The sequence below is a fragment of the Zingiber officinale genome, chromosome 1B, assembly GCF_018446385.1.
Source record: "Zingiber officinale cultivar Zhangliang chromosome 1B, Zo_v1.1, whole genome shotgun sequence".
NCBI lineage: Eukaryota > Viridiplantae > Streptophyta > Magnoliopsida > Zingiberales > Zingiberaceae > Zingiber > Zingiber officinale.
In genome coordinates this window covers 127247668-127308615 of record NC_055986.1, presented here as the reverse complement: position 1 = coordinate 127308615, position 60948 = coordinate 127247668, and the positions used below count along the sequence as shown (strand labels likewise).

Below are 60948 nucleotides of genomic sequence, written 5' to 3'. Positions count from 1 at the left end.
GTTCAAGTTATCATGTATAACCTTGGTTATGTGATTACCAAGTAATTACATACCCAAGATTATGAGAAATAAAACATGACCAAATGTTATTTGGTTCAACCTAGGTAATGCAACAAAAATTTATTTATTTAAAGGTTTTAATGAATATCCTAATTTAATATTTTACTATATTACCCCTAGTTACAAAACCAACCATATTATTATGATTATGATTTAAACTCTACATTTTTTTTATTTTTTACTTTTCACGTTTGTCTTTATTTTTATGAGTATTTTTTTAAAGTTTTTTAAATATTTTTTTATGTTTTATATTTTATTTTATTTTTTATGTGTTTATATTTTTTTATATTGTTTACGTTTTTTAATTATTTTTTATGTTTTTAGAATTTTTTTACATTTTTTCCCCCATTTTAAAATTATTATTTTTATTTTTTTCTTTATATTTTTATTTTTATCACATTTTTCTCTTATTCAAGGATATTTTGAGTAAAAAAAATTTCGTTAACGTGAAGGGCATGAGACTTTACTCGAGAATCATCGATTACCTAAACCAAACAAGATTTTCGTTGAAAACCTTAGATGGATAACCAAGATCATTAAGGATAATCTTTAACCAAACACACCCTTAAGGTTTAGAGATTGAGTTATAGTGTTCAAGCTAAAAAAATTTTAGGTGCTCACAGGTATATTTAGGGTGCCTAATAATATTTTTTATTTTTTTTAAGCTTCGGAGTTAAGTCAATTAAATTTGACCTTTAGGGTTTAGGGGTCGAGTGATAGTATTAAGCTAACAAAATATATAAAACTAAAAGAAATTAGGTACTTATGGGGTATAATATATGTATTTGGAGTTTTAAATTTAGGAAATGTTTAAAAAAAAAAATTAATTAATTGAGGTGCCTCGAGTCAGGACGCGCATGAGTCTGTAGTATCGAGAACCCCACAACAAGATACTGTAATGGACTCTCCCTCATAAAAAATTAATTTAATTATTTATATCAGATATTAAACTGATAAGAATATATACTACACTTGATCTTAGCAAAAAGGCTGAGAAATATATGATTTCTAATATTGTTGGTCCAAAGTATTTATAGAAAGTTCTCCGCTTAAGATGTGAGACTAAAGAGAACCGTGATAGTACATATTTTTTATATAAAAAATAATTATATAAAATTACTAATAAATCTTAAAATTATTTTCAATGTGAAAAATAAAAAAAGCCATTAACATAATTTAATTTTTGAGTTCACTAAAATTAATTATTAAAGGATCTAGATTTTTAATTGAATAGTAAATTTTTTCTTTTAATACATATTAATATTTTTTTTATTAATTTAACTTAATTTATTTTTAAAGAGAAAATAATTTTATATATTTAATCTTGATTTCTGCCCCTTTCTTTCCAAACAAACAAGATAATACATGTTTTAATAAACCTTTACTCACCATCTTTACCCTCGCTAGCTTTCGAAAGCACGAACAATGTCTATAAGCTAAGCAAAGCCAATCTTCTTCCAAGAAAATTAATGATAAAAGTTCCCTTTTTTATTGTCAATGATTCACTTATGCTTATCTAAAAACAGATTCTCTTATGTTTCATTCTTGAGAACATTCAAAGCATATAAACACATTGTGAGGAAGTTTCCTTGCGGGCAGAACGAACTTTTTTAAGTGCAAATTTATGAAGAGCATAAGTTGACTTCGTGCGCTTATTACTTGGTCGCCGTGATTTTGCCTCATTCATGCATGTCTTCCTCTTTGCCTCATTCATGCATGTGTTCCTCTTGATTACCTGCACATAGTATTTCAATCGAATAATATTAATAATCAATTCTTTAAGTTTTTTTTTTTTTTTTTTTTTTTTTTTTTTTTTTCTTCATATTTTCTACTCTACTCTACTCTACTTCGATGATTCAATCTAGTCAATAAATGAATCAAATATTTGTGAATAAGTTTGATGTTCGACTTGGTAAAAATTTATTTATGTTCATTCAATATACACAAGATTAATTAAACAAATAAGTTTGAACAGCTCGTTAAATTAAACAAACAATCTTGAACACATATGTGTTCAGCTCGTTAATATTTACGAATAACATTCGCGAATAATGTTAATGAATAACGTTCGTGAACAATGTTCACGAACCATATTCATTAATAATTTTTTTTTTCAATATGCTAAATAAATAATAAAATAAAATAAATTTAAATTATCAAGCTTAGTAACTAATCAAACAACTAAAAGTTTCAAACAATCAAACAAACTTGAATTTAGAGCTCGATAATATCTAAACGAATCAAGCTTGAACCAAGCTCAAGCCAAGCTTGAACCAAGATTAAGCCAAGCTTGAATTGACAGCTCAATAACACCTAAACGAACCAAGCTCAAGCAAAGTTTCAAACAAATTTAAACTCATAAAAAAATAAACCAAGCCAAATTTGAACAATCATTTCAAAAGCTTGGTTCATTTTAAGTTCGGCTCAATTACCTTATTAAACAAGCTTAAATACCCTAAAGTTCAACTCATTTACAGTCGTACTAGTCAATCAACAAATCTTGTTGTTCTTTTCCTTCATTTAAATAATGATAGGTCATGAAATAGTAGATGCCATATGAGTTGTTCTCAACTCCTCGGGACGATTAAGATATGAGGTATTGTCATAGGAAATTTTGGAATCGAAACTCAGTGCGTCCGAGTATGTCTTTTCTTATGCTTTGATCATCTGTACTAATGACTAGTAGTCACCTATGATTTATTTTCTCTGTGTTGATCTAAAAATGAGTTGACGAAAGAGCTAAGATGAACAAATCACCTTTTACCACATAATTCACCAGAAAAATGCCGAACTGCATTCAATGAAGGAGCCCTCTCGATCATTGTAAGTGCAGAATCAATTCAAACTTTGTCTTATTTTAATCTATCATGAATCCTTCAAAAAAAAATCAATTATTTTGATCTACAGTATGTTTGATTTGATTGCATAATATTGATGTATTATTTATTAATTGTCAAACTTTTAAATAGATATTGGGAAGGACCATTTGACATAAACGATATCTTCAATTAATTACCAAACTAAAAACTCCCGGTAAGTACAATATTGATCTAAAAGACTAAAACTTATAATTTTAAGTATTGCAGTGCAAAACAATTTTTAAGAATATCATTCATTCAAAATGGTCAATAAAAAAGAATATAAATCAAACTGATTCTATTATTGACGGAAAGTATTCAACTTTGAGAGGAAAAAGGGTAGAATCCGTAGAAAAGTATGCGGTGCGCTAAAATTAGTGATTAAATCTGGGGAAATCGGATTATGTTTCCTTTTGGGTTATATACACCTGGCTTTGACGCGCACAGGAGCGCAAACGAGGGCGCGCACAATATCAATACTCTCTCTCTCTCTATATATATATATATATTTGTTAAATTACGGACTTCTGCGTGCGGACTCATCCGCGACCTACAGATTTTGGTTTTTTTTTTTTATATTTTTGATTTTTTGTTTACCTTCCTCGTTCTCCTCTCTCTCGTCGCCGTGTGCATGTGCCAGCCTCGCCGCCCTCCTCACCGCTGGCCGGCCGGGCACCACCCACCGGTCGCCCCGCCTCCTCGCCTCCGGCCGCCCACCACCCGCCGACCACCCGCCGGCAGCCAGAATCCCAGCCGAAATCCGGCCGCGATTGCTGTTGGGCAGGCGCCCAGATTCCGACGCGATCACGTCCGAAATCCGAGCGCGATCGCGACGGATCGCTCCCAATTCTGGTCGCGATCGCGCTTATCGCACGCGCGCGATCGCACGGATTCAGCTGCAATCGCGCCTAGATTCCGACCGTTATCGCGCTGATTGAACCGGAATCCGGACGCGATCACATCTGGTAGAGATTGTGACAAATGCCGACCACGGGTTCACCTCATGGCCTATAGTATGGGTGGGTCCAGGCGGCCGGAGGCCGCCGGCGGTGGGCAGATGGCCGGCGGCAGGGCGAGTGGCGGGCGCGCGACGTGAGCTGCTTCTCGGCGAAACGCGCCGAGAATGAACGAAGCAGGAGGAGAAAAAAAATAAAGAAGAAAGAGAAAATTTTTATAAAAATTTAATAAAAAAATGACATGGCATTAAGTCCGTAGCAATCCGTAAATAATGGTCCGTAGTATATCATTTCTCTCTCTCTCTCTCTCTCTATATATATATATATATATATATATATATATATATATATATATATATATATATATATATCCTAGACGATGTCGGTGGATATTACTCGTGGGCACTTCTGATTATTAGAGATGTCTCTGTTGGTAAGAAGCGCCCACGGGCCAAGTAACAAATTTTTCGAGATATCTGAATTAATACAAGCGCCTTGCATCGTTATTTTTTTAAAGGTGCCTAAATTAAATCATGCGCCTCGATTCTTTGTTTTTCCATTTTTTTATTTTTATTTTTAAAAAAATTCTTTAAATTATAAATTCAAAAGATATAAATACTATGGGAATATTTAAAATTATTTATCTTGAATACTATAATCTAAAAACGAAACCTAAACTTTAGAGAAAAATTTTATTATCTTAAACCCATTATAATTCAACCTCTAAATTATAAAATCTTAACACTAAATATATATAATATATCATATTAACATTTAAAATTTTTAATCTAGAACACTAGCTATAATCCAAGAGAGAAGCTTAAACCTTAAAGAAAAAATTCTTATTGACTCAAACTCGTTATAACCCAACAAGATATTATACTAGTTTTGATGAATGACAAGTAAGTTAAGTTAGGTTCTATTATGATCTAATCACATGATTAAGTGTGCAGTACGAAGTCCAGATAGGTCAACGGGCCGACCGGATATCTGGCAGGAAATCTAGCTAGGTCAACGAACTGATTGGATAGCTGGTACGAGGTCCAGATAGGTCAACGAGGTGACTAGATATTTGGCGAGAAGTCTAGCTAGGTCAACATGATGATTGGATACCTAGCATGAAGTCCAGACAGGTCGACCGGATGTCTGACAAGTTGGTAAGTTAAGGTAAGTCATTGGAGGAAAGTGACCTTCTGAGGACGTGTCCCGGTTAAGGGGACAGTAGGTGTCGGTTCAAGTTAGGTCCATTTCGGATCCCTAATTTGAGACCTTGACTAGTTCCTGGTCCTGGGAGGACAGGAACTAATTAATACTGCTTATTATTATTGTGCTAACATTTATCTTACATGTTATCATTTTTGGTTACTTGACTAACGTTATTTTGCAGGACAAAGGAGCAAAAATTACCTTCAGATGAATAGTATTCGAAGGCGCCTTCAAGCTTAATGAAAGACGCCTTTGTACTGTTCATAGAAGGCGCATTCCAAGGGTATGGAAGGCGCCTTCCGCAGGATAAACTTTGGACGAAGTCGCGGTTAGAGGCCGTGCTGTTCGGGATCAACTTTCTCAAGTTGGAGGCACCTTCAATGGCTATAGAAGACACCTTTAATGCCTTATATAAGCCAGTCTCGAGGAAGCTTCAATACACAATACTTATATAAGCTACTACGCGCCCATTTGATGTTTCGACTGCTACGGGCTCCTGCTACGGCTCTATTGAGAAGCTACTGCACCCTATGACTGTTCCGAGAACTTCTGATCATGGCCGACAGACCGACATCGATACAAAAACAAGTCACTTCAATCCTAAGTGTCGGTAACATTTTTATTGTACTTAAATTCTACAAACGGGAAGTGCAGTCTGTTGCACTTCACCTCTCCCGGAGGTACGGGAAGAAATTTTTAGTGGATTACCCATCGATAGGTCTGCGAGACCTGGGTCTTGGAGTAGGAGTCACTGAAGTCTCCGAACCAAGTAAAACCTCCCGTGTTTTCTTGTGTTCTCATTCCACTTTAATTTTCCGCTACGTACTTAATTTTTAAAAATTTTTTAAGACATGTGATTCCCCCCCCCCCCCCCCATGCATCTCGATCCAACAAGTAGTATCAGAGCCAGGTTCTGATATGAATTGGTGCAACCACCAATCAAGCCAGGGGAATCATTTTTTTTGTTATTTTTCATATTCTATTTGAATTGGTAAAACTTTACATGTTCAGATAACTTTTCGTTTTATTTTAACTTGAAGTTGGTGCGACACCTCTCAAACTCTTTTATATTTCTTTATCTCAAATTCTACTAACCCAAGACCAAATCTTGACACCTCTTTTAGTTTTCTATGTACAGTTGTGAAATGGCCCAAAATGAAGGATACACATCGTCCGACCTCCCCTCTTCAACGGTGATGACTTCCCGTATTGGAAGAAGCAGATGGAGGTATACCTAAAAACGAACTTCGACCAATGGTTCAGTGTCACCAAAGGGTACAAAGCACTAATGGACAGCGCTAGAATTCCAATGGACCCGAAAAATTAGAATCCGGAAATGAAGAAAAAGTATAAATTGACTTTAAGGCCCTTAACACAATTCAGTGCGAGCTAATAAAAGAAGAGTTGAATCGCGTCGGCCCTCACGAAAATGCCAAAGAGTTATGGGACAAACTCATAGAACTACACGAGGGGACCAACGACACAAAGGTAATGAAAAGAGACTTATATCTAAATAAATTGTTTAATATAAAATTGTTGGAAGGTGAGACTATCAGTCAGCTACACGAGAGAATAAAAGATATCCTTAACGGACTTCACACCATCGACCACCAGATGGAGAACCGGGATCTAATTAGGTATGCTCTAAATGCATTTCCTCAAAATGCACTGCGGGCATCCATTGTAGATGCCTATAAGATTTCGAGGAATTTTTCAAAATTAAAATTAGATGAACTATTTTGTGAATTGGAGATACACGAACAAACTAACGCCAAACCCGAGAAAGATATTGCTCTTATTGCAGGGAGATCAAAAGAAAAGTCCAGAACTAAACCTGGACCTGAAATTGAGTATGACCAAGACTCAGAGGATGAAGAACACCTGGTGAACCTGGTAAGAAAGATGTTCACCAGGAGAAAGAAGAATTTCAGCAAAAAAGGACCTGTAAAAGATCAACTCCACCTCCAATTCTAACAGAAAAAATGTGACCTGCTTCGGATATAACAAGAAGGGGCACTACAAGACCGACTGCCAGAATCTAAAGAAAAAGAAGGCCCTCAAAGCGGCGTGGGAAGAATTGTCTAGAGACTAATCAGATGGTGGAGAACCGTAGCACACCAACTACCTCGTGCTCATGTCTTACGAATCAGAATCAGAGAACGAATCAGAATCGGAGAACGAATCAGAAAATAGGTCCAAACCTGAATCGAGCCACGAGTCCACACTCATTTTCGAAGGTTCCGATGAAGTATATGTTGGACCCCATGCTTGTTTTGATGTAATCAACCAAGTTAGATTAGGTCTTGTTTGTTATTTGATCCCTGTGTCTAGCTAAGTGTACAGGAGCTTAGGAGCGCAGGAAGTCGAGCGGAAGACGCAGCTAGCGAGAAGGACGACACGGGAAGGGGGCCGACGGACTCGGTGCGTCCGAAGGACGAAAGATCTGCGGAAGAGTACACCGGTGGATGAGAAGAACATGCACGACGTTCGAGGGACGAGAAGCTGGGACGAAAGCCTGCTCGAGGAGAAGGGTGGAAATTAGGTTCGAGTGAGCCCTATTTCGGTTGGTCGCAATCATCCAAGCAATTGGAGCTTCGGAAGACGAAAAGAAGGCAAAAGGAGCTAGAAAAGCTAGCTTGAGGCGCCTTTAACGAAGTGTTGAAGACGCTTGCGCTACCTGTAGTGCTGGAGGCACCCTCATGGCCTTGAGGGCGCCTTCAACCATGTCTGAGGCGCCCTCAAGGCCATTGGAGGCACCTCAGATCCAATCTAGTGACTTTTTCACAGATGGATAAAGTTTTATCCATCTACTCGGCTGGAGGCGGCCTCAACCTCGTTGGAGGCGCCCTCAAGGCTCGAGATAAGTTTTCCAGGAGCTATATAAAGGTTCCTGGAGCTAGGAAATTAATGAATCAACTCTGAATCAATTCCTAGCAACTTGTAAGAGCTTTCAGTGTGTAAAAGGCTTCTCCGCCTTCAGAGAAGGAGACTTTTCTAGTGCGCCTGTTCAACCGCCTTGGATTAACAACCTTCTTGGTTGTAACCAAGTCAATTCTCTGAGTCTTCTTTCTTTTCTGTTATTGCTATTATTTCTTTTATTATTGTTGCTAATTTTTGAGTTGAAAGTTTGAGGAGGGTATTTTCATTTGCAGGCAATACACCCCTCCCCTCTTGCCAGCCCCGCTGCACCAACAAGTGGTATTAGAGCCAGACCGCCTCAGAAGGACTGACCACCGACTGAAGCACAAGGATCAAGACGATGGCCAAAACAAGCATTCATCCCCCGAAGTTCGACGAAGACTTCGCTACATGGAGACGAAGAAAGGAGGTATTTTTTAAAACGGATTTTCACATTCTTCTAACTATGAAATTTGGTTTTTCAGCCTTAAAAGATAAAGAAGAGTACCAATGGACAAAAAAGGAGCAAGCCGATTTCGTGGCCAACGGAAAGGCAGAATTTCACCTGCTCAGCGTTCTGCCGCCCTAGGAGGTAAGTCGAATCGGAAGCTACGACTCCGCCAAAGACCTCTGGGAAAAATTCCTAGAGCTCCACGAAGGCACATCATAAGCGAAATTAGCAAGGCGCGACATCCTCTGAACTCAGCTGACTAATATCCGGATGAACAACGGTGAAAAGGTAGCGCAACTTTAAGCGAGAATTAAAGAGTTGATAACGCAATTGAATAACCTCGGAGAATCGATAACAAACCGAGACTCGATCCGGTACGCGCTCAACGCCTTCCCAAGATCTACAGAATGGGCGTCCTTAGTAGATGCATACTACATCTCTAAGGACTTTGAAGTAAATACTTTAGAAAATCTATTTTCTACATTCGAACTTCACGAGTCTCGAATTGCAGAACCTAAACAAGTAGAGAAGCCAAATCTCAATATTGCCCTATGATCCTGTCCGAACGATGAGTCGACGGACGCTGGGGACGTGGCGCTCTCCTCTTTCTACGACCAGCTGCACGAATCTCCGGCGAACTTGCAAAGAAGTTGGGCCGGGAAGGGGTTCCCGGCGATGACCTTTCGACGCTCAAGTCAGGCAAGAGGAAAACGATGAAATGACTCTCAAGATGATAGATTTTTCGTTGTACCTCCGTCGAAGTCTAAGGGCTCTTATATAGAGCTGTGGGGAGGCTTATGCACACCTACCGAGGCGTACACGTGTCCCTTACCATACCGTAGCATGAGCTTCACAGAGAAGCATGCCTAACACCATACTGCTACAGTTCGGGAACCTTTCTGATGGGACGGTAAAACCTTCCGTCATAAGATTATGCGTATAACTTGGTCGTCAAACATGCCCGTTGTCAGAAGATGTTCCACAATGTCCCCTTGTCCTTTTGTCTCTTCTTTCCCCGCGCCGAGCGTCCATCCGCTCGGCAGACATTAGTCCGACCGGGAAGATTCCACTCCACGTTCTCCGGTCGGCTTGAGACGGTTCCTCCATTGTTGCTTTACGCCTTGGCCGAGCGGGCTTCCCGCTCGGCCCGACGACCTTGTTCACCATGAGCGTCGGAAACTCGACTCCCCGTCGGGCTACCTTTGATTCCGCTCGGAGCCGTTCGGCCGGACGACCCACCCCTTCTCCGATCGGCCGGAACTCATGCTGACCCTTTTGACCTTTGACCTCTACGTGGCGTTGACTCCTCTCCAAAAGGGGGTCCCCCGACCTTATTACCGGATCACTTGCCTCCCCTTCAAGTATAGTCGAAGGAGGCATTTAGTCCGACTTACTGGACCGCCAATAACGCCGAGCGGAGTCTATATACAACTATCCTCCGCTCGGCCCCCACGGGGGTAGCTATAACGTTAGTCAACGCCAACATTCCTCGGATCTCTTCGAAGTTTGCGCCAATCTCCATCATTAAGGCCGAGCACGCGCTCATTAAATGCGCTCCAGTAGCCGAATGCCACGTGGCGATGCTGTCATCATTGTACGATGGCGGCGTGGTGTCCGACGGGATCGAGGCGGTTTAAAATGGATGGCCCGATGCGTGCTTCGGTTCCCGTGACCTGCATCCGATGGTGGAGGCCGCTCGGGCCTAACCCTATAAAGCCTTCGCCTTCTCCCCCAGCCGCATTTCTGCCTTCGCGTGCTCCACAGCTTCTCTCTCTCAGCACTCCGGCGACCCTGCTCTTCTGTTTTCCGACAATTTTCTGCGTTCTTCCCTCGATCCTCCGTTTCTTTGTAAGGTTCTCCTACTTCCTCTCTTTGTTAGCCTTGTGTTTTCTTTACGTTTCCTTCCCTAGTTTTGGTCCTCTGGGCGCTGTTTCATCTGTTATCTCCTTCCTTCTGTCGTCGGCCTCTTTTTTTTTGACTTTTGTTGTTTCGTCCGTTCGGCCAATGGCCAGTTCCTCTCAGCCTCAAGACTAAGCCTTCGGCCCCTAGTATACCACCCTGGAGTCGCGCTTCGATCGGCGCGACGCCGATATTCTGATGGATAATTTTGACATCCCATCTGACTTTGAAATCATCCTACCCTCCCCCTCCGCTCGGCCACATAAACCGCCGCGCGGAGCTTTCTGTGTTTTCCGCGACCAGTTCATAGCCGGTCTGCGCTTTCCAGTCCATCCCTTCATCGTAGAAGTTTGTAACTTTTTCGGCATTCCGCTCGGAAGCTTAGTCCCTAACACTTTCCGCCTTCTATGCGGCGTCGTTGTCTTGTTCAAAATCCACAACATTCCCCTCCGACCGGAGGTCTTCTATTATTTTTATTATCCTAAACAGTCTGAGCTGGGTACTTACATGTTCCAGGCTCGGCCCGGTTTAGTCTTCTTTAATAAACTACCCTCTTCCAATAAACATTGGAAAGAGTTCTACTTTTATCTGCGTCTTCCAGAGCGGGCCTCCTTCCGAACCCAGTGGCAGATCAGACCACAAACCTCCCCTGAGCTAAAGAGGTTCAAGACCCGACCAGACTATCTTCACGCTGCCAACATGCTAGCCGGTCTGAAGTTTGACATCACTAAGTTCTTGCCTGAAGGGGTGATGTGCATATTCGGCTTGAGTCCGATCAGGACCCCCTCTCGAGCGACTTCGGTAAGAATTTTACTCGCACATTTGCCTTGATTGCTAACTGATTTTCTCATTTTTTCTTTGCAGCGGACATTATCATGGAGTCCGTGATGGCTGACATTTTGAAAAGGAAAGCGGCGGCGCTCGAGGCCGCGGCTGCCAAAGAGATAGAGGCGCTTGGTATTGAGCCGGTCGGCTCACATGAAGGGGAGAGCGGGACTAACGAGGAGTCGGTCGCTCAGGCCTCTCTCCAGGATGTGGCATGAGGAGCCACCCCCAGCGGGGGACCAACAGTCCAAGAGGAAGGCTCCGCTCAGGAGGAAGAGCGCCCTCTTCGACAAAAGAGACGCCGAACTGAGACACCACTACGCTCGGCCACTTCCGCGGTCCAGCCGATCGAACGGACCACCGCTAATTCTCGCGGCAAAGCTCCAGCGGTCGAGGCGATTTCGTCCGATCGGACCCTATCCCAGCTGGATGCGTCTGCGGACCCTCTCGAGGCCATTCTAGTCAGTGCCCTTCCTCCTGCTCCCCGTCGAGTCGAATGTTTGGCCATTTTGTCCCAATTTTCTGCGCCGGCCTCCGATCCTTTCCCGGCTTCCGCCCAGACGACTCCTGGTCGGCACCGTACCATCCGAGTCTCTTTGCATCTCCCCATCGAAGAGTTGATGCCTGAATCCGATCGGCCAACTGCGCCCGAGCACATGATCACAATGAAGGAGCCCCTAGCCGAGATGTGGGCCGACGCTCGGGCGCGCGTCGCGATGATTCCGCTCAGTAATCTGGCCAACAGCCATATGCAACAGGCCACTGGGGTAAGCGTGTTTTCTCAAGTCCTTTACGCATTCTTTCCGATCGGCCTCTAACAATCTTTCTTATGTCAGAGATGGGTGGAGGAGATCGCGGTCTCCAATCGTCTGGCTATGGCGGACGAGGAGTTAAAGAGGCTGAAGGCTTCGGGCGGCCCGTTCGGCTCTCATGGCCCCTCATTCCGAGCAGCAGAAAGAGCTAAAAAAGACCCAAGATCTATTGGCGGCTGAGCAAAAAAAGACGGCCGACCAGGCCCATCATCTGGCCGAACTCGAACGACAGGCCAAATCACTGGACCGCAAGATAAGCCTGGCAACCGAGCGGAAGAAAACGGCTATCGCCGATCTGGATAAGAAGAACGTCGAGGCTAAGGGCCTGGAGCAATGAGTTAAGGAGCTGACGGAGCAGCTGGCCAACGAGAAGGGTGCCCGATCGGATGAGGTGATGAAGCTCGAGGCTGCTTTACAAGAACACCAGGCAGCCGCCAATGCTTCCTGAGCGGCTCTCAAAGAATACCAGGATGCTGAGCTAGACCGGGTCGCCACCTTGAGGCTGAATTACATTCGTTCGGTCGAATTCTTCGAAAAAGTATGCGAGCGGATGTATACGACTTTTGAGCTTGCTATGACGACCACCACAACTTATTTGAAGTCCAAGGGTCATCTTCCCGACTCCGTCCTCATCCCGGCCCAAGACCAAGCGACGCTCCTCGGCACCATCTCGAAGGACATTTATGACTTCCTTGAGTAGAAGTTTTTATGTAATTCGGCCGCTCGACCAAAGACTATCCTTTTTTGTAATTCGGCCACTCGGCCTTAATTCCCCTGTTTTCAATGAAAAATTTATCTACGTTGTGCAACTTCATTTTTACTTTACTTTGCATGCTGGTGGGTGATTGGTCGGAGCCTATGACACACAACTTGGCCAACTAGGCCTCCCGAGCGAGCGTAGGTGACATTCGACTTGTCACTACTTTTCCTCGCCGCTTATCTTCAAACGTCTTTCGTTCTGGCTGAAGGGTTTATAGTCGCCGGTACGACTCTCGATATTTAACGTCGGAGCTCGACGGTCTTCCAGCCGGAGGGTTTATAGTCGCCGGTGCGACTCTTGATTTTTAACGTCGGAGCTCGACAGTCTTCCGGCCGGAGGGTTTATAGTCGCCGGCGCGACTCTCGATTTTTAACGTTGGAGCTCGACGGTCTTCCGGCCGGAGGGTTTATAGTCGCCGGTTCGACTCTCGATATTTAACGTCGGAACTCAACGGTCTTCCGGCCGGAGGGTTTATAGTTGCCGGTTCGACTCTCGATATTTAACGTCGGAGCTTGACGGTCTTCCGGCCGGAGGGTTTATAGTCGCCGGCATGACTCTCGATTTTTAACGTCGGAGCTCGACGGTCTTCCGGCCGGAGGGTTTATAGTCGCCGGTTCGACTCTCGATTTTTAACGTCGGAGCTCGACGGTCTTCCGGCCGGAGGGTTTATAGTCGCCGGTTCGACTCTCGATATTTAACGTCGGATCTCGACGGTCTTCCGGCCGGAGGGTTTATAGTCGCTGGTTCGACTCTCGATATTTAACGTCAGAGCTCGACGGTCTTCCGGCCGGAGGGTTTATAGTCGCAGGTTCGACTCTCGATATTTAACGTCGGAGCTCGACGGTCTTCCGGCCGGAGGGTTTATAGTTGCCGGTTCGACTCTCGATTTTAAATGTCGGAGCTCGACGGTCTTCCGACCGGAGGGTTTATAGTCGCCGGTTCGACTCTCCATATTTAACATTGGAGCTCGACGGTCTTCCGGCCGGAGGGTTTATAGTCGCCGGTTCGACTCTCGATATTTAACGTCAGAGCTCGACGGTCTTCCGGCCGGAGGGTTTATAGTCGCCGGTTCGACTCTCGATATTTAACGTCGGAGCTCGATGGTCTTCCGGCCGGATGGTTTATAGTCGCCGGTTCGACTCTCGATATTTAACGTCGGAGCTCGACGGTCTTCTGATTCGGCTGACGGTGCCTTATACTTGCGCTAATTTTTTGATTTTTTACTCCTGCATTTCAAGTATACAGCCGAACGGAAAGTATACAGAATATATTACATGACGCACCTTTCACCCCGCCCGGTAAGGCTGGAGGTGGTTCGTGCTCCATGGTCGATCCAGTTGCCGTCCATCTTCATCCTCCAGATAATAGGCACCCGAGCGGAGCTTTTCGATGACTTTGAAGGGGCCCGCCCAAGGAGCCTCCAGCTTGCCAACGCCCCGACCAGCTTTACTTTCTTCCACACTAGGTCGCCGACCTGGAACGCTCTAGGGATCACGCGCCGGTTGTAGTTTTGCTTCATTCTCTGCCGGTACGCCATCAGCCGGATGGACGCCTTGGCTCGCTCTTCGTCGATCAAGTCCAATTCTAGCTGCCTCCGCTCGGCGTTGTCATCATCATAGTTCTGGATCCGGACGGACTCTATACCGACTTCAACTGGGATAACTGCTTCACCGCCGTACACCAAATGGAATGGCGTGACGCCTGTTCCCTCCTTTGGGGTCGTGCGGATAGCCCATAGGACGCTCGGCAGCTCGTCCACCCAGCTTCCTCCCATATGGTCGAGCCGAGCCCGAAGAATGCGAAGAATCTCCCGGTTGGCTACTTCAGCTTGACCATTGATCTGGGGGTACACCACGGAAGTAAAATGTTGTTCGATGTCATAACTTTTGCACCATTCTTCGAGCTGCTTCCCGGCGAACTGTCGCCTGTTATCGGATATGAGCCGGCGAGGAATGCTGAACCGACAGATTATATGCTGCCAGATAAACCTTTTGACCATCTGCTCGATAATTTTGGCCAGTGGCTCGACCTCCACCCATTTGGAAAAGTAGTCGACCGCCACTAAAAGAAACTTTCTCTGACCGGTCGCCATAGGGAACGGACCTATGATATCCATTCCCCACTGATCGAACGGACAGGAGACTGTAGATGCTTTCATCTCTTCCGCCGGTCGGTGGGAGACGTTGTGGTACTTCTGGTAGGAGAGGCACGTCACGACGGTCCGAGCGGCGTCTGCTTGCAGGGTTGGCCAGAAGTATCCGGCCAGCAGGATCTTCCTCGCCAGCGATCGTTCGCCCGGATGTCCTCCACACGATCCTTGGTGCACTTCCTGGAGGATGTACTCCGCGTCCTCCGAGCTCACACACTTCAAAAGTGGGCGGGAGAAAGCCTTCTTGTAGAGTTAATCTCCAACGAGTGTGAACCGGCCGGCTCTCCTCCTCAATAGCTGGGCTTCCTCCCGATCGGACGGTGTGGCACCCGAGCGCAGAAACTCTATGATGGTTGTTCCCCAATCGCCCGGGAATGCGAGGCCCTCCATCCGATCAATGTGCGCCACCAAGGATACTTGCTCAATTGGCTACTGGATGATGACCGGTGATATTGAACTTGCGAGCTTGGCTAACTCGTCTGCCGTCTGGTTCTCTGCTCGGGGTATCTTCTAGATAATGACTTCTCTGAAGTGGGCCTTAAGTTTTTCGAAGGCCTCAGCGTAGAGCTTGAGCCGAGCGTTGTTAATCTCGAAAGTGCCTGAGAGCTACTGGGCGGCCAGCTGAGAGTCTGAATGGATTGTTACCCGACCAGCTCCTACATGCCGGGCTGCCTGCAAGCCGACTATGAGGGCCTCATACTCCACTTCATTATTGGTGGCTTTGTAGTCCAGCCGAACGGCTAGGTGCATCCGTTCTTCTTGGGGAGAAAGTAATAGCACACCAATCCCGCTCCCGAGCCGAGTTGACGATCCATCCACGAATATTTTCCACATAGCTTCGGGCTCGGGATTTTGCACTTTGGTAACAAAATCTGCTAAGGACTGCGCCTTTATCGCCGAACGGGGTTGATACTGAATGTCAAATTCACTTAACTCCGTGGTCCATTTGATGAGCCGTCCGGATGCTTCTGGGTTCAACAGAACTCTTCCCAATGGGCTATTTGTCCGGACGATGATTGTATGTGCTAGAAAATAAGGACGAAGTCTCCGAGCGGCGAGGACCAACGCAAAAGCCAGCTTCTCGAGCCCAGTGTAGCGAGATTCAGGATCTTTTAGAATATGACTCAAGAAGTACACGTGTTGCTCTTTACCGGTCGTCCTTACTAAGGCAAAGCCTACTGCCCGCTCGGTTGAAGCTAAATAAATACAGAGCGGCTCACCTGCAGCTGGCTTGGCTAACACGGGCAAGGAGTTCAGGTATGTCTTCAGCTCCTCGAACGCCCGATCGCATTTCTCGTCCCAATGAAACTTAGTAGCTTTGCGTAGGATCTTGAAAAAAGGGAGGCTCCGGTTGGCAGTCTTGGAGATGAATCTTGACAACGCAGTTATCCGACCGGTCAAGCGCTGTACTTCCCTCAGGTTTCTTGGGGGCGGCATATCTTGTAACGGTTTTACCTTGCAGGGATTTGCCTCTATACCCCGCTCGGTCACTATATAGCCCAAGAAACGCCCGCCTTTTGCTCCGAATAAACATTTCTGAGGGTTCAGCTTGACTCCATACTTTCTCAGCGTTCGGAAGGTCTCCTCCATGTCCGTAAAAAGATCAGCCGCTCGGACGGACTTGATGAGAATATCATCCACGTACACTTCTAAATTGCGTCCGATCTGCTCCTTGAATACTTTGTTCATCAAGCGCTGGTAGGTTGCTCCCGCGTTCTTTAGTCCGAACGACATTACATTATTACAGTAAGTGTCGTCGGCTGTGACAAAGCTGACCTTCTCTTGATCTTCTCGGGCGAGCGGCACCTGATGGTAGCCCTGATAGGCGTCTAGCATGCATATCAGCTCGCACCCGGCTGTGGAGTCCACCAGTTGATCGATCCGGGGCAGAGGGTAGAAATCCTTTGGGCATGCTTTGTTGAGATCCCGGAAATCGATGCAAACCCTCCACTTGTTGCTCAGCTTGGAGACTAGCACTATATTTGCGAGCCAGCTCAGGAACTGGACCTCCCTTATATGACCGGCCTCCAGGAGCTTCTCGACCTCCGCTCGGATGATGGCGTTTTGTTCGGCGCTAAAGTCCCTCTTCCTTTGCTTCACCGGCCGAGCGTCCGGTCCGACGTGAAGATCATGCTGTGCTATACTTGGCGAAATTCCCGGCAGCTCATGTGTCGACCAAACGAAGACGTCACAGTTTCTCTGGAGACATTTGATCACTTCCTTTTTCTGGCTTGCCTCCAGATCGGCCGCAATGAATGTGGTAGCCTCCGATCGGGTCGGGTGGATCTACACCTCCTCCTTTTCTTCATAAACCAAAGAGGGTGGTTTTTCGGTTATGGCGTTCACCTCGATCCGTGGTGTCTTCCACGCAGAATTAGCTTCCGCTCGGACCATTTCGACGTAGCATCGCCGAGCCGCCAGCTGGTCTCCTCGCACTTCTCCTATTTTATCTTCAACCGGGAACTTAATTTTCTGGTAGAAGGTGGAGATGGCCGCTCGGAACTCACTGAGTGTTGGTCGCCCCAGGATAACATTGTATGTTGAGGGAGAATCGACCACAACGAAGTTGGCAGTCCGCGTCCTTCTGAGCGGCTCTTCTCCCAACGAAATAGCCAGTCGGACCTGTCCGACCGATAGAACTTCATTGCCCGTAAACCCGTAGAGGGGGGTTGTCATGGGCAACAACTCAGCTCGATCGATTTGCAGTTGGTCGAAAGCCTTTTTGAATATGATTTTGACCGAACTGCCTGTATCAATGAAAATATGGTGAATAGTATAGTTAGCTATTACCGCTTTGATGATGAGGGCGTCGTCATGTGGCACTTCGACTCCCTCAAGGTCCCTTGGCCCGAAGCTGATTTCGGACCCGCTCGCCCGTTCTTGACTACAACCGACCGCATGGATCTAAAGTTGCCTGACACTCGCCTTCCTTGCTCTGTTGGAGTCACCTCCGGTCGGTCCGCCAGCGATGATGTTGATTTCGCCTTGGGACGTGTTGCTTCTATTTTCTTCCTCCCGTGCGGACGGCCTAGGCCGCTCCTTAGATACCCGTGGATTGTCCTCGTGCCTCTGAGGAGGATACCGCTCGGGAGACTTTTTGGATGTCCTCCGACCGGCTTCATGGTGCTGTTGTCGCCTGTCGGATGATGGCGATCGACGGCGGCCACTCCAGGGAGCAGAGTGGGCAATCAGGGGAAGGCTTCAGCAATCTCGTGTCTTATGCGTGTCGGTTCGGTGGAACAAGCAAAACATGGGGGTCCATACCTTCTTTTTTGGTTTGGGCCGCTCGGCGGATACCTCTTGGATGGCATGAGACCTTGCATGTTGATGAGGGCGGGATGCTTCAGCTCGCGGTCCTCTGGGCGGCTGGTGGCCAGTGAGCGACTTCCGCTCGGCATGGGCTAGCCGCTCGGTTGGAACTTCTTTCCTTCGGGCTGCCTGGGCTTCCTCCACATTAATGTACTCATTGGCCCGATGTAACATATGATCATAGTCTCGGGGCGGCTTTCGAATAAGTGAACGGAAAAAGTCACCGTCCACGAGGCCTTGCGCGAACGCATTCATCATTGTTTCTGAGGTGACCGTTGGAATATTCATGGCCACCCGGTTGAATTGCTGGATGTAAGCTGGGAGCGACTCCCTGGGCTCTTGTTTGATGGCGAATAGACTGACACTAGTCTTCTGGTAACGCCAACTGCTTGCAAAATGGTGGAGGAAGGCCGTGCGGAACTCCTTGAAACTTGTAATGGATTCGTCCGGCAGCCTCCGAAACCACCGTTGTGCCGATCCCGAGAGGGTGGTAAGGAACACCCGACACTTTACTCCATCTGTATATTGATGTAGGGTAGCTGTGTTGTCAAACTTACCCAAATGGTCGTCCGGGTCGGTGGTTCCGTTGTATTCCCCGATCGCCGGTGGAACATAATGCTTTGGCAGAGGGTCCCGCAGGATGGCCTCCGAAAATTGCTGGTTGATCCGCTCGGGGGAGGAGTCCGTTCGGGGAGCCTTACCTTTTCTGTTGTCTCGCCTGGGTGCCTCATCGGATGAAGATCCTCGATCAATGTTAGCGGGTGCGATTTCAGGAGACGTACGGAATAGGGCCCGATGAAATGGAACCGTGACTGGCGGTGCTTCCGCTCGGCCTCCTGACGCGGACGTCGCTTGTTGCTCCATCCGCTTGGCTTGCGCCTTCTGTTTCTGTTGCTCCACGAGCTTAGCTGCTCTCGCCTTGATTAGAGCGTCGAGCTCCTCCTGGGAGAGCATCACGGTGTGCGGTTGTCCAGCTTCGTCCATCGCTTCCGCTCGGACGCAGGTGCGTTCCCACAGACGGCGCCAATTTGATCCTGTCCGAACGATGAGTCGACGGGCACTGGGGACGTGGTGCTCTCCTCTTTCTACGACCAGCTGCATGAATCTCCAGCGAACCTGCAAAGAAGTCGGGCCGGGAAGGGGTTCCCGGCGACGACCCTCCGACGCTCAAGTCAGGCAAGAGGAAAACGATGAAATGACTCTCAAGATGATAGATTTTTCGTTGTACCTCCGTCGAAGTCTAAGGGCTCTTATATAGAGCTGTGGGGATGCTTATGCACACCTACCGAGGCATACACGTGTCCCTTACCATACCGTAGCATGGGCTTCATAGAGAAGCATGCCTAACACCATATTGCTACAGTTCAGGAACCTTTCTGATGGGACGGTAAAACCTTCCGTCATAAGATTATGCGTATAACTTGGTCGTCAAACATGCCCGTTGTCAGAAGATGTTCCACAATGTCCCCTTGTCCTTTTGTCTCTTTTTTTCCCGCGCCGAGCGTCCATCCGCTCGGCAGACATCAGTCCGACCGGGAAGATTCCACTCCACGTTCTCCGGTCGGCTTGAGACGGTTTCTCCATTGCTGCTTTACGCCTTGGCCGAGCGGGCTTCCCGCTCGGCCCGGCGACCTTGTTCACCATGAGCGTTGGAAACCCGACTCCCCGTCGGGCTGCCTTTGATTCCGCTCGGAGCCGTTCGGCCGGACGACCCACCCCTTCTCCGATCAGCCGGAACTTATGCCGACCCTTTTGACCTTTGACCTCTATGTGGCGTTGACTCCCCTCCAAAAGGGGGTCCCCCGACCTTATTGCCGGATCACCCTACAAGCCGAAAAGGATGATCACGACTCTGAAGCGACGACCGATGAAACTAAAGCAGCGCTATTGGTAAGGAAGTTAAATAAATTTATTAAAACTAATAAATTTAGATCGCAGTCAAGGAAACAACAACGCAACAAAAGGACGATCCGATACTACAACTGCAACGAAGAAGGGTACATCAAGGACGACTGCCCGAAACTAAAGAAAAGGGACAAGGAGAAGTCTCAAAGGCCGACGTCCTCGAAGCACAAGAGTGTGAAGGCTACATGGGATGAATCGTCATCCTCGAAATCAAAAGTCGAAGCATTCTCGAGATTAGCATTGATGGTCAACCATCTTTTCGAAGAAACCAGCTTGGAGATGAGCATAGATGAAGGGGGAGGATCATCAGAAGAAGAAAGCTGCGATGAAGGGAGAGCATCAGATATAGAGGTATGTGAGGTACGCAATCTGACTCCCGAGCAGTCCTTTCAATTCATAAAAATTCTCACTAAAGACTTAGTTAAATTAGAAAAGGAGAATAATGAGTTGAAGTAAAACTTAATAAAAGCATGCCCACTAGAAATGTACGATAATTTAAAATTAGAGAATTAGAAATTGAAAAATGATTATGCATGCTTAAATAAATTTTCAAAATTAAAACTCAAGTTATATGGAAAATTAAATTGGTACATTAGAAAACATCAGGGACAACTTAGGAAAGTTCCCAAAAGTTATGTATCCCCTAAGTTCTTGATTAATCAGTAGGAAGAAATCTTTACTGGATTCCAAAATCTTTTCTAGACTATTTTTTTTTAAATTAAAGCTTTCAGCGAGAAAATTAAATGTTAAAATTTTTTTATGAGGATTTATCTAAGAAATTGGTTGTTGCTCTAATAACCAAGAAGGTCTAGTGGCTCGCCACGACCTGGAAGCCAAAATATTAAAATAAAATGTTTAATTAACTTTCTGTTAAAGAATTAAAATTAGAATTAAATAATGCTTTAAAAAGTTTCTCAAACATTTTAAAAAAATATTTTTATACTTAGAAAAATGATTCATGCATAAAATTTTTACTTAGAAAAATTCTCAAATAATATTTTTTTTCCAAAATTAAAATTTTTTCTGAAATTAGAAATTTTTGTTTAAATCTTACCTAAGTTTCACTTAGAAAATTTTCAAAAGAAAAATTTTTTAACGTAGAAATTATTTTGAGATTTTTTTAAACTTAACCTTTTCCTTAGAAAACTTCTACTTGAAATTTATGACCTCATTTTTTTGCTGTGATCAAAGGAGGAGAGAGAGGAACAAATTTAGGGAGAGTTAAAAATTAAAAATTTCTTTTTCTTAGTGTTGCAAATTCTTTTATTGCAACCTTTCTGCTTAAAATGTTAGTTTAGTAATTTTCTTTAAATTACTACTTGTCTATTTTTTTCCCTAACTTGAACTTGGGTTGATGCACATCAAAAAGGGGGAGATTGTTGGACCCCGTGGTTGTTTTGATGTGATCAACCAAGTTAGGTTAGGTCCTGTTTGTTATTTGATCTCTGTGTCTAGCTAAGTGTGCAGGAGCTTAGGAGCACAGGAAGTCGAGCGGAAGATGCAGCTAGTGAGAAGGACGACATAGGAAGGGAGCCGACGAGCTCGGTGCGTTCGAAGGACGAAAGAGCTGCGGAAGAGTACACCGGTGGACGAGAAGAACGTGCGCGGCGTTCGAGGGACGAGAAGCCGGGACGGAAGCCTACTCGAGGAGAAGGCCGGAAATTAAGTTTGGGTGAACCTTATTTCGGTTGGTCGCAATCATCTAGGCAATCAGAGCTTCAGAAGACAAAAAGAAGGCAAAAGGAGCTGAAAAAGCTACCTTGAGGCGCCTTCAATGAAGTGTTGAAGGTGCCTGCGCTGCTTGTAGTGCTGGAGCCTGGAGGCGCCCTCATGGCCTTGAGGGCGCCTTCAACCATGTCCAAGGCACCCTCAAGGCCATTGGAGGCCCCTCAAACCTAGTCTAGTGATCTTTTCACATATGGATAAAGTTTTATCCATCTACTCGGCTGGAGGCGCCCTCAAGGCTCGAGATATGTTTTCCAGGAGCTATATAAAGGTTTCTGGAGCTAGGAAATTAATGAATCAACTCTAAATCAATTCCTAGTAACTTGTAAGAGCTTTTAGTGTGTAAAAGACTTCTCCGCCTTCAGAGAAGAAGACTTTTCTAGTGCGTCTGTTCAACCACCTTGGATTAACAACCTTCTTGGTTATAACCAAGTCAACTCTCTAAGTTTTCTTTCTTTTCTGTTATTGCTGTTATTTCTTTTATTATTGTTGCTAATTTTTGAGTTGAAAGTTTGAGGAGGGTATTTTCATTTGCAGGCAATTCACCCCTTCCCTCTTGTCGGTCCCGCTGCACCAACAGTATACTTTACTTTAAGCAAAAGATTTTTCAAAATTATTGCATGTTTAAATAAGAAATTAACTAACTCTAAAAATTATATAAATGAACTAACAAAAGAAAATAACAAACTTAATGAATAATTAAAATCAAGTTCAACAACTGAACCAATTCAAGCTGAAATCCCAACTCAAGTTGCAAAACTTGAGAAGGATAATCTCAGATTGAAAAAATGAAAAAATTGAACTAAAAGAATTACTACAAAAATTTACAACTAGATCAAAGTATCTCGACATGATACTTGGGTCACAAAGAGCTGAGTACAACAAGTCTGGACTCTGATACAAGTCTAGCTCAACCAACAAATCCTTTATATCATTAGTTAATCAAAATAAGACCCAAACTAAAGCTTGGTTTCCAAAGCATGTCTAACCACGCAAGTAGGAATCAACCAATATTATATACCTAAAAATGAGATCTATTACATAAAATCAAATCCAACTAAAACCTCAAAGTCAAACCAAAATAAATCTTCAAAACTAAATTCTAAACTTAAAAATGAAATAAAATCAAACAAATCAAATTACCACTATAGTTATAAAAGTAATCGACATACACCCAAAACTTAAAAATCAAACTCAACAATTCAGGGGGAGGCTCCAAATTTGTTGGCACATCCAAAATAATAACTTGTCTGGATAATTAGGACTAGCCTAAATAGAGATAACAGTTTAACATAACAAATGTACTGGTAAAATTTTGGATGATAGTAGGTTAGAGAAACTCTGTCTAAGCATGTTTAGGAAGATATGACTTCGACCTGGTGCATTTGACTTAGTGGAACTAACTGAAGCTACCTCTTACAAATCCGAACTAGTTAGACCAAGGTTTTGTACTAAGTTCAGTGGACAAGATTATTTGAAAAATCTTGAAGGCATGGTAACTCTAATGATGTCCAGGTGACTCACCATAACCTAGAAGTTTATCTAAAGAATATCTGTTTATTGAACCCAAAGTTAAATATGAATCTAACACAAAGTTAAACTAAACCCTGAAATTAAAATTAACTCATCTCACAAAATTATAAGATTCCTTGATTGAAAACGTAGATCGGGTGAGATGACTAAGGACTTTAAAATTATATTTAAAATTAAAAATTAAAAAAATCAAACTTAAAACTTAAAATTAAGATTAAACTTAAAAACTAAAATTAAAAATTAAAACTTAAAGTTAAACTTAACTTATTCACCCTAATCAAATTCCAAATCAAGTTTAATCTAAATTGGTTTTTAACTCCTACCTATTATAGGAAACCAAGTGGATATTAGACAGTGGTTGTTCCAAACACATGTCTGGGGATCACACCAAATTCACTCAATTAACATACAAAAGCTTAGAAATAGTTGCATTTGGAAACAATGGCAAACTCAAAGTAATTGGGATAGGTAATATTGAACTCAAAACCGATTTTACTATTAAGAAAGTATTACTTGTTGAAAATCTCAAATACAATCTTCTTATCATTAGTCAATTGTGTGATTCAGGATATAAGATTAGGTTCCTATCCTCTGAATGCTTGATTCAGCACATAGATAACCCTACCATAAAACTAAAAGGGTTTAGGAAGGACAATATCTATGCAATTTGTTGGCACAGCGGGGCCGACAAGAGGGGGTGAATTGCCTAAAATAAAAAAATAAAACCCCTTCCCGATCCTTAGACTTAAACTAGAAACACAATCAAAAATAGAATTAACAACTTAAAGAAATAAGTAAAAGACCACTATTTACTTGATTACAATATAGTTGGTTGTTAATACAAGGCGGTTGAAAAGCTCACTAAGAATCTCTTTATATAAAGGCGAAGAAGCCTTTTACACACACTGAAAGCTCAGAAATAACTACAAAAGTGATTACAGAAGCTGTTCTTCTATTTCCTAGCTCCAGGGATTTTTTTATAACTCCTGAAAATTCTATCCGTAGCTTGAAAGCGCCTCCAATGAGGCGCAGTGGATAAAGCTTTATCCACTGCCAACGATAACTTCTCCTGGTCGAAGGCACCTTCCATGCTCATGGAGGGTGCCTTCCATGCTTATGGAGGGTGCCTTCCATGCTCATGGGAGGTGCCTTCCGTCTGAAGGAAGTGGAGACGCACAGGGGTGCCTAGGAGGCGCCTTCAATGCCCTTTGAAGGCACCTCTAGCAACGTATGCCTAGCTCCAAGCCTTCCTTTGGATTTTTCGCTGCTCTCATCGCCTTGGTGATTTCAGTAAACCGAAATAGGGCTCACTCGAACCCAATTTTTGACCTTCTCCTCGAACATGCTTTCTCTCCGGCTTCTCGTCTCTCGAACATCGCGTACGTATTCTCGTCCACCGATGTACTCTTCCACATCACCTCATCCCTCGGATGCATTGAGCCCGTCGACTCTCTTCCCATGTCATCCTTCTCGTTAGCTGCGTCTTCCGCTCGACTTCCTATACTTCTAAGCTCCTACACACTTAGACACAGGGATTAAATCAAAATAGGACCTAATTTAACTTGGTTGATCACACCAAAATAATCATGGGGTCCAACACAATCAACCTAACTTATTCCTCACTTGAGTGTCACTTGACAAAAAAAGAAGAAACCTGGTTATGACATAAAAGAATGTCACACACAAACTTTATAAATCTAAGTAAATTAAATGGATTAGTTGAGGTTTACCAAAGTTATCCAACTTAGACTCAACAATTTGTAATGTCTGTCAACAAGGAAAACAAACAAAGTTAACTCACAAATCAATAAATTAACTTCAAAAAAATTCTATACTAGAACTATTACACTTGGACTTATTTGACTCCCATGGAATCAAATCAATAAATGGAAGCCTTTACTGTCTGGTAATAATAGATGATTAATCTAGATTCACCTGAGTAAAATTCTTAAAAAATAAAGATGAAATATTTGAAGTCTTTAGTAATTTTTACAAACAAATTGAAAATAAAAAAGACAAAAAATTAAAAGAATCAGAAGTAATAACAGAGATGAATTTAGAAATCATAATTTTAATCAATTCTGCCTTGAAAGTGGATATCATCACGAATTTTCATGTCCTAAAACACCCCAATAAAATAAAATAATAGAAAGAAAGAACAGAACTCTACTTGAAGCCTCTAAGACAATACTAAATGAGTATAAACTACCAAAATATTTTTGGGTAGAAGCTGTTAGTACAACTTGCTATATACAAAACAGAATCACAATAAGTAAAACTTATAATAAAACCTCATTTGAACTCTATTATAATAAACAACCTAATATTAAATACTTTAAAGTATTTGGATGCCTAACCTACATACTAAATACAAGAGAACACTTAGGAAAGTTTACCTCAAAAGTAGAAAATGAAATCTTTATAGCCTATTCATCGAACAGTAGAGGTTATAGAGTATATAACAAAGTCACACTAAAAATTGAAGAAACCTCAAATGTAAAATTTGATGAGACCAATCAAAACTTAGAACAAACCCAGATTCAAACTATTGATTTTGTTCGAGGTCAAGGGGGAGCCAGTGAAAACCTAAGTCACGAATACGAAGAAGAAGAACAACCTCAAGTAAATGAACCTACTAGAACGTTAAGGGCTAACCCAAAACATCTAATTGACCAAATAATTGGTGACTCAGACCTAAGAGTTCAGACTAAATCATTCTTTAGAAATTTAAGTCAAATATCTTTGATCTCAAAAATTAAACCCAAAATGATAGTAGAATCCTTACTTGACCTAGACTGGATCATAGCCATGTAGGAAGAACTAGCTAGTTTGAAAGAAACGAAGTTTAAGACTTAGTACCACCGCCTAACAATAAAAAGGTAATAGAAACAAAATGAGTATTTAGAAATAAACTAAGTGAAAATAGAAAAATTATTAGAAACAAGGCTAGATTAGTGGCTAAAGGGTTTAATCAAGTAGAAGGACTTGACTATGATGAAACATATGCCCTAGTAGCTATACTTGAGTCTATTAGAATGCTACTTAGCTATGCAACCCATAAAGGATTTAAGCTTTATCAAATGGATGTTAAATCCACCTTTTTTAATCGGCTAATAAAAGAAGAAGTTTATGTAGGTCAACCACCTGAGTTTGAAAGTTTAGATCATCCTGACTATGTTTTTAAACTTAAGAAAGTATTGTATAGTCTTAAACAAACACCTAAGGCCTGGTATGAAAGGTTGACCTCCTCCCTAATTTCCAAAGGATTCAACCAAGGACAAATTGATCCAACTTTATTTGTAAAATCAATCAACCAAGATATCTTTATAGCCCAAATATATGTTGACGACATAATCTTTGGTTTAACCAATTCAGAATTGTTACAAGAATTTATAACCTTAATGGAACAAGAATTTGAAATGATTTTATTAGGTAAACTAACTTATTTTTTATATTTATAAATTAAACAAATTAGTGAAGGAGACTATGTTTACTAACAAAAGTATATTAAGGAATTACTTAAAAAAATTGGAATGAAAAACACCAAGGAAATAAAAACACCAATGATAACTAACACAACCTTAGATAATGACCTAAATGGCAAATCCATAAATCTAAAATACTATAGAAGTGCGATAGGTAGTCTTTTATACTTAACCGCAAGTCGACCTGATATTTTATTTACGGTTAGTATGCGTGCTAGATACCAAACTTGTACTAAAAAATTCCACTTAAATAACGTAAAAAGAATTTTCAGATATCTAAAAGGAACATCAAATGTAAGAATTTGGTATCCTAGAACACTCAACTTTGAACTCATAGGTTACTCTGACTCAAACTATGCTGGCTGTAAACTAGACCGTAAGAGTACAAGTGATGAATGCCAGTTACTTGAACTATCACTTGTCAGCTGGTTTAGTAGAAAATAACATTGTGTTGTCTTATCTACTACTGAGGCAGAATATATAACAATACGAGAATGCGTTGCATAATTATTATGGATGATGCACACTCTAAAAGATTTTAATCTAAACTTTACAAATACAAAGTACTAATTGATAATGTTAGCTCAATTAATTTAACAAAATATTCTGTGCATCATTCAAGAACCAAACACATCGAAGTTAGACACCACTTTATCATGGATCATGTCAGTAAAGGTGACATTGAACACAAGTATATTGAGTCCAAGTCAAACTTAGCTGACATATTCAGCAAACTCCTCCCTGAAAGTGAATTTAACAACTTACATCGATAATTAGGAATGTGTTTCATAGACTAGGACTAATATTTTCTAAATTATTTTCGAATAATTTATAAATTCTAGGGTAAATTTTTTTTTCTTACATTTTTTCTCAAAATTCTCTTATTTTTAGAATTTTTAAAATCAATTTTAACCTTAGTCTATATCAACTCCATAAAAAGTATGTACCTATAGATTTAAGACTTGAGCATCTCACCAACACATTAAGGCTACCTTGTTTTTGTATTACCAAACTTAGAAAGAGGTGAGATATATAGGCAGGTTGCCTGGACTTAAGATGCTTATATCAGTACATCAACATAAGTCTGGGCGTTAAATATCAAATTTATAGTGATCAACTTAAGTAATCCAGGTTAGTCAAACACTAACTGGATAAAAAAACTTAACCTGACTAACTAAGTGAACACTGTTATCTTCTTATAGTTAGTTAATAACTAACGGTTAGATAGTTAAGGATAATTTATAGCTGATTAGATTAATTTGAAATAATGTCGGATTCAGGGGGAGGATATTTAAAAATGACTTTCAAATTTTTACTTTGATTAGATATTTTAAACATATTTATATTTTTCAAAAACATTTTTTTTTCAAAATATTTCTAAAAGATGTTTTTCGAAAGCACACCTATACTTTTCAAATTTCTATTTTGAAAATCATCATTGCCACATTTTGAAATATCCAATATTTTACAAAATTCTGATGATTTTGAAAACTGACTACTTTAATTTTTGCAAACTGCTTTTAAACAAACTTGAAAAGTTTTTTCTTTGAATTTTTTTAAAAAAGATTCACTTTTGTAAAAATTAATCTTTTAAGAGTTTAAATCTTGAAAAAGGTTCATCCCTAAATTTTTTTTTGCAAAACTTATTTCTTTAAACTTTCTTAATAACTATTTAAACTTTACAATTAGTTTTAAAAAAAAACTACAAGTGTTTTGCAAACCTTCATTTTTTTTTGTAAAGTACATCTCCCATAACTCTAAACCTTATTTTTGTTGCCTATTTTTTGAACAAGTTTTTGTTTCACTGTCTTACTTATTGACTCATATCTTTTTAATGAATGTCAAAGGGGGAGGGTTAGAGATTAAGTTAGCAAATAAAAGAAAAATCAGAACAACTTAAACCCCACAACAAAAGCTAATTTTCTCATATTTTTTTATTCTTACTTTGCATATTTTTTTTCCCAACTTAACCTAGGTTGTCATTGCATCAAAAATGGAGAGATTGTTGATACAATTTTCACTAACGATCTAACTCAAGTTTTGATGAATGACAAATAAGTTAAGTTAGGTTCTATTGTGATCTAACCACATGATTAAGTGTGCAGTACGAAGTCTAGATAGGTCGACAGGCCGACCGGATATCTGACAGGAAATCCAGCTAGGTCAACGGGCCGACCAGATAGCAGGTATGAAGTCCAGATAGGTCGATGGACTGACCAGATATCTGGCGAGAACTCCAGCTAGGTCAACGGGCCGACTGGATAGTTGGCATGAAGTCTAGACAGGTCTACGGGTTGACCGGATGTCTGACAAGTTGGTAAGTTAAGGTAAGTCACTGGAGAAGAGTGACCTTGTGAGGGTGTGTCCCGGTTAAGGGGACAGTAGGCGTCGATCTAGGTTAGGTCCATTTCAGATTCCTAATCTGAGACCTTGACTAGCTCCTAGTCCTGAGAGGACAGAAATTAATTAATATTACTCATTATTATTGTGCTAACATTTGTCTTGCAGGTTATCATTTTTGGTTATTGGACTAACGTTGTTTTGCAAGATAAAGGAGCAAAAATTACCTTCGGATGAACAGTGTCCGAAGGCGCCTTCAAGTTTAATGAAAGGCACCTTCGTTTTGTTCATAGAAGGCGCCTTCTTGGAAGACGCCTTCCGTAGGATAAACTTTGGACGAAGTCATGAATAGGGGCCGTACTCTTCGGGATCAACTTTCTCATGTTGGAGGCGCCTTCAATGCCCTATATAAGCCAGTCTCGAGGAAGTTTCAATACACAACATTTATATGAGCTACTACGCGTCCATTTGAGGTATCGACTGCTCCAGGCTCCTGCTACGACTCTGCTGAGAAGCTGCTGCGCCCTACAACTGTTCCGAGGACTTCTGATCGCCACTGGCAAATCGACATCGATATACGAACAAGCCACTTCAATCCTAAGTGTCAGTAATATTTTTATTGTACTTAACTTCTACAAATGGGAAGTGCGGTCTGTTGCACTTCACCGATCTATTTTGTACTCAATTCCCTCTTCCGGAGGTACCAGAAGTGGTTTTTAGTGGATTACCCATCGATAGGTTTGCGGGATCTGAGTCTTGGAGTAGGAGTCGCCGAAGGCTCTGAACCAAGTAAAACCTCCCGATTCTCTTGTGTTCTCATTCCGCTTTAATTTTCCGATGCTCACTTAATTTTTGAAAAGTTTTTCAGACACTTGATTCACCCCCTCTCACGTACATCTCGATCCAACAGAATGCTTCCGCGGTTGTGCAAGGTATCATTCTTTTATATATATATATATATATATATATATATATAAATATAAAATAATTTTAAAACTTATTAGTAATTTTATCTGGTTATTTTTTATATAAAAAATATGTACTGTCATAGTTCTCTTTAGTCCCACATCTTAGTATTGGCAACACCGCAAGCGGAGAACTTTCTATAAATACTTTAGGCCGACAACGTTAGAAATCATATCTTTCTTAACCTTTTTACTAAGATCAAGTGCAGTATTTGCTCTTATCAGTTTAATATCTAATATAAATAATTAAATTAATTTTTTACGAGGGAGAGTCTGTTATAGTAGCTTGTTGTGGGGTTTTCGAGTATCGCTCTTGGGTTGCACTAGTGCATGGGTCTAGTGCACCTTACCAAGTCCAATTTATGGACTTGAGTACTAATTTACACGTATTCATATATTATATTACACATGCAACGCGTGTGTGCGATGACTAGTATATAGAATAAATAAATATAATTTATCTAAAATTTTTAATATATATATATATATTAAAGAATTCAGACAGTGTACTAATTTACACGTATTCATATTTATGGGCTAGATCGCGCTCGGATTCCAGCTGAATGGTGGCTAGAATCGGTCACGATGCTAGCGAAAGCAGCACTGTTGATTCCGGCCACGATCTGTCCGGAATTCGATCGTGACCGGATTCCGGCCGGATCGCTGTCGGAATTCGGCCGTTTCGTGGCCAGAATCGGTCGTGACGCTAGCGGACACAGCACTGCTGATTTTTGTCGTGATCTGGTCGGAATCCGATTGCGATCCGGCTGGAATCCATTCGCGATCCGGTCAGAATCCGACCGCGATCCAATCGGAATTCGGTCACGATCCCACCGGAATCCGATTGCGATCTGGCCGAAATTCGGTCGGAATCTTCTCGCGATCGAATTCCGACTGGATGACGACTAGATCGCGGCCAGAATTGCGCTGAAACCCTTGGGGTTCAGATTCCTTGTAGGTTGTAGTTTTGGTTTGGGCTGACGGCCGTTGTCGATGGGCGACCGTCGACGATGGGTGGACGATGGCCGGACGTCTAGCGGAAGGCCGACGAGCAAGCGGTAGCTAGTGGTTTGGATATATATATATATATATATATATATATATATATATATATATATATATATATATATATATATATATATATATATATATAAAAGTTTTGGACACATGTGGAAATTGCGAAGTTAAATTGTAAAACTGTATTTGTTGTTAGTTTGGAGTGGAAATGTGGAATCCCTTGGATTTGCCTTTAAAAAACGCATCTCTGTTTTACTTTTAGCGTGTCTTGCTTTCCTTTGTCGTCTTGGAAACCCTTTTTCCTGATTTGCTCGCCTTCTTTCAAGGAAGAGAAGGCCCTAAAAGGAGGAATTTTTAGACCGACGCGCCGATCTCGTCCCCTTCGCCTCGCGATTTCTCGAGGCAGCTGGATCAACATGTCGTCCCCCAGCAAGCGCCGCGAGATGGACCTGATGAAACTGTAGATCTTTTGAATAAGAAACCGGCTTCATCTGATAAATATCGAATTTCTTTGGGTTCCCCATTTTGATTTTGGGGGGGGTTTTTGTAGGATGATGAGTGACTATAAGGTGGAGATGTTGAACGATGGGATTCAGGAATTCTTAGTGGATTTCCATGGCCCCAACGAAAGTATGTTTTCTGTTACTTGTGAATCTAATCGTCTTGTTTCGGTTCTTCAGGATCTTCTGAATTTTTTTGGGAGATTATTTTCGCTTGTGGATCTGTGTTAACTGAGAGGTTACTGATAGCAAACTTCGAAAATCGTGTGGAAGATGGACTAGAAACTGCCTCCACCTACAATTTCTGATTTCTTTCTCCATTAATATCTTGTTTATTGTTCAAGACGTTCAGAGAACGCACTTCTTCATTTCTAAGTTTTGATTCCTCCTTTTCAAAAGGAGAAAGAAAAATCCTTTTGGTAATAGTCTTGGTAGTTGTGGTTTCTTGATCAACTACAATTCTTTAGTTCGGGTATGCAACACTTCTAGTTAATCTTCTAATGGGTGCTTTATGTAGTTTTCTATCAACACTCTTTGATTACTACGATTACTTTTTGGTGTAGTTCACTGTTGATCAGGTAAGTTGGTTGTTGCTCATGACAGGCCTTTATCAAGGAGGTGTTTGGAGGGTAAGGGTGGAATTACCAGATGCTTATCCTTACAAATCTCCGTCCATTGGATTTATCAATAAGATGTATCATCCTAATGTAGATGAGATGTGAGTGTACGTGTTATTTTGTGTTAATTAATTGTTTTTCCAAAATCATGTCTCAATGTAGCCAACTGTTGTTGTGTTAACAACATATTTTTATTCAACAAACTTTTAGCACTGGACTTTAGGCAATTGACTGTTTTGTCCTGCAAATTTACAGGTCTGGTTCAGTTTGTTTGGATGTAATCAACCAAACTTGGAGTCCCATGTTTGGTAATATAACATTCCCCTTACTTTTTTCATCCTACTTTATGATTGGCTCATATGGAGTGTGCATAATAGAAAAATAGCTGATTCTGAGTATGTTATGTGTACTAATCTGCAATATCTGCCAGATCTTGTTAATGTATTTGAGGTTTTTCTTCCACAACTCCTTTTATATCCAAATCCTTCAGACCCATTAAATGGGGAGGCTGCAGCATTAATGATGCGTGATCGACCTGCTTATGAGCAGAAAGTGAAAGGTAATTTTGTGCTTTAAAATATTTTATCATAGACTTTGGATACTAGTTGCTTGTTTCTAATCCCTTCGATATCAATCTCCTTTTTGCTTAGTTTCCTATGAAGTTGCAGTTGGAATGAATTTTGGATTGGTTTTGAAACAGAGAAACAACACATTATGTGACGTCCATAGCCTTCTCAACGTAGTGTTTATTCATTTAAACATGCAGGCAAGAGTATATGAACTGCTTTGAAACCTGGATACTAATTTGGGAAGCTATCACTTAAGATGCATTTTCCTCGAATGAGACTAACCTGCAAATGAATTTCAATGGAATCAGCTCCAAAACTGAAAATCAAAGTTTGCAACTTGTATAGGATCCCGTAGGTCTAGATTTGCTTCCCAGGTCCCTTGGTGACCTATTGGAACTTCAGTAAAGATGGAGAATGAATGGAAATTTTGTGAGAATATATGCTTTTATATTGAAACTCAAGCAACTATGTTCTGTGGGTCAAACCAGCCCTGACTTCCTCAACTGTTGGAACCCAACTGGAATTTAAGGTCGACCTACAAAAATCTTAAGTTGCCTCAGCCAACCTAGGGTCAACTCACAAGACCCAACTTAGGTGACGTTTGGTTTATGGGTTTGGGAATGAGGGAATGGATTCATTCCCAAACCTTGTGTTTGGTTAATGGGAATGGAATCAAGATTTTGCAATGAAACCCAAAAATTTGGGTATGGATGAAACCCACCCCCTCCCTTGGGTTTTGATGGAATAGGATTGTGAATTAACTTTTAGACAAAAATACCCTTAGTATATTTGTTCAATTTTATTTAAATTTCACACACTCTCTCTCTCATCATATTTTCTCTCTTCTTATTTTATCATCACATTTTTTCTCTCAAGATACTTTCTCTCTCCTCATTCTCTCTCTATATTCTATCCCATCATATACTCTCTCTCCTTATTTTCTCTCTCTTCATTCTCTTCTATCACACTTTCTCTCCCATTACACACTTTCTATTTATTTTTTCATCATATTTTCTCTCTCATCGTACTTTCTCTCTCATCATACTCTCTCTCCTCATTTTCTCTCATCACATTTTCTCTCTCTTTATTCTCTCTCATCGCACACTCTCTCTTTATTTTCTCTAATCACACTTTTTCTCTAAGCAACTTTCTCTCTCATCATATTTTCTCTCTCCTAGTCTCGCATTTTCTCTCATCACACTTTCTCTCTCTTCATTTTTTCCCATCATTCTTTCTCTCTCAACCCACTTTCTCTCTCATCATACTTTCTCTCTCCTCACTTTTTCATTTTCTCTCATAATACTTTCTCTCTCTTCAATTTTTCCATCGCTCTTTCTCTCTCAGCATATTTTCTCTCTCCTCAGTCTCTCATTTTCTCTCATCATACTTTCTCTCTCTTCAATTTTTTCCATCACTCTTTCTCTCTCAACCCACTTTCTCTCTCCTCACTCTTTCACTTTCTCTCTCTTCATTTTTTCCCATCACTCTTTCTCTCTCATCATACTTTCTCTCTCATCATACTTTTTCTCTTCTCAATCTTTCCTATCATGCACTCTCTCCTCATTTTCTCTGATCATACTCTCTTTCTCTTCATTTTTTCCTAACATACTTTCTCTCCCATCTAATTTTTCTCTTATTTTCCTATAAGGGTAAAAAAGGAAATTTAGGTTTATTCCGATTGAAAATATTTAACTAACCAAACATCATTTTTAAGAATGATACCCAAGCTCATACCCATTCCCATTCCATAATACTATGATACCCATTCCCATTCCGATTCCTAGGAGAGAACCAAACGCCCCCTTAATTTCTATAGGCTTAGGCATCCAAGCTTGTCTACCTATCGACCACTTTTCTTAGGTCAAAAAGTTCAGGTTATGCTACCCACCTTCATCCTAAAGGCTACATTTGATCGAGGCTGCCTAAGTCTTAGACTGCTTACTACTAGGATGAGGTTTTCCAGATAACAATTCCTACCTACTAAAAAAATAAACACAAAGGATCACAATCCAAAACATTGGCATGGGTGTTTGGGTACATCTCCAAGATTGACAAAACATCCTTGAACTTGAAGCTCCACACAACTCCATGCTCAGTTCATTGAGTTCATTGTCTATGGTAGATCACCTCAATCTCCAAAATCTTGAACCTCTACACATTCAAGGAGATTATCAAAGACAAAAGCTCCTAATTTGAAGTGCATTGCTAAATCATCAATAAAATATGATTAGAGATCTAACCATAAAGGTGAAACCAATGTTCCAACACTTGGTGTTGTGATGCTTCATAGAATTGTTTAGCAAGTAAACAAGATGGAGTTCTGGAGTTCTAAGTTGTTTCCTAATTGATCATGTAGTTTATAATACGATCTGCCTTTTTGCCTAGAGGGAATGCTTTCTTTTTGAGAAAAGTTAAAATGAATCACCTGTCCAAATATTATAATATAGAAACCTTCAAAAATACATATAGAAACCAAGTAATAGAATGACTAGAGTAGGAAAATACAATCAACAAGCTATGAGTATCAATTATTTGGGATCGGCTACATTGATCTTATGCTTCAATTAAACATTAAGTAATTTTTATCCTGATCTAAATAGATTTTTTCTCTTGTCTCCCTTTAGGCCTTTTACCCCTCATGCCGTCAACTCTAATCTATTTAACTCATTGTCAACATCAAGTTATGTCTCCCAAATATTTGAGATCAGGTACATGAATCTTATTACTCCATTAGACAGTTTAGCAATAGTAGAACACTAGTGGTATCTGAATTTTTAAAATAATTTTTCTTTATGTTTACTAGAATTTTGTTTGATTTCTCTCTTTACACTTCACATATTCTACTATAATCTTTTGACTTGTAGTAAAAGAATTTATTAGTCATCTTTGACATATTTTCTCTCAATTAATCATGCATTAGAGCAACACCAATAGTATTTTTTTTATTGCAACTTCTTTAGTAACTCTAAAAATCCATTGTTGTCTCTGTTATACTATTGTGCATGTTTCCTAAAAGTCCATTACTTGACAAAATACGGTCATATAGTCTTACTCTTATCTGTTTTATTTTAGTTTAAAGGACACATGTCAACCACACATCGTCAGTTTACTTTCAGTCTATCATTTTCCTTGCTAATTATCGCATAGGACCACTAAAACATCCAAATCCCTTAGACTTGGCTCAGGAACAAATTCAATCGATAAATAATTTAATATATTTTTTTATTTTTTCAAGTTGATATTAGGTATCTAGCATACGTCGACTAATCCTAGGAGTGACTTGCCCGACTCACAAAAGTTTTTCAATGGGTATCAGAATAAATCGGGAAGTACTCGCAGTGGACAACCCATTAATCCAGCGTTCTTAGGTCAATCGGCCAAAAGAAAAATCTATCCATTAATTTGTCGAAGTTGGGACTCGATCCTTAGATGTTTGGGAAATTGAGAAAATGTTCTGTCACTTACAATTACCGACAAATAATTCAATCATTGGAGTAAAGGTGAAATCGTCACTTTAGCGGTCTTTCCAAGGCAACCTCACACTCTTTGGAATGAGGTAAATCACATGGAACATTTATCCTAGCACAACGACCCTTTGTATGGGAGGTCAGACACTTAGCAAGGCATTATGTATCTATTGAGAATTGACTCCAAGATCTATTAGAACAACTATCCATATAAATACCAACTGTGTCAACTTGTGGGGGTAACGTAAAAAAAAAAGATAAATCCAGTTAGTCTCATTGACTAGCCCTGGGTTGATCGGTCCAGTCCTACAAAAATTTTCCACCGACTATCAGGTAAATCGGGAAGCATTTGTGACAGGCGGCCAAGAAGTCCAACATATTTTGGTTGCGCCTCATTTGGAGGAAATTTTTTTGCAAATTCATCATAGTTGGGGATCGAACTGTGGGTACCTGAATAACAATCTGAATAATTACTTGGGGGTAAAGTAGATGACACGACTCTCGTTTCATTACAATTATTAAATTTCAAACACAAAGTTCCTTTGTTTGTTTTAAATACTTGGAATTAATTAAAATATCATTCTACCTGAATAATAAAACTTGAGAAAGGGACGGTAACGAAATGTTGTTAATCTAATTCTCATCCTTTACTATGCTGTGATGGAATGACGGGCTAAATCGGAGCTGATGCATTTAATGTTCAGTAGAAAAAGTTAAATCTGTGATGATGCTGACTTGTTCTTTTACATCTTTAGTTTCTGATTCCCCTTTTTAATATCATCCAGAATACTGTCAAAAATACGCCAAGCCTGAAGATGTAGAGGCTTCCCTGGGAGAGAAATCAAGTGATGAAGAGCTGAGCGAAGATGAATACGATTCTAGTGATGAACAAGTGGTTGGGAAACCTGATCCTTGATGAACATTGCCTGTTGATTGTACATTGTCTCTGTACCAGCTACTGGAAATATCAAACTCTTCATTTCATGTGCCGCTACTGTAAATAAGCAATACTAATCATCAAGTTGTTTATGTCTGTTGGATTAATGGATCTAACGATCATTGAATATTTGATGCATCACGTCATCATTTCTGCAATCAATCAACAAACATTATTAAATCTTTCCATCTCTATTAAAAGAGCAAGGCCACAGTTTGACTTGATCGCGAAATGCCCTAAACACTGTTTAGGGAGATGCTCGACTTTAGTTTTTCTTGTTAGTTTTAATTGCGTGTGGCTTTTCTTTTGATTCTGTGGAAGCGTTTTCATTGTTTTCAATCTTTCTCAATATAAATAGTTTTACTCGATTTTAACAAATCCAGTCTGTACAGCAAGTAAAAAAAAAGACCAATGTTTTTCCTGCAATTAGGCATTGTGAAGCTGCTCTACCAAGTTTCTTGTTTCACGATTTATATTAATTTTGGGTTCTGAATTGTGTTTCTTAATGTGAGCTTTCATATTCATAAGACAGAGAGAATACTTAAACAGTCACCATTTATAATCAGATTATAAACATGAACTCCACTGACAAGAAGAAGGCAAATCTCCAGAGGAAGGAAAAAAGAAAACTGATGCAGGTTAACTAACCATCAGTAAGGAGAGGATGAGATCTAAAGGACTCTTCCATCCATGCCATCAAGAAGACCTGTCCAAAGCCCTTGCACTGGTGGCAACTGTGCAACTAAAGCATTCCAAGGAGGGTAGCCAACACCACTACCCCGAACTCGTCCATCCATTCGCAAAGAGAGATAACTGCAAATTGAATGATTAAGGACAGAACTCGGCCAAGTTAAAAGTATAGGCTGCACAATCAGTAGTAAGAACAAAAAAGCTTACTCATGATGGTAGTTAATGAAACTTTGCAAGACTAGACAGACAAATAAAGGCACATAAACAGATGTTCCTCAATTTCCTAGAGACTGGTTAGAGATAAAACAAACTAGAAAACTCACACTGGAGACCCGAGTTCGACATTTGCCAGCTTCTTTTGTTCCTCCACCCATCTGCATGATAAGCACAAGGAGGGTTAGTTCCTGGAACTCAAAAGTGAAGGTGCAGCACAACAAACACGTTTCATTCTCTGAAGGATCAATTCTTAGCACACAAACATGTATAGGATACACAAACTTTCTTAAGGCCAAATTTTCTGGAAAAACCAAAACTTCAGCTTCCAATTACTATCCCTTACTTGGCCCACTCAGAAGTGTAAAGAGGAGTAAGCTGCCAAAGCCTCTTCTTTCTGTCGTCAACCTTCTGATCCTCATCACCAATCTCTTCAAACTCAAATGTGGGTGCATTTCCATCTGTAGCGAAAGGTACGATGAGAACTCCTCGTTCCACCAGTCCTTCGACATAGGGTTTACTACGCAAAAATGAGTCAGTAATGTATGAGGCAGGACCAGCAAGAATGACCAGACGTGCAACTCCCCTCAGATCACCAATTGAGATGGTTTTATTGTCATCCACCCGCAGCTTCAGTTTTGAGAGGCTCTCCTCTCTAGATAACTTTGCTATCTGAGCATTTTTAGCATTGTTTTCTCTTGTATAAAGAGATCCAAAGAATAGAACAGCTCCAAGATCTATCCCAAAACTCTTCAGCATCTCAGGGAGATTTGCTGCTCTTGATGTATCGCCTAGAGCAGGAACCAATTGCGCGAGTGAGATCAGTCCTCCTAAGGAACCACTCGCAATGAACACGAGATAGAAGAACATCCGCACCGTACGAAAAGGCGAGAGGACTTCACTTCTGATCTTTGCTGTTGAACTGTATTAAAGAAAGATGAAATTTAACCGCAAGGAGACATTACTTTATGAATTATATAAATAGCCATTATTCTTTGCACACTTTGCAGAGTAGAAATTCATATGTACACAGAGAGATAAAAATATATATATATACAAGGAAAATAGAACTAATTGAAATCAACAATGGAAAGAAAAGACATTTGCAGCAACTAAGATTCGTGAATGAAAATCTAACGGAAAGTAGAACTACAAATAGTTCACAGCGACTTAATAAATCTTCTAATGAGTTACAAAACGCGCCACAAAATTTTCCATGAAACATGGGTAAAAAGCCCTATTAAATTTTCTTGTCCCAGAATTACAGATATAATTTGCTCGAAACAGAGACGAGGATCTAAGAATTACCTGATCTCTGTTGAAGGAGAGGGTTTGTTGGCAGCTGAGAGGCGGATATAGCAGGGCCGCCGTTTCCTGATCAAGCGAAACCGCAGCACCAGGGAAGAGGGAAAAACAGAAGAGGAAGAGCCCCTCCATCTTCCGATAGATTGAGATGTTGGAAGCGGGGAGTGGGTAAAGTGGCGAAGGCGATGAGGAACAGCGTTTGCGCCGAGGAAAGAGACGAGCGCCGCAGCAGCCATGGCCGATCTCTCGGCCCGCTCCTCCTTCCCCGGCCACGCACCGCGGCAGCTGAAGTACGTCGTGTGGCTAAGGTTATTGTGTCATATAAAAATTGTGGCTTATATATATATATATATAAACATTTTAATTAACAATTTTTTTTTCTTTTTAACTGACAATTTTTTTAATTGAAATAATCATCAAAATATTTTGTTAAAACCATCTTGCGTAATGGAATATCGTATCATACACTATCAGAGATTCAAGAGCATGTTTGGTTAAAGCAAGAAGCATATGACATCATTATAAAGAAGAACAAATAACCCTAGTCTTTCCATGATCAACAAAAATAAGAGCGAAATCAAGCATTCAGATACATTAGGTTCGATATTATTAATCTCTAAAATTAACAAGACTGAAAAGCAAGTCTTTGGATCGGAACAAGGATTCGATACTAATAGCCACCCTTGAGGTCGTTGACCACATCATATGGAATGGGTGTGACAGTCACAAGTGTAGCACCTTCCACCATGAAGCCAGGCTTAGGGCCTTCTGGCTGGCGCTTAGTGCTGATGATTTCACCTCGTGCCTTTGCCTCAACCTTCAACTGGTCGTTCTTCTTCACCCTCGCACGGAAGTCTTCTTGGCACCGGGAAGGCAGCACATGCTCCACGCGGACATGGATTCTCTTCCTGATAATCCGATTTCCAACCTATAAAGACAAGAGAGTTGTTTAGTCGTCGTCGGTATCAAACATTGGACAGGAAAGTGGGAATCTAGTTAAGCCACCTACTTTGCAGAAAGGAATACTATGCACCTCGTATGTAAAGCAATCTCACCACAGGACTTATTTAGAATCAGCAATTTACTTACATGTGTTACATGGAGACAATATTTTACACCCTAAATTCAAAACAACAGACGGGCGCAGCGAATGCAATATAGCATCAAAAGAACCTATCTTCGGAAAGTTATGAGAACCAACAATGGTCAAGAGGAAAGTATTAATCAACTGCAATAATAAGCAAACAGAACTAAGCTTGGATTATGAAACAATTAGGCTAAAGAGAAGGGAGTCCAAGGACAGACTTGGATCATGGAAAAAAATATCTTGATGACCGGATTAAACTAACTTACCTAATAGTAAAAGGATAAGACCTCAAACCAACATTGATCAAAACCAAGACATCGAATTTGTCTATAAAACCCTACTCTCAATATCATTGCAAGACATCAAGCGCTCTACGCTACAAGTCTTACTCTGATAACTTGTAAGTCACTTTCCTTCTTCGCAAGCTTAGACTTGTAATTCTTAACTAGTGTCTTGTACATTTTCTAAGTTTGTGAAAAAGAAGCACGCTTTCTTTTTATGGTATCAGAGCTAGTTATTATGGTTGAGTAAATCTATAAGGGTATTCAAGGGATGCAGATGGTGTATGCTTTAATTAAATTCCTATTATCTGTCAAAACTTATTAATTATACTTCTGTAAGAATTTTGATAATTAACTGTGATAAGGCGACCGAGGAACAACAGGTGGATTGCAAAAGGATAGGTCCTAACTTGGAAATAGAGGAAGGAGCCTCCGAACCAAGGGCACACCTACATGAGCAAGAAAGCCTTTAGAACCTCCTAAGCTGTAAACAGTTGAAAGTTGACTTACTAAACACCTATGAGCTGATTGGAAAAATTAACAGAACCAACTAAATCATCTTTGCATTTTTTGTCTTAAAAATGTTAGATGATGACATAAGCGTCAAAAAATATGATTGACTGAAATAAAATTAAAATAAATAGTAAAAGTTTACAAGCAAGGAGGGTTTAAAAAACACTGGAAATTTAGCGCCTTAATGATATAAACTCCTCTAACAGCAATATACTCCTCATCCTTATAGTTGATCCAAGGTAACATGTACATGTCCACATTTTCAGTTAGCATCATAAAAAAGACAGCTTCATGACAAAGGCATTTTCCTAGATTCTGTTCCATATAAAAAGCTTCTTTAAAGGCTTCTGTGAAAACCTAATTACGAGTGACAAAGGCCATCTTCAACAATGTGGCAATAAGATAAAAATGAAGAAAAAAACGCTTTGTTTTGGACATAACTACTGAAAAAACAGAATTCAGTTCCTTAATAGAAAGGGATTACTGACTGTGATTCAAATCTTGGGTTCAGAATAACATGGGATGGAAATGAGCATTTCATTCTAAAGATACTTGACTAAAATATTCAGGAAAATGTAATTTCTTGTTTATGGTGCATGTCTCATGCCCAGTCCCAAGAGGCAAAGAGAGTCATGTTGCTCCTCTGGGTGATGGTATATGAAAGACCTCACAAAGAAACTCCTTTAACTGTCTATTTGGCATTAAATTACTAATATATAACCATTATGCACCATAATTTTCTTGTAACATACAAACAAAACTTGATTGCTCCAACAAGTAAAGAATATTTTCACCAAGAAAGTTCCCCTTATCAAGATTATGCAAGTTACTTGGTCAAAGAAGAACAAATAAGTAAGGGAAAATAAATTGAAATTTTAGAAAACTTTGACAATTAGGATGCTACTTCCCGAATTTGTATGGTACCTAATGAAGGAATTCACTAAGATTAAAAAAAAACAGGCCTGAAATTCCAATACATATTGTTATTTGTACCAAACAATATGGCATTGTTGATACAAATCGGATTCAAGTTCATGGATGAGAATCGATGAAATTTGAAATTCCTCCTTTAGAAGTGGTGTCATTTTCAAATAAATTACTAAAATAAATGAATATCAGCAGTTTAACCAACTTCGATCAGTCCTACATCCAGGCATTTCCCATTGCTGCGCCTTTCCAGCAAACAATATCTTCTACGTCTTATGAAATGAAAATTTCGTGTCTACTTATATTGTAAAGAACACAATCGAGAAATATTATTATTCACATAAAAAAAAGTTTTCTTGGAAGCATAATTAACCAGAAACAAAACATGGATAGCGGAAGAATGAATATAGACCTGCTTGTTTATTTCGACGCCGATGGCGCGCTTAGTGACGTTCCAGACCCTACCGGTACGACCGTGGTAGAACTTATGCGGCATGCCTTTGTGAACGGCACCATTCACCTTGACGTCAACATAATCTCCGATCTTGTAGGTACGAAGGTAGGTGGTCAGGGGGATGTACCCCTTCTTCCGGAAAGGACGGGAAAAGAGGTCCCTAGTGCGGGAACGAAGCCCATGACCAGCCGGCATCCTCTTCGGCCTTTGCTTTTCCCTTTGCGATGTACCGCCTGCGGCCTCGAGGACGAAGAGTGGAATAGAAAGAAGAAGCTAGGGTTATCTATGTGAAGCAATTTATATCGAACTGTCGATCATGGCCGATATTGGGCCATCTCGGCCCGTCAAATGGGCTGGAAATGTTGTTTGAAATAAAAGGGAACTTTTTCGTGTTGCCTCTAAAATTTATTTAAGGGAAGTTTCTTCTTGCACTATTTAATCTAGTTTTTTGGCCGCGTAATTTTAAAATGGAATATAAACGACATGCGTAGCACGTGCATGCGAGTGGGTTCAATTGGTGCTTGAGCGGGCACCACCAATCCAACGGCTAGCGTCGCCCAATCTCCGGCCGATCTCGTCACCGATCCCCACCGTGCTACCTCGAGATCTCTCTTTCTACTTGTGGTGAAGCTGAAGCGGAGACAGCAGGGAGAGAATCGAAGCGGCAGTACTCCCCCATCTACCCTACTCGGTGGAAGCGGTGGAAATCTAGAGCGGATCAAATAGTCTCACTCCCCCCCGGATTTCTCGTCCGTCATTTCTTTCCCTGGAATTATCCGATCGAATCCTGAAAGTGGTTTTGTAGTTCGATCGCTGTGTTCTGTCGTCTAGGGTTGCAAGATCGATCCTTTTTGCATGCGGAGCGATGGCTTCTCTGTACCCGGCTCACTTTAGTGCGGTTCAGGTACTCCAATCGAGTGCATGGAGTGCGTTTCGGGGAGGTGTTTCTGCCTTGCTTTTTTCGAGTCTCCGCTTGATTTCTTTATTGATGCAGGTTGGCGCGTATTTTTTGGAGCATTACTATCGGATTCTTCAGAAGCAGCCGGAACTAATACACCAGTTCTACACGGAAGGGAGTTCCATGGTGCGTGTCGATGGAACTGCAACCGAGTCGGCGACTGGGATGGTGGTACTATTCAGAAAATCTGAGTTTTTTTTATCCCCTTTTGGTTCATTGGATGGATTCTCTTCTCTCTTTATATAGCGCACTGGAAAAGTTGTGTCTTCACTACTGCATGAGAACAAAAAGATTTCTCAAATATGAGATTTTGGACGAGTATCTAATTTTAGTGTAGTATTTATTTTCACTCGTAGCCTTTTCAGGAAGGTTCTTTGCAATCTAGATCTTTACTCTATGCTTTGGGATGATTTGCCTTCCAACAAAGCACAAGTTTTCCAAGTTATGGTATTCATAGGTTCCTATTTATGTTTTTGAGTTATTTTATTCTTAGTGATGCAGTTTTCTTTAAAAAGGCGCATTGATTTCTCCTAAATGAAGATCATTATGGATTTGTGCAAGAGCTGTCAATATTGTTAATATTGGGTGCGACATTATAATACATCATAGCATGCCTTGAAACATGAATTCTATACTAAATGATATAATATTTATGTGAAAAATATGATGGAAGGTAAATTGAGATGAATTTATGCATAGATCAATCTTTCAAAGCCTTTGAGCATTTAACTGTATTTATATCATGTAAGATGTCTCCTTAGGAAGTGCACTAAGTTCATGTAATTGCATCAGATATTTTAGCGAACTTGTATTACTTTATTTCTTTGATAATGCCAAAAGACGATGACTTGATTTTGACACCATAACATGAGTTTCACCCTTTATTTACTCATCAAACACTTAGGGCGTGTTTGGTTCAGGGATATCACAAATAACCAAGGTTATCCAGCTACGATAATCTAGGATAATCATGTTTGGTTTGAGGTTTTTCTGGATTCTGAAGTTTTTCTCGATTTGAAACGTTAGCAAATGACATCAATCTCAACATTGATCCCGAAATCAAAAGCCATGGGTCACCCAAGGTTTTTCTCGATTTTGGAGGTTAAGCAATTTTTTTCCGAAATTACTCTCGGAAGGATCGGAGTTGTTGAGCGAGTTGGGTGGTGCCAGATCGGCAACAGGACGGTGCGGAGGTGACAGCAAGTAGTTCGTTGCAAATCTTCGTGTGGCGTGCGGAGGAGCGGTGGTCGGAGGTGGCAGCGGCGGGTAGGCTGGATCGGCAATGGGCGGTGTGGCAGTGGGCGGCGGGTGACAAGTAGGGCTTTTAACGAGCCGAGCCGAACTTTGGTGTGTTCAAACTTGTTTGATAAGGTAATCGAGTTGAGCCGAACTTAAAATGAATCAAGTTTTTGAAATGATTGTTCAAGCTTGACTTGATTTATTTTTTATGAGCTTGAGCTTGTTTGAAGCTTGGCTTGAGCTTGATTCGTTTAGATATCAAGCTCTCAATTCAAGTTTGTCTTGAGCTTGATTCGTTTAGATGCTATCGAGCTTTCAATTTAAATCTGTTTGATTGTTTAAAAATTTTAGTTGTTTGATTGGTTATTGAGCTTGATAATTTAAACTTATTTGTTTATTTTATTTTATTGCTTATTTAACATATTGATAAGAGTTTTATTAATGAATATGGTTTGTGAATATTGTTCACGAACGTTAACTAGCCGAACATATATGTGTTTAAGTTTGTTTTTTTAGTTTAACGAGCTGTTCAAGCTTGTTTGTTTAATTAATCTTGTGTATATTGAACGAACATAAATAAGCATTTACCAAGCCGAACACCAAGCTTGTTCACGAATGCTTGGTTCATTTACAGCCCTAGCGACAAGTTGCGGCTGGCGGCACGCAGTCGACGGCAAGTGGGCGGTGGCAGTAGAGGAAGATGACGATGGTTTTTTTTAAACTTAGGTATTTGATTAAAACGTTGGTTAATTAAATCAATCAATTCCTAGCTATAGTTGGAATAAATTAAATTGACATAATCTAGAGCCCAATAAAATTATCTAAAAAATTCTTAAATAATAAAAAAATATCCGATTTTATTTATTTATATATATCACTATTAATAATAATAATATTATCATTATTAAACCAAGGATAATATGGTAAAATATTGTATTAGGTTATGTACTAAAACTTTCAAATAAACGAGGTTTTATTGCATTAAAATTGAACCAAACATCCTCGGGTTATGTTCCATTCCTTATAACCTTGGTTATGTGACTAAGGTTATGTGTGATAACTACCAAACACACTCTTGGCTTAATTAATATAGACATGTTTCCAAAATAATGAATAACTGAACCTAATATGTTTGTTTACGAAGACATAATTGTTGTGGTTCTGATATAACGGGGTGCTAGTTTTAAAACACTAATCAAGTCCAATGCCCATACCAAAAATTCTACATGCATCAATGCAAATTATAGGCGAAACATTAAACAAAGGTCTTGTTAATGTGACAAAAAAATAATGATCCAAAAACGAAAGCGAACTTAAAATTTTCATTGAATGATTATGTTGATCAACATAAAGTTATTAGTATTTCTCAAGATTTTATCACACAATAGTTCTAATGGCAAAGTACTATTGACTATTCATTCTTTCCCTGCTTACATAACTGCAATAATTTAATCATCCTTAATATATTCTCAACTCTAAGCTTTTGGTATATTAAAGTCTTATTTATTTGTTTGCTCAAGATATAGAAGCAAAATGAATGCCTGTGCTTTTGGAGCCTCGGTCTTTTAATTTTTCAATTATTCTTTATTTAAGGGGAGCCTTGGCGAAACAATAAAATTGCTGTCGTGTTACCTTGTGGTTACGGGTTCGAGTCGCAGAACAACCTTTTGCAATAAAGCTGCATATTCAACTTAGTTGTTTGGCTGAATTCATAGATTATCTTTCTCTCTCTCTCTCTCTCTCTCTCTCTCTATATATATATATATATATATATATATATATATAAAGTTTTGTGTATGTATGTATATATTGCAATATTTCCTCTTTTGATTAAGTAAACCATGGTGGGATAGTCAGCTGATCATTATCGGGATCGGTGATTAACACCAACCATGTCTGATCCATTTTTTTCTTAATTTCATGGGTAAATGATTGAAACTCTAAGGGGTAATGGGGAAAAGACTTGTAAAACATATGATTGGTTAGATCACAAAGTAAATTGAAGAATCAAACTTGAATCAGCAAAGAGTTGGATGAATCAATTTCAAATCATTGAACTTTCGTGGACAACAAGGAACTAAAGAAGAGCAAGACTAAATCGAGAAGAAATTGAAATTTTATATCAAGAATACTGTCTCAGACAATGGAAGAGGAACCTTCATCGGTTGGGATTGGTGGAGCAATAACATAGCATAAGAGTGACGCTTTGATGCAGCATGGGGAGGAGTTACAGCAATGAAGCATTTGAGGGGGAGCAGGAGCGACAAACAATTTGAGGGGTATTCAAGTGGTAACAAAGCTGTTTTTCAGCAGCACCCACTGCCATCAACATTCTGTGGGTGGTATCAAATGCGTGTAGGCAACATTTTTTTAATACATTAAGTATATAGATAGATAGATATCTTATGTTATGTGTGGCGAAGAATTCATTTTTTCGGCCCAGCAAGAGTAGCAAGTAAAGAAAATAATGATTACTATGTTCTATCTTCAAGAGTAATCATTATGGCAAATATAATATAGTAACTATATTAGGGAGAAGTTTAGTGTCCCTTAAATGTATGATATCCTTGCTATAATTGGTCAGATTTGATTCTTTCCATAATTTTGGTTTGATATTATGTTAAAATGTAATTAGCATATATAATAATATATGATAACAATTTGATTGTAAATTGAGTATAGTTGTTAAATTAATGGTATTTGCTATTAATAACTTATAGTATTGACAATTTGATCATGAAATCATTAATTAATCATTAGAAATGCTCCTATACTAATACGGTATAGAGATATGAAAACTAATCAGTAAGGATACAAGAACAAACACCTAAGAATTCTGGAACAAGAAGGAATAGTCCATCTAACTTAAACTCAGGTTTAAGATTAAACAAAAACATAAAGCTTCAGCTAATGTATTGAGCATTAAGGCTATTGTTAATGTCAGCTAATAGTGTTTTGGCCTGTTAACTGAGTTCCAACTAGCTAATGAGCAACCTTGACTAACTTGCCCCCATTTCATAAATAACTTCTCAGCTTATCCACCTCATTACCCATTTGGGCATTCGTTAAATTGTTGCTTGATAAAGGAGAAGATGAGTTAAAACTGAATTGATTAAAGTGAGCCGACCACCTGAGTGTCTATGTTGTGAGGTAGTCAATCTGTTTTCAACTTTTTGAATGACTGGTCTCTAAAAATCTTACTTTGGTTTCATATGATCAAGCATAAAACTCAAGTGCGTAGTATTTTTAATTTAATATATTATATTGCTATCTAATATATTTTTAATTTAATAATGTTATACTCATGTTTATAAATAAATATTAATGCATAACCTTACCATTTATAGTATATTTGGATGAATAAGTTGAAGGATGGATGGATGAATGAAGGGATGAATCTATATGCCCATTTGTTCAGTTGTTTGGTTGAAAGGATGAATCAATTAGTTGGGATAAGTCGAGGATAAAGGTTCCAATTTGACCTCGTTTTTTGCCTGCCAAATTGGGCTAACCAAGGGAGGGGCAGAAAGGAATGATTAACTAATTACTAAACTGAAGCTACACTTCTTACACAGACAAATTAAACATAAGTTTGTTGTCTTCTCGTGGATTTCGCTTGCACTTCGCCACCACATATTCATAAAGTATTCCCTCATGCATCGCTGCTTGCTCCTACATTTTTTACTGCCTAAGCACCAATTTCTGCTGCCCACAGCATTAATTTTCGCTGCTTAAAAAATAACATTGATTAATTAATTGCATGTCCACATGCTTGATGTGCAATCTTCATTTGGAAATGTAATCTAATTGTCATATCTTTTGCAGTAGTAGTTATCTGATTATTATGTTTCAAGTAATTGTATATTGCTCCATTCATTCGTTCATTTTTATTTTTTTTTGACTTCCTTGGATAGACAAGGTGTAAATCTGTACTACTGACTTCCTCATGTGGTAAAATTTTGCAGCAAATTCATAATCTTGTCATGTGCCTGAATTTTAAGGGGATCGAGATTAAGTCTGCCCACTCTTTGGAGTCTTTGAATGGTGGAGTTTTGGTGATGGTTTCTGGTTATGTGCTGTTGGAGGACTATAGTATTAGGAGGAAATTTGTGCAAACCTTCTTCCTTGCTCCTCAAGAGAAAGGATACTATATTCTCAATGACATTTTTCACTTCCTTGAGGAGGAACAAATTTATGAGCACCCAGCAGCCCTTGTGTCTCAGACGGTCTTTGAATCCAAGTTAAACATGTCCAGTCCTGTTCCAGAAGCAGGTAGTATTCTGTTTGTGAAAATCATGTCATTTTCATTCTTCATGGACGCAATGTTTAATGAAGGGGAGCTTTGACGCAATGATAAAGTTGTTGCTTTGTGACCTAAAGGTCATGACTTCGAATCCTGGAAACAACCTCTTGCAAAAAGTAGGGTAAGACTACGTACAATGGATATTTCCCCGGAACCCCGCATGGCGGGAGCTTCGTGCACCGGGCTATCTTTTTTTTTTATGGACACAATGTTCAATAGACCAGACTAGATTTCCCATCTGCTTGGGATCAAATTTGCTGGGATTCCATTTCTTTTCCTATTTTCTTTCAGGTTGAAAACTACAAATACTTATTATGGATGTAAAACTCTGTATATGAATGAAGATATGCTATATTGATATATGACATAACCGTGATTTCTGTTTCTCAGTGAAACATTATTATTAGCAAAGACTATCTATTTTTTGCTTAGGACTCATAGTTTCTTCCATGTCAAAGTTGTTCCTTCCTTTGGAGCATGCTGAAAAATAAAAAACACATATGTATATATGTGAACAATAACAAATTCTGTATGATAAGGTGTCATACACAAACTTCATGATGAAGATTACTCGTAATTGAAACTGTATCATGATATCATCTATCCAATTTGTATATGTGCCTATTTAGTGGTTACATATATATACACCCTGATTGATTCTCTCTGTACATTAAGAAACTCAAGTACATTCTGTAGCATGCTTAGTGCTTTAGTTTCTATGGAATGGGATTATAACATTCTATTGGACTATAATTTCCTCAAATTACTATTTCTTGAATGACTATTTCGACTATTAACAAAAGTGGCACTTGCATTTTTGTAAATATTTGGATGTCAGTTCTATGTTAGTACATGCTCAATTTGGATTATCTTTCTATTATTTCGTGGTGGCTTGGTGCAGTTAAATGTCAGTGGCTACACAAAAACTTGAGTGAAATGCACCAGTGACAACAGTTTCTACAATGAGAATGGATTAGGGAAACATGTTTTAAAATTTAACTAATATATCAACATAGCTATAGCTTCAAAAACATCATCAAGCCATATTTTTTCAACATTTTGGGATGGCTACAGAAATCTTATCTATGTGTTTAGCTCTCTCTATGTAAGGCTAGATCACTAGTATAAACATAACTAGATACATCATCTAAATCTTTTGATCGCCCCTTCCTAATTAGTTGAGATGATACAAGTGTGTTTGCTGGGATTCTTATATATTTGAATCCCTTCTAAATTTGTTAATTTTGTTAGTTGTTTACTGCATGAAATGATGGTATGGTTGAAAGTAAACCACTGGCAGGTTTATTTGTTTGATATAGATGAGAACTTGTTCTTATAATTATAACAGGATGATCTTGTAATTGTTGCAGGTTGGTTTTGTTCAAGATTGATATGCTAACGTTGAGATCTTATTGTTCACTGAGCTAATTTCACTAACACATGCAGTTGTTAATAGAGTCAAATTGTAGATTTATTGGTTATTGCCTTTAGCCTATTTGAAATATGTAGAGGCAGTTCTTAGAGGCATGAAAGCCTAGTCAGAAGCAATAAGTAAGAAAAGAACCCTTTCTTTAATTGTACTGGTGTACCTAATAGGCTAATGCATACAATTTAGAGTATAAAGGAAACAGATTAGAGGTAGGTGATCAGAATGTGAGAATGCGAGTTCTAGCATGTTGGGAGGTCAGCTATTTTGCTGTTCATTATTGGTGTTATTGACCTATATTAGTCACTGTAAGAACTCTAACTTTCATGTAATTCCTAAGAATTTTCTAACATATGTTGTTTGCCACTATATGACTTTTGTTTTGTATTAAGAGTTGGAAAATTGTGTGAATGGACAACAGCTCTTTAATGAATTTGGATAGACAAATGAATCAATGAACGTGAATCTCCTATTTTTACTATGTCTTTTTGATTTTCTTTTGTACAATGAAGGTCTACAACCTTATGGGTCACAAAAATATTAACTCCTTGTCTAGACATCTAATAGTTTCTTTCTTTTACTGAATGTAATCTTGTTTGATTTTGACAGTTCCTGACTATATGTTGCGAGATGAAATTCAGGCTCAGGATTTGTTGCCTCCAGTGCATGGGGAAGAAAATGACATAGTTGAGAATTATAGCAACTTTGAAACAGCACAACTTTCAGTTTCTGATGAAAGATTAGACGAATCTCCTGCTGAAGAGACTGCTTCATATTCAATTGCCATGGAGACTACAAGAGACCCACTTCCTGCTACCCCTGAGGAGCCTATTGGGGAGCCAACTAAGCATACATATGCCTCCATTGTATGCAACGTTTATTTCTGTCGTATTTTCTTACAAGTTATTCCTAAGGAGACTGATGTTCTTTATGTCTCAGCTTCGAGCTAAAGGCCAGTCTGGTCCATCTTTGCATTCAGCATCTGTAGTCAAGACAGAACATGCTCATCCTTTTTCCCAACAATCACATTCTGTTGTTGTTCCTGAGAATTTTGGCTCTGTGGCAACTGAGGAGGCTCTGGTAGTTGAGGATGAAGGTTTCTCCCCTAATTTCTGTATTCTCTTTTTGAAAGTTGTTTGAGCAATTCTCATTTTCTACTTTGCACATGAAAAGGTTGGCCCTCCTGTTTATATTCAGGCCTTCTAGTCTCTCATCTTATGAAAGCCGACTGCTTATTATTGTTCAATTTTTAGTAACTTATGTACAATGATTACACGATCTTGGGCATCATTATGGGTTTTTTGTGTTTTACTTAATAGTTGAGTAGCTTTTACCTTTATTGAAAATTCAGTTTGGGTTCCAGTTCAATTGCTTCTATATTTTTTTATGCATTCACTGGGATTTTGTCTGGTACACTGAAAAATCTATTGATCTTTATTTAAGCATGTTTGAGGATCATGGTTGTTTGGTTGCAGGTGATGCTAGATCTGTCTATGTTGGAAATCTTCCTTCTGTTTCAACTTCGGAACTTGAGCAAGTCTTTAAAAACTTCGGTAGATTGAGACCAGATGGTGTTTTTATTAGAAGCCGAAAGGTTGAGTCCATGTAACCTGTTGTATTATTTTGTCTTCTATTTATCTAGATTAATTTTTAACTCACTAGTATTCTATGTAATTTGCAGGAATCTGATGTTTTTTATGCTTTCATTGAATATCAAGATGCCATTGGTGTACAGAATGCACTTAAGGTATGTTGTCTTATTCTAGTTTATTCTCACAGGGATCACAATATCTGAATGTATTTTGTAGTATTTGCACTGCCCTTGTCTATTGCAAGTCTAGTCCGTACCAGTCTGACCAAGGTTGAAATCAGTGTAAACTATAGGCTTTTATTGTTTCATCTTGTTTATAAAACCAGTTCTCAGTTTTGACCTATTTGACTGATGATACTGGCAGATAAATTTCCACTGTTGTGTTTCAAATCTACTTATGTTCCAGCTCTGTAATCTCTACCTTAATTTGTTTGATCTTCATTATTATTTACCTGGTGATTTTGTTTATGTTAACTACTTCTAGATTCATGTCCTTGTATCTTGCTGGCACTTTTGTAACTTTTTTTAAAAAAATTAATTTTAAAATTTTTATATTCTGTACAACTAGATTTTGCTTAGGATAATATTCAGCTAATATTCAGCTATCTTATTATGTTTTGTCTCTAAAATTACATAATTTACGGATTGGTTTTTCATTTGTAGGCATCTCCAATACAGTTGAATGGGAGATTGATTCACGTTGAGGGGAGAAGACCTAACAGTGGTGTATCACGAGGAAGTAAGTCCCAATTTCATGTTGTGCACCTCTCTTTTGAAATCACTTAAATGTCCAAATTTGAGAACGGATTAAATATATACATCATTTTTTTTTAAAAAAAAAATTGAATATTGATGTTTTATGGTCTCTAGATTTTAAGTTTTTGAATGAACGAAAGGTAAAAGGAAGGGTTTTTGTTTGGATGTTTCAGAATTATGCAATAGTACGAGTCTCCTGTTATGTGATCCTCCCTGACCCCTAAAGGGAGTATACATTTGTGGTGCTACCTGATGTAGGTATTAAAATTTAAAATAAAAAGAAGAAAACCCGTTAAAAATTATAATGAAAAGCAATATGTGAAGTATATTCATCGTATCAAGTTTAATTTCCAGTGGGGTCTTTGACATAATCTCCAGTGGATGTCAACAAACTTGTTAAATTTGCTTATCTTGATGTGTAGAGGGTACAGATTAACTCTTGCATATGTTAAAATGGAACTTTAGAAAGAACAGAGTAGATTAGAGCCCAGAAACTGGCCTAAGAGCTCAGCTAGCAAACCAAATTTACTGGACAACTGAGACACTTTTTTCTTCCTCTGATTATCCACTATGAGCTTGACTACATACACCTGGAACACTAGTCTTTAGCCATTTTTCTTCAAGATAACTGTTAGTGTTCTTCTTTAGGAAGGGGCAGAGGCAGAGGTTACCCATCTGAGTTCTCAAGAGCACGCCCTGGTGGTCGGACTTCTGGTCGAGGTATCAAGCGAGAAGGCAATGATAAGGACCATATTAGTCAGGCAAGGGGAGCTGGATATCCTCAACGAGTTCAAGAAAGGGATTATTAAATGCCCCGACACCAAAAGAAGGGACGATGGCAAGCTTCATTAGGTTCTTCCCAGGACATGGGGAATTTCCTGATGTCTTACTCGAACAATTTCAAGACTAGCCGTTTGTTTCTCGTAGTGTAATTCAATCATTTTGTGGTGCCAGACGGCCCATTAGAATAGAGTAACTAGTTCAGTTTTGAACAATGTTTGACTTGAATTGCTGAGTATCTGATTACTAACACTATCGTTTTATTTATTTATTTATCCGCTATGCTTTGGCTACGAATCTGGGTCGATTTCTTCCCACGCTAGACCCACCACGCCGTAGGATGATTCAGCATCGCCATGGTTTCATCCACCGCCTCCGCGGGAACACGAAGTAGCACATGGCGTCGAACGTCAGCAGCAAGAAAACGTCTTGCAATTCGACGGCAGCCCTTCGCCGAGACAACTCGCCGTTCAAGGGGAGCAGGCTGCGCTCCACATTGCTCCGAGCAGAGCTCGTAGAGGATGGCGACCAAAGAAGAGGACGAAGCAGATCTTCCGTCGGTTCATTTCCATGTTGTTTTACTTGTTTTTTCTTTCAAACGTCATGAAGCAATTCATTCCGCTCTGCCTTTGAAAATTTGAAGTCGTCGTTGCACGTCACCTCTAATGTCGTTTACTATGTTTCATCAATCCAAAATTTAGCAAACGAATCGATGACTTGTTCGTTCACCATTGTCTGATTATTTGACAGAACTTGTGATAGAGCTGACATATCCAAATGGGAAAATAGTTTGACTTTTGCAGTAAATCTTGTTTTGTAGTATCATTTTAATTAGGGAGTCAACTACTCTCCCTAAAATGAACAGTGCACCCTCCTTGTTCGGCAAGACAAATCCAACAGCAAATCGTATATATTTTTACATCTAAACATCGCACGGATTCTTTTCAGCTCCTGGATCCTTCTGTGCTTCACAATCCTGGTCACCATTCTCACTGGAATCTCTACTTTTTCCCCAGAGGACGCAGTAGAGTCCCAGGATTATGATCACCGCTCCGATCAAACTATAAAGAAGTACAACAGGGGATAAATAACGTCAAGAAGACAGATTTGTTCATATTGCAGAAGTTCAAAATAAGTTTTTAAGAACTTTTCTTATCTGCGAGCACAATTGATCAATTAAATATGTAGCCATATATATATATACCTGCCGACATGAAGTTGTTCAGCAAAGACGAAGGCCGAGACAAGAGCCACGACCAACATTCCGAGAGGTGTGAAGATGGCACAAAATACAGGTCCCTTCTCGCTAACACAGTATATTTGCATGTAGTATACGAGGCCAGATACGATAGTTCCCTGCGTACATTTATATTGACTTCATAAAATGCTCAACTCTCCTACGATAGCAACTAAATCATTAGTTATCGACATACGCTGTATATGATGGTCATGAGCTGCACGTTCCAAAACATTCTCCATGACGAGGCATTCCTTTCAAAGATGAGGGAAAGTGCAGAAGATTGCAGTGCTGCGAAGAAGCACATCACGGCGTTCATGGTGAGTTTGGCTGGGTAGATCTCACAGATGGATGCCTGAGAATACTCATGATTAACATAACGTAGTAATTAAAAGGGAAGTGTCAACACAAGGGACACCATTGACGCAATACCTGAAGAACAAGCGATACACTGCATGCAAAATAGCCGAATAGCATAAGAGCAGAGCCTTTAAGCCAGGCATCGCCTTTCTCAGGACTTTCGAAATGAAGTTGGATCAAAGGTGAAGTAACAAAGGCCCCCAACAAATGACCTTTCCAAAATGTGAAGATCAGGGCACCAGTGATGCAGAAGATGGTCCCTGCAAGCCTGGCCCTCCCTCTTACGGTCTTCAAGCTGAGTTTTTCCATCCTGAGCAAAAAAAGACCAAATATAGAATGATATTTGAATGAACTAAATTCACTGTAAAATTACTTGGAATTAATATCTGAATCAACCTCAGTACAATTGCCAATAAGAAAGTAAAAGCAGGAATGACATTGCCCAAGGCACTGGCAACAGTTGGAGAAATGAGATGGAGTCCGACGTAGTATACATTTTGCTGAATTGTTATACCCAACATAGCAAGAATGAATATTTTTAGCATGATACCAAATGAGAAGCTGGGTCTTCGATTCCTACAACCATGAGATGAGTTTAAAAACATTCAATTTGTAGTCATATATCTTGTTCTCAACAATTCTAATGAGACATGATCCTTGAACCTTTCGAGCACATAAGCAAGAGGAGCCAAGATGAGCATGGCAATAAGGTGCCTGTACACTACGAAGACAAGCGCACTTAGTCCTTGTCCTAATGCAAGCTTGCCGAGGATGCTGGATCCAGCATACGCGAACTGGGACACAATCATATAGAAGTATGGAGCACATGCTTTCACAGAGGCCATGATCTCCTCACCAAATTGTTTGTGACAATTTTTATTGTCCTTGGTTCTTTATAAAGGAAGAAAACCCCACAACACTTAGTTTGCAAAGGTTTGGAGCTTATCAGCATCACTTTTCATGGTGGTGTTCGGATTCACAGGTCATTATTTTCAAGTTATTCTATATTAGATACGCCTAAAGGGACTCTATTAAGGAAGAGAATTGTGTTCCTTTTTGCTGAATTTGAAGAGGGGTCAACTCAGGATGAGATAATGGGGCACTTAGCATATAAAGTCAAATAGCATGGCCACATAAAAGACTCCCTTTGTGCATGATACCTGAGAAATCTTCTCATCTTTGTCACCTATCAGGCATATCAATCTATAGTAACTCAGTCGCAACTAACTGCAATTCATTCTTCTTGGTAGAAATGCATGTGTCAATTGGATCTGTAAACTTGGTGCGGTTTCTTACAATCAGAGCCAAGGACAATTCACTGAGTGCTCGCAAAGTTGATGGGTAAAACAGTTGCAAGAAGAGCCAGAAACTAACTTTGATTGCTGCAAAATTAAAGCATTTACCATGCTCTTTTCTGGAACTAATACCAGCAGTTTGATTGTTTTGCAGATGAATCATCCTCAGGAATCCTTCAGTTTCTTTCATTCATCATGCCTTTTTCTTTCTTTTTTTCTTTTTGTAAAAAAGGAGCATTCACCATGCCAATTAATAATGTTGGATTTCAATAAAGAAAGGAAATCCAAGTAACTTACTGAAACGTCAATATTTCTTTTGCGGATTACAGTTAGTCCCCATCCAACCAAACGTTGAGGATGTCGCATTCTATAATTTTGAAAAAGCATCGAGTCTCACCATATTCTGTCAAGAACTGAGATGATCAATGCAAAAGATAGTGCTTCGTATATTGCTCACTTTACTGAACAGTGAGGGAGTTTCCAGTCAAATAAAGGGAAAGGGTGCCGAAGACGTGGATTCCTTCATACTTGCTAATCCTTGAACGATCGTAAGTAATTTACCATTATATTGGGAAAGAAGTGCTTCCAGAGATTGACTCGGGATCCAACAGCTTAAATCTCAAGTGGTTAAGTACCTTGATCAAATTCCCTTGTGTCAAAGGATTGTAGACAAAAAGAAAAAGAAAAATGACACTAGATTAACCTTAATTTGATAACGTGGTTTTGGTTGAGTTTTTATTAGAGTAATTATTGGTATTGATGAAGTTGTTGGTGCGACGGATGTAGGCCAACATAAATATTTTAGGTTTATAGAAATATCAAAAGTCCTACATTTGAGAGGAAGTATTAGTTCTGTATTGATAGGAATGAAGATCATACAATGGCATCAAAATTTTTATTCATAGTAATTTTTAAAAGACAACCATGCAAAAAAATTTCAGTAACTATTCTTCTTTTTTCCATTTCATTCACTTTAACTAGGGAGTCATACATTCCTCAAACTGCTACCAATATATTTTTTTTCTTTCCAAGAAAAAAAAAAAAAAAACTAATCATGCCAAGGGCTCATTTCAGCTTCCGAATCCCTCTGCGCTCCACAATCCTTGTCACCTTCCTCAACAGAATCTCCACTTTTTCCCCAGAGGAAGCAATAGAGTCCCAGAATTATGATCGATGCACCTATCAAGCTATAAACAAACCCCAGCTAGCAAAGGATAAATGAGTTTTTTTTTGAGACTGAAGATCCCTTTTAAACGTTTCTTCTTATCTAAGAACAAGTTGATCAATCAAAATAGCTACGAACCTGCCGACATGAAGTCGTTCGGCAAAGATGAAAGCCGAGACAAAAGCCACAATCAACATTGCTAGAGGTGCGAAGATGGAACAAAATACTGGTCCCTTCTTGCTAATGCAATATATTTGCAAGTAGTATACGAGGCAAGATATGACAGTTCCCTGCATATGTATATCGACATCATCGAATTCTCAAAACTCTCCTATGATAGAAACTAATTACTGAACCAAAAGATACGATACGTACGCCATATATGATAGCCATGAGTTGTATGTTCCAATTCATTCTCCATGATGAAGCATTCCGTTCGAAGACGAGAGCAAGTGCAGAAGATTGCAGTGATGCGAAGAAGCACACCAAGGTGTTCATGGTGAGTCTGGCTGGGTAGATCTGGCAGATGAATGCCTGAAAAATACTCACTCATGAATTTCATGTAACAAAAAGGATTAGCTTATTGTGAAGTAATCCAGGACCTGAAGAATAAGCTTTGCACTGCCTGCAAAACAACTGGTTAAGATAAGAGCAGAGCCTCTAAGCCAATCATCTCCTTTCTTAGAACTTTTGAAATGGAACTGGACCAAAGGTCTTCTAACAATGACTCCCAACAGATGACCTTTCCAAAATATGAAGACCAGAGCACCAGCGATGCAAAAGATGGCTCCTCCAAGCTTGGTCCTCCCTCGTGCTGTCTTCAAGCTGAGCTTTTCCATCCTGATCAAGAAGACCAAATATAGCATGATATGAAATTGTTTGATGAAATTACATGAAACTAATGTCTGAGTTAACCTTAGTATCATTGCCAATATGAAAGTAAAAGCAGGAATGACATTGCTCAAGGCAACGGCAACAGTTGGAGAAGTGAAATGGAGTCCAACATAGTATACGTTTTGCTGAATTGTTATGCCCACCATAGCAAGAATGAATATTTTTAGCATGATAGCAAATGAGAAGCAGGGCCTTTGGTTCCTACAACAATGAGATGAATTCAGAAGCATTAATTCATTTGTAATCATTTATTTACAACAATTCCAGTGAAGCGTGATGCTCGAACCTTTCGAGCACATAGGCAAGAGGAGCCAAGATGATCACAGCGATGAGGTGCCTGTAAACAACAAAGACTAGCATGCTTAGTCCTTGTTCCAATGCAAGTTTGTTCAGAATGCTGGATCCAGCAGATGCGAACTGGCACACAACCATGCAGATGTAAGGGGCACATGCTTTCATGGAAGCCATGATCGCCAACCTGAATCGTATGTAACAATTTTTATCGTCCTCAGTTTTTTATAAACGAAGAAAGTCCCCCGAAACCTTGTTTGAGAAGGTTTGGAGCTTATCAGGATCACTTTTTCATGGTGGAGTTCAGATTCATTGGCCATTGTTTACAAGTTCTTCCATATTTGACACACAGAAAGGGAGTGGAATAACGAAGAGGTGTCAGGTCAGGAGCACTGCTGAGGCAAAAACAAAAAAAAAAGAAGAAAAAAAAAAGGTCAAATAGCATTACCAATTTACCACAGAAAAGACTTCGCTTGGTGCATGATACCTAAGAAATACTCTCAACTTTGTCAAACATCAAGCATGCATGCCGATCTGTCAAACAAATAAACCTCTTCTCAAAGTCGGTTGTCTGGAAGATAAGTGTGTTAGATATTTCCTTTAGGTGCATTTATTTATAAGTTTGTACTTATGAATACCAATTGAATTCGTTTAAGTAATCAAATTTAAGTTTATTGGATTTTGGATTATTAGATATGGATCTACCATGTAAAGTCTGTTAGCCCGATCCATTATTATCTATGGGCGGATAATGGATCGAATTCCCCTATATATAGGGTTGGTCTCTAAGGGTTTAAGGATAATCTCTTGATGACTCTTCATTCCCCATTAGACGAAGAGAATTCGGCGCCGTCAAATCCTAAATCTCTTGGATCAACCTTCTTATTCCACAAGATTGCCGAATCAACGAGTACTATATGAAGAACAATGTCAATTCTGTTGTATTTAGGTTCTTCGTGATTTACAGCTTATGTTTTTCTTTGTCATGCCATGATTTCGTAGTAACAAGATCGTGTTAATGTACTTGTGTTTTCCTATTATAATTCTTATTTGGTTCTTAGAATTCATATGACATAGGATTCAAGTCCTTTCAATTTATTTTCATGGCATTAAAGGTTAGGGTTCTTCATCGTTGTTTTATTTTAACAATTTGATCATCAAATTATCGTAATAGAAAAACTAGGAAAGGTTTGGATTTTGACTTTTTTATATTTTTGTGAAGAACATGAAGAACAACGAGCAAAGCACCGCGTTTGATCTACACAATGGCTTAATTGATTGGCTTAGTTGGCCAACGAGCAGAATTGATGGGAATTGATTGTTCCAATCGATTCAGTTGACACCAATTAGAATTTCACTAATCGATTGGGATGATAGATTGAATACAGGATCGATTTTTAATCAATCAAGTCAATCGATTCGATGCTACCAGTTCAAAATCGTGGTTAAATCGATTGGAATCAATTATCTTAATCGATTGATACCTTCAATTGATTAGGAATAATATTCAATCGATTAACTGAAGAAAAATCATGGTAAAATCAATTGGAATCGATCAGCTTAATCAATCAACTTATGACTAGGTTAATTTTTAATCGATTAAGATCGTTTTTAATCGATTAAGATTATTTTTTAATCGATTAACGGTGTTTTGTAATCGATTAAAATGTTAAAGCAATTAATTAAACACCATTTCTACGTAAAACAATGTTTCATGCATAAAAAATTTGCACTATTTCAACATGAAACAAATAGTATAATAATAATCAAGTCTTATCCTACTAAGTGGAGTCGGCTTCAATGTGAACAGGGAAAGGAAAAAAAACACTACCACTATTTCAGCATGAAATAGTGAACAATGATTAAGGGATTAAATGATATCAAATAATGCTATTTAATTATAGAATTTAAAGGAAATTTTAGCTTCTAAAATGAGGGTT

The 60948-nt window shown here is 39.7% G+C and overlaps 6 protein-coding genes and 2 pseudogenes across 10 annotated transcripts; 3 read left to right on the top strand and 5 right to left on the bottom strand.

Annotated features, from left to right (window-relative positions):
• Positions 1-890: 890 nt before the first annotated feature.
• Positions 891-1063, bottom strand: LOC121993878 (annotated as a pseudogene).
• Positions 1064-30308: 29245 nt separating this feature from the next.
• Positions 30309-30486, top strand: LOC121993965 (annotated as a pseudogene).
• An 898-nt stretch (positions 30487-31384) lies between these two features.
• Positions 31385-37372, top strand: LOC121978210 (ubiquitin-conjugating enzyme E2 4-like). Of its 3 annotated transcripts, none has more exons than XM_042530594.1 (7): positions 31385-31613; positions 31704-31783; positions 32257-32371; positions 32526-32578; positions 32761-32829; positions 35464-35547; positions 37092-37372. In XM_042530594.1, exons 1-7 carry the CDS (start codon positions 31570-31572, stop codon positions 37220-37222), a joined length of 576 nt encoding a protein of 191 aa, XP_042386528.1. In that variant the 5' UTR covers positions 31385-31569; the 3' UTR covers positions 37223-37372. The 3 variants fall into 3 exon arrangements, with proteins under 3 accessions (XP_042386528.1, XP_042386524.1, XP_042386533.1); XM_042530590.1 differs by having other exon boundaries at positions 31393-31613; positions 32701-32829; XM_042530599.1 differs by lacking the exon at positions 35464-35547 and having other exon boundaries at positions 31405-31613; positions 32701-32829.
• Positions 36973-39786, bottom strand: LOC121978197 (protein LOW PSII ACCUMULATION 1, chloroplastic-like). 2 transcript variants are annotated; one of them, XM_042530583.1, is made up of 5 exons: positions 39455-39786; positions 38493-39068; positions 38257-38307; positions 37892-38056; positions 36973-37395 (listed from the first exon to the last, which is right to left on the bottom strand). In XM_042530583.1, exons 1-4 carry the CDS (start codon positions 39685-39687, stop codon positions 37915-37917), a joined length of 1002 nt encoding a protein of 333 aa, XP_042386517.1. In that variant the 5' UTR covers positions 39688-39786; the 3' UTR covers positions 36973-37395; positions 37892-37914. The 2 variants fall into 2 exon arrangements, with proteins under 2 accessions (XP_042386517.1, XP_042386511.1); XM_042530577.1 differs by lacking the exon at positions 36973-37395 and having other exon boundaries at positions 37782-38056.
• Positions 39787-39973: 187 nt separating this feature from the next.
• On the bottom strand, positions 39974-42993 carry LOC121978231 (60S ribosomal protein L21-1-like). The gene is made up of 2 exons (XM_042530607.1): positions 42672-42993; positions 39974-40379 (listed from the first exon to the last, which is right to left on the bottom strand). Exons 1-2 carry the CDS (start codon positions 42906-42908, stop codon positions 40122-40124), a joined length of 495 nt encoding a protein of 164 aa, XP_042386541.1. The 5' UTR covers positions 42909-42993; the 3' UTR covers positions 39974-40121.
• Positions 42994-43299: 306 nt separating this feature from the next.
• On the top strand, positions 43300-54033 carry LOC121978180 (nuclear transport factor 2-like). Of its 2 annotated transcripts, none has more exons than XM_042530567.1 (9): positions 43300-43617; positions 43708-43839; positions 48876-49182; positions 51249-51505; positions 51579-51735; positions 52115-52233; positions 52321-52386; positions 52894-52969; positions 53635-54033. In XM_042530567.1, exons 1-9 carry the CDS (start codon positions 43579-43581, stop codon positions 53793-53795), a joined length of 1314 nt encoding a protein of 437 aa, XP_042386501.1. In that variant the 5' UTR covers positions 43300-43578; the 3' UTR covers positions 53796-54033. The 2 variants fall into 2 exon arrangements, with proteins under 2 accessions (XP_042386501.1, XP_042386493.1); XM_042530559.1 differs by having other exon boundaries at positions 43302-43617; positions 43708-43842.
• Positions 54034-54085: 52 nt separating this feature from the next.
• LOC122041975 (WAT1-related protein At5g64700-like) lies at positions 54086-55672 on the bottom strand. Its single transcript, XM_042601880.1, has 5 exons — positions 55436-55672; positions 55200-55358; positions 54971-55122; positions 54702-54827; positions 54086-54317 (listed from the first exon to the last, which is right to left on the bottom strand). Exons 1-5 carry the CDS (start codon positions 55670-55672, stop codon positions 54086-54088), a joined length of 906 nt encoding a protein of 301 aa, XP_042457814.1.
• Positions 55673-57706: 2034 nt separating this feature from the next.
• LOC122041965 (WAT1-related protein At5g07050-like) lies at positions 57707-59328 on the bottom strand. The gene is made up of 7 exons (XM_042601868.1): positions 59261-59328; positions 59004-59195; positions 58739-58918; positions 58426-58663; positions 58199-58357; positions 57962-58113; positions 57707-57845 (listed from the first exon to the last, which is right to left on the bottom strand). The coding sequence occupies exons 1-7, from the start codon at positions 59326-59328 to the stop codon at positions 57707-57709; spliced, it is 1128 nt and encodes a 375-aa protein (XP_042457802.1).
• Positions 59329-60948: the final 1620 nt, after the last annotated feature.

Excerpts from the sequence above, each read along its gene's own strand:
- LOC121978210 (XM_042530590.1), top strand. The coding sequence starts at position 31,570 with ATGTCGTCCCCCAGCAAGCGCCGCGAGATGGACCTGATGAAACT. Across the intron at positions 32,579-32,700 it reads AACTTGGAGTCCCATGTTTG|ATCTTGTTAATGTATTTGAG; the intron begins GTAATATAACAT and ends AATATCTGCCAG. Across the intron at positions 32,830-35,463 it reads TTATGAGCAGAAAGTGAAAG|GCCTTTTACCCCTCATGCCG; the intron begins GTAATTTTGTGC and ends GTCTCCCTTTAG.
- LOC121978197 (XM_042530583.1), bottom strand. The coding sequence starts at position 39,687 with ATGGCTGCTGCGGCGCTCGTCTCTTTCCTCGGCGCAAACGCTGTTCCT. Across the intron at positions 38,308-38,492 it reads TACACTTCTGAGTGGGCCAA|ATGGGTGGAGGAACAAAAGA; the intron begins GTAAGGGATAGT and ends CTTATCATGCAG. Across the intron at positions 38,057-38,256 it reads GTCGAACTCGGGTCTCCAGT|TTATCTCTCTTTGCGAATGG; the intron begins GTGAGTTTTCTA and ends TTCAATTTGCAG.
- LOC121978231 (XM_042530607.1), bottom strand. The coding sequence starts at position 42,908 with ATGCCGGCTGGTCATGGGCTTCGTTCCCGCACTAGGGACCTCTTTTCC. Across the intron at positions 40,380-42,671 it reads GCGTCGAAATAAACAAGCAG|GTTGGAAATCGGATTATCAG; the intron begins GTCTATATTCAT and ends TTGTCTTTATAG.
- LOC121978180 (XM_042530559.1), top strand. The coding sequence starts at position 43,579 with ATGGCTTCTCTGTACCCGGCTCACTTTAGTGCGGTTCAG. Across the intron at positions 51,736-52,114 it reads TCTGGTAGTTGAGGATGAAG|GTGATGCTAGATCTGTCTAT; the intron begins GTTTCTCCCCTA and ends GTTTGGTTGCAG. Across the intron at positions 52,387-52,893 it reads GTGTACAGAATGCACTTAAG|GCATCTCCAATACAGTTGAA; the intron begins GTATGTTGTCTT and ends TTTCATTTGTAG.
- LOC122041975 (XM_042601880.1), bottom strand. The coding sequence starts at position 55,672 with ATGGAAAAACTCAGCTTGAAGACCGTAAGAGGGAGGGCCAGGCTTGCA. Across the intron at positions 55,123-55,199 it reads TCATGACCATCATATACAGC|GGAACTATCGTATCTGGCCT; the intron begins GTATGTCGATAA and ends AAATGTACGCAG. Across the intron at positions 54,318-54,701 it reads CCAGGAGCTGAAAAGAATCC|ATCTGCTTCGTCCTCTTCTT; the intron begins GTGCGATGTTTA and ends AACCGACGGAAG.
- LOC122041965 (XM_042601868.1), bottom strand. The coding sequence starts at position 59,328 with ATGGCCAATGAATCTGAACTCCACCATGAAAAAGTGATCCTGATAAGC. Across the intron at positions 59,196-59,260 it reads TCCAAACCTTCTCAAACAAG|GTTGGCGATCATGGCTTCCA; the intron begins GTTTCGGGGGAC and ends CATACGATTCAG. Across the intron at positions 58,114-58,198 it reads TCATGGCTATCATATATGGC|GGAACTGTCATATCTTGCCT; the intron begins GTACGTATCGTA and ends ATACATATGCAG.